Genomic DNA, 70,059 nt, shown 5'->3' on the forward strand with positions numbered 1-70,059 from the left:
CTTACATGAAGGTGCCTGTAATGTCTGCACACATAAACAATCAATTAATAAATGTTAAGTATCACTGATATTTCTTAAATCATTGTGGTTTTTCAGAGCAATAAAATTATTAAAGCCATGTTCATACTTGCAACAAATTAAAACCCTTCCATCCATCTTCGTCCGCTTATCCGGTGTCGGGTTGCGGGGGGAGCAGCTCCAGCAGGGGACCCCAAACTTCCCTTTCCCGAGCAACATTAACCAGCTCCGACTGGGGATCCTGAGCGTTCCCAGGCCAGGTTGGAGATATAATCCCTCCACCTAGTCCTGGGTCTTCCCCGAGGCCTCCTCCCAGCTGGACGTGCCTGGAACACCTCCCTAGGGAGGCGCCCAGGGGGCATCCTTACCAGATGCCCGAACCACCTCAACTGGCTCCTTTCGACGCAAAGGAGCAGCGGCTCTACTCCGAGCTCCTCACGGATGAGTGAGCTTCTCACCCTATCTCTAAGGGAGACGCCAGCCACCCTCCTGAGGAAACCCATTTCAGCCGCTTGTACCCTGGATCTCGTTCTTTCGGTCATGACCCAGCCTTCATGACCATAGGTGAGGGTAGGAACGAAAACGACCGGTAGATCGAGAGCTTTGCCTTCTGGCTAAGCTCTCTTTTTTCGTCTAACGGTGCGATAGATTGAATGCAATACCGCACCCGCTGCGCCGATTCTCCGACCAATCTCCCGCTCCATTGTCCCCTCACTCGCGAACACAACCCCAAGGTACTTGAACTCCTTCACTTGGGGTAAGGACTCATTCCCTACCTGGAGAAGGCATTCCATCGGTTTCCTGCTGAGAACCATGGCCTCAGATTTAGAGGTGCTGATCCTCATCCCAACCGCTTCACACTCGGTTGCGAACCGATCCAGTGAGTGCTGAAGGTCGCAGGCCGATGATGCCATCAGGACCACATCATCTGCAAAGAGCAGCGATGAGATCCCCAGCCCACCAAACTGCAACCCCTCCCCCACCCCGACCACGCCTCGATATCCTGTCCATAAATACTACAAACAGGATTGGTGACAAAAGCGCAGCCCTGGCGGAGGCCAACCCTCACCTGAAAACGAGTCCGACTTACTACCGAGAACCCGGACACAGCTCTCGCTTTGGTTGTACAGAGATTGGATGGCCCTGAGAAGAGACCCCCTCACCCCATACTCCCGCAGCACCTCCCACAGTATCTCCCGGGGACCCGGTCATACGCCTTCTCCAAATCCACAAAACACATGTAGACCCGGTTGGGCATACTCCCAGGCTCCCTCCAGGATCCTTGCGAGTGAAGAGCTGGTCCGTTGTTCCACGACCAGGACGGAATCCGCATTGTTCCTCCTCAACCCGAGGTTCGACTATTGGCCGAACCCTCCTTTCCAGCACCTTGGAGTAGACTTTACCAGGGAGGCTGAGAAGTGTGATACCCCTATAATTGGCACACACCCTCTGGTCCCCCTTTTTTAAAGGGAACCACCACCCCAGTCTGCCACTCCTTTGGCACCGTCCCAGACTTCCACGCAATGTTGAAAAGGCGTGTCAACCAGGACAGCCCCTCCACACCCAGAGCCTTGAGCATTTCTGGACGGATCTCATCAATCCCGGGGCTTTGCCACTGTGTAATTGTTTGACTACATCAGTGACTTCCGCCTGGGAAATCGACGACAATCCCCATTATCCTCCAGCTCTGCCTCTAACATAGAGGGCGTATTAGTCGGATTCAGGAGTTCCTCAAAGTGCTCCTTCCACCGCCCTATTACCTCCTCAGTTGAGGTCAACAGTGTCCCATCCTTACTGTACACAGCTTGGATGGTTCCCCGCCCCCTCCTGAGGTGGCGAACAGTTTTCCAGAAGCACTTTGGTGCCGACCGAAAGTCCTTCTCCATGTCTTCTCCAAACTTCTCCCACACCCGCTGCTTTGCCTCTTTCACTGCAGAGGCTGCAGCCCTTCGGGCCCTTCGGTACCCTGCAACTGCCTCCGAGTCCTCCGGGATAACATATCCCGGAAAGACTCCTTCTTCAGTCGGACGGCTTCCCTGACCACCGTTGTCCACCACGGTGTTCGTGGGTTACCGCCCCTTGAGGCACCTAAGACCCTAAGACCACAGCTCCTCGCTGCAGCTTCAGCAATGGAAACTTTGAACATTGTCCACTCGGGTTCAATGCCCCAGCCTCCACAGGGATGCACGAAAAGCTCCGCCCGGAGGTGTGAGTTGAAAGTCTGTTGGACAGGGGCCTCCTCCAGACGTTCCCAATTTACCCGCACTACACGTTTGGGCTTACCAGGTCTGTCCAGAGTCTTCCCCACCCTCTGACCCAACTCACCACCAGATGGTGATCGGTTGACAGCTCTGCCCCTCTCTTCACCCGAGTGTCCAAAACATACGGCCTCAGATCAGATGAAACGTTTATGAAATCGATCATTGACCTTGACCCTAGGGTGCTCTGGTACCAGGTACACTTATGAGCATCCCTATGTTCGAACATGGTGTTCGTTATAGACAATCCATGACTAGCACAGAAGTCCAACAACAAACAACCACTCTGGTTTAGATCAGGGAGGCCGTTCCTCCCAATCACGCCTCCAGGTGTCTCCATCATTGCCCACGTGTGCGTTGAAGTCCCCAGCAGAACAATGGAGTCCCCCACTGGAGCCCCATGCAGGACTCCAGTCAAGGTCTCCAAGAAGGCCGAATACTCCGAACTCCTGTTTGGTGCATATGCACAAACAACAGTCAGAGTTTTCCCCCCCACAACCCGCAGGCGTAGGGAGGCGACCCTCTCGTCCACCGGGGTAAACTCCCCACACCCGCCCGGCGCCTCACACCCTGGGCAACTCCGGAGAAGAAAAGAGTCCAACCCCTATCCAGGAGTATGGTTCCAGAACCAAGACTGTGCGTGAGGTAAGCCCCACCAGATCTAACCGGTAGCGCTCCACCTCCCGCACCAGTTCCGGCTCCTTCCCCCACAGAGAGGTGACGTTCCACGTCCCCAGAGCCAGCGTCTGCTGCCCGGGTCTGGTCCGTCGAGGCCCCTGACCTTCACTGCCACCCATGTGGCATCGCACCCGACCCCAACGGTTCCTCCCACAGGTGGTGGGCCCATGGGATGGAGAGGGAGTTGCCACGTAGCTTGTTCGGGCTGTACCCGGCCGGGCTCCGTGGCAAACCCGCCACCAGGCGCTTCGCCCGACGAGCCCACCGTCTGGGCCTGGCTCCAGACGGGGCCCCGGGCTTCCTCCGGGCAGGGTCACTCCATCTCTGCTTAGCTTTTTCATTGGGGTTTTTGAACCATTCTTTGTCTGGCCCCTCACCTGAGACCACTTTGCCTTGGGAGACCCTACCAGGAGCACAAAGCTCCAGACAACACAGCCCTCAGGTTCACAGAGACACACAAACCTCTCCACCACGATAAGGTGATGGTTCACGGAGAAGAATTAAAACCCTTATCATGGCAAATAGGTTTTTCATTTTCTGTAATCTAAATCTAAAAACAGTGTAATTAAATTTACCAGAGTGGACACTTGCAGGTTGTTAAACAGCTTTAATTTACCTTGTCAAAACAATAAGTAATTCATAACCAACTGCACAATATTTGACACAAAACCTAAAAAGCGTATGGTTCATACTCCTGTGAAGCAGTACGCTTTGCCTGTAGGATTTACTGTAGCAGGAACATTGATATTGGCAAACTGATGACCCAGGTACAGGTGAGTTTGTGAGCAGGGTTATGATATAAACTAAAATAAAGATAAGATAAGTCTAGTGTTCACAAGAGGGATAATTCAGGTATTGCAACACAAGTTATAGAATAATTGAATTAAATAGGAGGTGTATATATAACTAGTAGAAAATAAATTAACTAAACAAGAGCAATTAAGGCAAAGTTATGAGGTAGTAGCAAGCTAAAGTGACGTATAATCAATAGCAGTGAGTCACATCAACAGTGTACACCAGAATAATATATACTGTGATTAAGTAATGATACTTAGTGTTGTCTGTAGACTACTAATATAACAAAACCGAAAAATAATATAGTGTACGATGCAGTATGGAGAACAACAGAGTCCCATATGACCCCAAGAGACTTTAATTGCAGCTGTTGATGATGTTGCAGATGGTTGTAGTCTGTAGCCAGTCATACAGTAGGTAGATCTGAAGCAGCAGGGTGACTTCTAGCTTTCATGGGCTGGTGATAAGACTCTGCTGCTATGACGCAGCATTGGTCGAGCCCTTCATTCTCAACTGGAAGAAAAGAAAAGAAAATGCTTGTTTTTTCTGTTCAGTTTGCTTTGTATTCATTAAAAAAAAACTGCTATTTAAGGAGCAAATTATTCTAGATCTGTTTTTATTATAGTGATAACATTGTACTTAACATTACAACGTTTTATACAGACTGATATGAATCCATCATTTTCAAACTAATGAAGAAATGAAGACTAAATTCTGATGAACAACACACAGCAGTGATGCAAAAGCGAACACAAACAATCCAGTTTCTGGTGTTCTTTCAGTTATATTACAGTTTAGGTTTTACTATTGGCTCTAACATTAAATTAGCAAAATCTCCAGGAAGGAGAGGTTAACCAAACGAGGAAAAATACACATACGGTCGGTCATATGTTGTTCAATCTAGCTAAACTATGAAGAAAATCTATTTGTTTACGGACATCAAGCTAGGCTGTATGTTAGCATGTCTGAAATTAGCCAAATCCCCAGGAACATGGTTAACCAAACGAGGACAAATTACAAAGTGGGGTCATTAAATACCAGTTGTAAATACACACATACTGTCCGTCATATGTCGTTCAATCTAGCTAGCTAAACTACTGATTTAAAGAAAAGCTATTTGTTTACAGACATCAAGCTAGGCTAGCGCCATATGCTATGTGCTTAATTTATGTTACTCACCCTCATTGTTGTGTAGCTACGTAACTTGATATGTCCCACTTCAAAGCTTTCTCCCATTTCCTGATGGGTGCAGGTGAAAGACCGTCGACCATTCTGTGCACATTATTGACATATACTAATAATAAAGCAATGGACGGCGGGGTTAAATAAACTTGGGTTACAGACCCATGGTTACATAGGAGCCGGGCCGCAACGGATGTTCTCACATAAAACGAACGCACCCTCAACGGGGCAGGGATCATTTCATTGGTCAACACTACACCTGGCATTCTATTGGTTGTGGAATTTTGATAGTGTTGTATCGCAGAAAAATCCAAGCGCGCAGGAGAGATCCGAGAGTAGCAGATTTGCAAGTGCGCAGAATCAGGCTGAGTGCGAGGAGAAGGTTCAAAGCTGAGAGCAGGAAATCTGTCCACAGAACAACATATCTGAGTCCGAGCACAAAGTTTGAGCACAAGCAGAGCAAATCCAAGCGCGAGCATGACCATTTGAGTGTGAGAGCAAGGTTTTGAAGGAAATTATTACAAAATCTGAACGTAATATCAGTGAAAAATGCTCTCAAATTGAAAGAATGCGCTCTTGAATAAAGATAATAATATAACTCCATACACACAAAGAAACACACACACACAAAGACACACACACACACACACACACACAAAGACACACACACACAAAGACACACACACACACACACAAAGACACACACAAAGACACACACACACACACTAAAACACACACACACACAAAGACACACACACACACAAAGACACACAAAGACACACAGAAAGACACACACACACACAAAGACACACACACACACAAAGACACACACACACACACACAAAGACACACACACACAAAGATACACACACACACACACAGACACACACAAAGACTCACACAAAGACACACACACACAAAGACACACACAAGGACACACACACACACAAAGACACACACAAAGACACACACACACACAAAGACACACACAAAGACACGCACACACACACACAAACACACACACACACACACAAGGACACACACAAAGACACACACACACACAAAGACACACACACACACACACACAAAGACACACACACGCACTAATAAGACAATACGCACTAATAAGACAACGCGTGCAAATAAGACAACACGCACTAATAAGACAACACGTGCAAATAAGACAACATGCACTAATAAGACAACACGTGCAAATAAACCACAGCACACACTAATAAGACAACACATGCAAATAGCCCACACCACAACGGAAGTGTTTCCAGGGGACACTTTTAAGTGATGCACATGTGCCTCAACCATTGGCTTTCCGGTACATAGACAGACCAATAACAATTTTAACAATTTTCGCCATTTTATTCATCACTAAATTCACTTCTGAATACATTTTAGGCGAGAAATGAACACTTTAGATTTCGAATATAGGCAGTCTTGCAAAAATCGTTACCGATTGACAATTTGTTTCAAAGTTTTCGGAATTGAGTAGCTCCATAAAGTGACGCGACAGCCAGCAACGCCTGCCGGGGCGCTAGCTCGTCGCTCAGACAGTCCTGCTCAGAGACCCCACTCTAAGCTGGAGGTCTCTCAGACCGCTCTCGTAAATAAGAGGCTTTTATTTCGCCGTTGATGGATTATTTGTTTAAGTATCACAACACATGTCCATTTTAAGAGTAAACTGTGGTTAGCTGCATTTTCGGAGTTAAACTTCACAAGCGCATGCAGGCTTAACAACCTCGCTGGCTGGCCGTCACACACACACACACACACTCGCTGATACATAATAATAAAATACTGAGCAATCTACATGTACCAGACTACCAGTAGGCCACATTCATTTAAAATTAAACATAGCAGTTGGTGCTGAGTGGAGCGTCTGTCATGGTGTGATTGGTTATGTTGGTGGAATTGATTCTTAATTTCCCACGAAGCTGATCGCGGTTACGTGCCAGTTTAATTACTCATCTCCAATCCTCTCTGTATTTGTGAGAAGTGGCGCTCTCCTGAGTTGAAAGCCTATTTTACGGCTTTATTATCGAGTTAATAGGTGTGTGTGTTCGCGTCGGCCGCTGTCCATTTCCTAACGTTCTGAAATGCAAAAAATTTTTGACTCCTTTTTTTTTTTTTTTTTTTTGAAGGGCGTGCGCCCATGAGCACCCACTTTGGAAAACATAAATCCGCGCCTATGCAGACACACACACACACACACACACACACACACACACACACACACACACACACACGGCCAGAGGGCAGCAGGCAGATGCGGGAGCCTTGTTTAAATTATGACATAGGCTACATTAGATTTGGTATTTAGCTCATACTTTTTTGTTGGTGTATTTGTTTTCTGATTTATGAGAAGTTGAGTTTCAGTCTGTATGATAAATGATCAGTTGTACAAAAAGTGGTAACATGCAATGACATGTTATGTAGACTAAAGGGGAGACACCAACCTTTATAATTTGAATTGCTAATTTCCATCTGTTGTCCCTAGGCATTTACAGTGCACTACAATAATATATAAATGATAATTCCACATAACACTAATAGGGACACCTAGGACACGCCAGTGCATAGGCCTACTTCTTTTTATAATTTAAACTGACTTAAACTAATACACTAATACTAGTAGGGATCGCGTTCCACTCTTTTGAATAAGTTAGGGGTGTTAGAGCTAAACCATAAACAATAAAATTAAAGCTAATAATAATTTAATTAATAATAAAAAATGTAAACAATTCTCCTGAAGAGAAACGGTATCTCTCCCTGTGTGTGTGTGTGTGTGTGTAGGCGCCGATTTATGTTTTTGCTCACGTGCGCACGCCCTTCAAAAAAAAAAAAGGTTTGCATTTCAGAATTTTAGGAAATGGACAGCGGCTTAACCCGATAACAAAGCCGTAAAATAGGCTTTCAACTCAGGACAGCGCCTGTGTGTCTTATTTGCACGTGTTGTCTTATTTGCACGTGTTGTCTTATTTGCACGTGTTGTCTTATTAGTGCGTGTTGTCTTATTTGCACGTGTTGTCTTATTTGCACATGTTGTCTTATTACTGCGTGTTGTCTTATTTGCACGTGTTGTCTTAGACAAAGAATGGTTAAAAAACCCTATGGAAAAACAAGGTAGAGATGGAGTGACCCTGCCCGGAGGAAGCCCGGGGCCCCAGACGGCGGGCTCGTCGGCGAGCACCTGGTGGCCAGATTTGCCACGGAGCCCGGCCGGGCACAGCCCGAACAAGCTACGTGGCTCCCATCTCTCCAGCCCATGGGCCCACCACCTGTGGGAGGAACCGCTGGGGTCGGGTGCGCTGCCACATGGGTGGCAGTGAAGGTCAGGGGCCTCGACGGACCAGACCCGGGCAGCAGACGCTGGCTCTGGGGACGTGGAACGTCACCTCTCTGTGGGGGAAGGAGCCGGAACTGGTGCGGGAGGTGGAGCGCTACCGGTTAGAACCCGAGTGGACAATGTTCAAAGTTTCCATTGCTGAAGCTGCGGCGAGGAGCTGTGGTCTTAGGGTCTTAGGTGCCTCAAGGGGCGGTAACCCACGAACACCGTGGTGGACACCGGTGGTCAGGGAAGCCGTCCGACTGAAGAAGGAGTCTTTCCGGGATATGTTATCCCAGAGGACTCCGGAGGCAGTTGCAGGGTACCGAAGGGCCCGAAGGGCTGCAGCCTCTGCCGTGAAAGAGGCAAAGCAGCGGGTGTGGGAGAAGTTTGGAGAAGACATGGAGAAGGACTTTCGGTCGGCACCAAAGTGCTTCTGGAAAACTGTTCGCCACCTCAGGAGGGGGAAGTGGGGAACCATCCAAGCTGTGTACAGTAAGGATGGGACACTGTTGACCTCAACTGAGGAGGTAATAGGGCGGTGGAAGGAGCACTTTGAGGAACTCCTGAATCCGACTAATACGCCCTCTATGTTAGAGGCAGAGCTGGAGGATAATGGGGATTGTCGTCGATTTCCCAGGCGGAAGTCACTGATGTAGTCAAACAACTCCACAGTGGCAAAGCCCCTGGGATTGATGAGATCCGTCCAGAAATGCTCAAGGCTCTGGGTGTGGAGGGGCTGTCCTGGTTGACACGCCTCTTCAACATTGCGTGGAAGTCTGGGACGGTGCCAAAGGAGTGGCAGACTGGGGTGGTGGTTCCCCTTTTTAAAAAGGGGGACCAGAGGGTGTGTGCCAATTATAGGGGTATCACACTTCTCAGCCTCCCTGGTAAAGTCTACTCCAAGGTGCTGGAAAGGAGGGTTCGGCCGATAGTCGAACCTCGGGTTGAGGAGGAACAATGCGGATTCCGTCCTGGTCGTGGAACAACGGACCAGCTCTTCACTCACGCAAGGATCCTGGAGGGAGCCTGGGAGTATGCCCAATCGGTCTACATGTGTTTTGTGGATTTGGAGAAGGCGTATGACCGGGTCCCCCGGGAGATACTGTGGGAGGTGCTGCAGGAGTATGGGGTGAGGGGGTCTCTACTCAGGGCCATCCAATCTCTGTACGACCAAAGTGAGAGCTGTGTCTGGGTTCTCGGCAGTAAGTCGGACTCGTTTCAGGTGAGGGTTGGCCTCCGCCAGGGCTGCGCTTTGTCACCAATCCTGTTTGTAATATTTATGGACAGGATATCGAGGCGTAGTCGGGGTGGGGAGGGGTTGCAGTTCGGTGGGCTGGGGATATCATTGCTGCTCTTTGCAGATGATGTGGTCCTGATGGCATCATCGGCCTGTGACCTTCAGCACTCACTGGATCGGTTCGCAACCGAGTGTGAAGCGGTTGGGATGAGGATCAGCACCTCTAAATCGGAGGCCATGGTTCTCAGCAGGAAACCGATGGAATGCCTTCTCCAGGTAGGGAATGAGTCCTTACCCCAAGTGAAGGAGTTCAAGTACCTTGGGGTTTTGTTCGCGAGTGAGGGGACAATGGAGCGGGAGATTGGTCGGAGAATCGGGCGCAGCGGGTGCGGTATTACATTCAATCTATCGCACCGTTGCTAGACGAAAAGAGAGCTGAGCCAGAAGGCAAAGCTCTTGATCTACCGGTCAGTTTTCGTTCCTACCCTCACCTATGGTCATGAAGGCTGGGTCATGACCGAAAGAACGAGATCCAGGGTACAAGCGGCCGAAATGGGTTTCCTCAGGAGGGTGGCTGGCGTCTCCCTTAGAGATAGGGTGAGAAGCTCAGTCATCCGTGAGGAGCTCGGAGTAGAGCCGCTGCTCCTTCGCGTCGAAAGGAGCCAGTTGAGATCTGGTAAGGATGCCCCCTGGGCGCCTCCCTAGGGAGGTGTTCCAGGCACGTCCAGCTGGGAGGAGGCCTCGGGGAAGAGCCAGGACTAGGTGGAGGGATAATATCTCCAACCTGGCCTGGGAACGCCTCGGGATCCCCCAGTCGGAGCTGGTTAATGTTGCTCGGGAAAGGGAAGTTTGGGGTCCCCTGCTGGAGCTGCTCCCCCCGCGACCCGACACCGGATAAGCGGACGAAGATGGATGGATGGATGGATGGATGGAAACATGGTTTTAGCATGCAGTCCTGATTGGTGGAAAATGGGCTAACAAAAATATCACTGTCAAAGAGCCTGAAGCAAAAAGTTGTGGAAAAGCCCAGCTTTAATGATGACTGGACTGATAAGCAGGTCCTGTATGCCTCATTTTCAATGAAAGGATGCTGTGGCAAAATAATAACACAACCAGCATCATTATCAAGAATGAAGAACATAACGATTGCGTCATTCACGTGCATATTAAGTAGCCACATGTATTTGTTTTGGTCTAATAATGCATCCATATTTACCGCTCCAGCGGAGAGGATGGTTTCTTCAGACAGCTTAAGTTTATAAGAACTTGTCCAAATGTCAAGATTCCCTGCAAACTAAGAAAAATAGACTACAGACCGACAGCTTTTCTTTTAGCTTGTTTTGTAAAAATTAGCTATTTGCAGACTAGAGTAGAGCTGTGTTTGCGTAAAACAGCGTGGTGGACAAGAGTGGACCGAGCAGACAGAGCAGATTGAAATATCGCTTTCTACATGTTGATGCCGGTCTACACAGCTGAGTGCACTGATAAGTATTGACTTTTAACTCACAAAGGTTTAATTGTAGCCTCCTTACAGTAACGAGACTAGCGTTAGTTCATCTGCCCCAGCGGCCGTTGGTAATCCTCTTTGTATTGTTCCCAGTCAGAGATATGAGTCAATCAAACTACCGTAAATAACAGGTCGCGCACAGGCGCCGATTTATGTTTTCCTCCGTGGGTGCTCACACGCGCACACAGTTTAAAAAAAAAAAAAAGTAGTCAACAATGTTTGCATTTCAGAACCTTAGGAAATGGACAGCGGCCGACACGAACACACACGCCGTAAAGTAAGCTAGCTTTCAACTCAGGACAGCGCCACTTCTCACAGATAGGATTGGAGATGAGAAGTTTAATCAGCTTCGTGGGAAATTATAAATCAATGCCACCGACATGACCAATCACACTATGACAGACGCTCCACTTAGCACCACCTGCAATGTTTAATATTAAATTAATGTAAAAATGAACAGGCAGTCTGGCACACGTGGGTGCTCAGTATTTTTCGTGGGTGCTCAAGCTCCGGAGCACCCACGGTATCGGCACCTATGAGGTCGGCAACTGTGAACGTTGGAATTCGGCATGCGGATGAGAGAGTGCTTTAGCATTTCAACCATGATTTCAACACATCAATAACTCTCTTGCACACATATTGCCAGCGTGCCATTGGTTAAGGTCCCGCGTGCCCAAGGTTGCCGACCCCTGCGCTACATTAAATCAATAAGGAAATGTGGATTTATTATTTCCAAATCGTCCTCTGAAAACCACAGGATGGCGCTGAAACACACAGGCTGCAAGAAGTAAGTTATACTGCCCCTCTGGACTGAATTTGTTTCACGGTGAATAACGTTATCTCACATCCCGTTCACTGTTCAGCTTGCTGCTTCAGGCTGCGCCGCTGCAGCCGACAGTAACATTACACATCGCGGATCAAATTCTTTGTAAAAGTTGTTATATTGTTTTGGGGACAATGACATGGCTGGATAGCTAGCTTGTCTTGTTGTTCAACATACTGTCAAATTATTTTTACTGATTGCCACGTACACAATGTTATTGACTTTGGATCTTGCTAGCATAGCGTTAGCTTTCTGGCTCGTAGCTAAACTGAAGGGTTCTATCAGCTGAGCGGACGAGGCAAGTCGTATCTAAGGTTCTTCCTAATTCCTGGTGGAGAGAACAACTTTTGCATTGCATAAGAACCTGATGGATGGGGATGATTGTTCCAGGTATTAGTCAAACCGTCAGGCGTAACCAGGGAAACGGAGTTATTGTTTGGATAAACTTTAGATTTCGATTGTAAAACTAATTAAAATATGAACTAATGTTTTAAAAATATGTTAGTTGGAAAGTGACCATGGTATAAACGGGTTAATGCCCTTTGAGGTGTCCATTGTCAGGTATTAATGGACTTTGGCGGAGGCAACCGTCCGCGCCGTCGTCCATTAATACCTGACAATGGAAACCTCGGCGGGCATTAACCCTTACATATCTCTGTGCTTGCTTGGAGAGACTGGTTTCTATTTCTCTCCACAACCTTCATGACAGTCACCTGACAACCAAACTTTAAATGAGATGTTTTTATATATTGTCATTCTTTCTGACATATGAATATGCTCTATAATGCAGCCTTGTATAACATAAACCCTCTGATTCACCGTGAGTGTCTGCTCTAAATGATAACACACTTTGAACAAGGGCCTTCCAGCCAGTGTTGTCCACATGAACACCAAGGTGCCTATAGGAGCAGAGCCGATTGATTGGTTCATCATTTACAACCTCTGTTACCCTCTGACCCATGTCACAGCCAACTCCTCATTTTTTGAAAAAAATGACAAAACACATTTTGTATATGTACACATACCCAAACAAAGTTATATACATCTCTGTGAACAAAACCCTCAGCAACAATCTGCTTATCTTTTTAATTTCCTGAAATGCTTCCTAAAACTAGTCTTCTAGCCTTCTTAATTTTGAAGGCTATATGGCTACAAGCTGTAACCACGGTGATTGATATGATGATCATCTACTGAATATAATAATTAATATGTTAGGCATACCATAAATTGATATTTCAAAAAAGTCAGTTATTTGCTCATTTTGTGTTTCTCTGTTCTGCGCCATCCAGTATTACCAGGTTCATATTGTGGAATCTGTTCTCAGACGCGGCCTTACCTATGTTTCACCCGTTTCAATTGAAACAGGCCCTGCCCTCCAAGGGGGGCCCCAACAGACCAGCAAAATCCCATTCATTTTCTCCGAAAAAAATTGATTTTCAGCCATAATGTCTAAACCGTCCAAGGTAGATTGACCACAATCTAGGAGGTTGTGAAACGAAAGTTTCTGCTCCTATAAAAGCCACAAAGTATGAAATCAACCTTGTTATTTGCGATCTTCTGGAGAAATACTACACTACCCACAATTCTAAGCAAAACACTGACGTCTCTGATTGGTCGAACTCGTGGTTACCATGGCGACGTTTACCGCCCCCGTGAAGGGCTTAAGCAATCTGAAGTATAATACCGGTAGTTTATATGTTTATACCTTAGGTTAGGTTAAAGTGCCCATATTATGGAAAAAAACACTTTTTTCTGGGATTTGGGGTGTTATTTTGTGTCTCTGGTCTCTGGTGCACATACAAACTTAGAAAAAAATCCATCCATGCTGTTTTGAGTGAGATATGGTTTGGTCTGAATGTGTCCTGCCTTCAGTCTCCAGGTGAGCTGTTCAAAATCGGCCCGGATTGTGACGTCACAATACAAAACGAGCTGGCTAACCACAACCGTTAGCTCGTAGCATGCTAACGCTAATGCTAATGCTAGCATTCTAACACTAGCATGCTACCTCGTTCTCAATAGCAAAGCACTGCTACAACACACACAAGTTCACCATAATCTACAAAAGAACTATTTACATGTGCACCCTCATTTAGAAGAAGTCTCCCAGCTAATCCTGCCTTGTAACTGACCGAAGTTGAAGAAACAGCCTTTCTTTTACTTCTATGGAGCTAGCTATCTGACGTGATCTACATCTGAGCTACTGCGCGAGTGCAATCAAAGATAGTACAGAAGAAGAAGAAGAAAAGAGGTCTCACTCTGTAGCTAAAACAGAAACCAGGTGAAAAGAGGATCTGCAGCAGTGAGAAAGAGCTGTGCAGTAGCCTACAACAAAAATATGGTGTTTTTTGAAAATTAAACCATGTAAACCTATTCTGGTACAACCTTAAAATACAGTTATGAACCTGAAAATGAGTATAATACGGGCGCTTTAAAGCGCCAGTATTATACTCATTTTCAGGTTCATAACACTCGCACATGCTCGGTAGCTCAGATGTAGAGCATGTCAGCTAGCTAACTTTAGAGACAGTAAAAGAAAGCCTGTTTCTCCAACTTTGGTCAGTTACAAGGCAGGATTAGCTGGGAGACTTCTAAATGAGGGCGCACATCTAAGTAGTTCTTTTGTAGATTATGGTGAACTTGTGTGTTGTAGCAGTGCTTTGCTATTGAGAACGACGTAGCATGCTTTACAATTGGAGTCTAAGCTCCAAAGACTGTACATTTTATTATGCTTATGTACAATACAGTGTCTCCTGATTGAAATATGATATATGTGCATCAATTTGTCATTTTTGTTGTAAGGTGTACAAATTACCTTCCAATTAGATTGTACAGTGTGAATGTGTATAATTTACCTTCTAATAAGATCTAACAGTGGGAAATAAGTTTTATATTTACTACATTTTACAGTACAGTTCTGTTCTTATGTCTCTAATAAGGATGTGAATGGGAAATAAAGATACTTATAAACTGCAGCTTCTACAGCCCATATGGTCAGATGCTAACATTAAATGTTCTAAAGTGTTGTATGTGCCACACAACCAATCAGGACAAGGATCAGTGTCCAATATGTGTTTTGAGTGAGATACGGTTTTTGAATGTGTCCTGCCTTCAGTCTCCGGGTGAGCTGTTCAAAATCGGCCCGTATTGTGACATCACAATCCAAAACGAGCTGGCTAACCACAACTGTTAGTTCGTAGCGTTAGCATGCTAACGCTAATGCTAACGCTAGCATGCTACCTCGTTCTCAATAGCAAAGCACTGCTACAACACACACAAGTTCACCATAATCTACAAAAGACCTACTTACATGTGCGCCCTCATTTAGAAGTCTCCCAGCTAATCCTGCGTTTTAACTGACCAAAGTTGGAGAAACAGGCTTTCTTTTACTGTCTCTAGAGTTAGCTAGCTGACATGATCTACATCTGAGCTACTGAGCATGTGCGAGTGCAATCAAAGATAGTACAGAAGAAGAAGAAGACAGGGCTCTCAAGTTTTGAACAGAGTTCAGAGTGAGATTTTGGCCGCAGGGGTTTGGGTGGGGACGGAGTCTGATCTGATAAATTACATAAATGTAGGCCTGTGTTCGATTGAAGAAATTCTTAGTCGACTAACACTCATTCAATTGTATCGACTAATCGATTAGTTGATTTAATCGACAGATCTGTAAATCTGAGTTTCTCTGCAAAGAGTCATGCAAAATGATGCATATATTGAATAAGATAACGCCTCCTTTGCATATTTAAACACAACATTTCAGAAAACGTGTCATACAACAAAAAATTGCCTTAATGAAAGTAATCAAAGTAGGTTTCACGGTGATATCTCTTAGGTAAAATGTCAACCCTTAATTCTTGTCTTTACCAGAGATGTGCTCGTACGTTTCTTGAAAATAAGTCATTCAGCATGAAAAAAGCATCAAACATGACTAATGGACTAAAGAGATCTAAGTTGACTAAGACCAAAACCACCGATTAGTCGACTAATCCACTAAGAGGGAGCAGCCCTACATAAATTGCACAAATAATTTTTATTTTTATTAATTCAGTATGTCTTGTGTGTGTGTGTGTGTGTGTGTGTGTGTGTGTGTGTGTGTGTGTGTGTGTGTGTGTGTGTGTGCGCGCAATAATTAATACTATCAATTGTCTGGATACAATATAATGAAATAGCCTAGGCCAAAGGTTTTCACAATGGAGCCCGGGAGGTTGTGCTGTAAAAATAAAAGGAAAGAAAAAACTAAAAATATTCCAAATTATTATGGGTACTGTTAAAAAAGTATTATTGGTAGGCCTAAAATGGTTATCTTTATAAAAATATAAAACTGCCAGAGTAGCCCTGCAGCCGATTCAACATGTAGCTATAATAATAATAATAATAATAAAAGCTACCCAGTGTTTCCTCTATGTTGATTTCTGCCGCCACAGTATCAGAAATAGGGCAGACACACAACAGGGTTTCCTGTTCCTATGTACCCGTAGTATATAAAGTCATAATTCCACGACTCTACAGAGCCGTGTGCTCTACTGAACTCAAGCCAACTGTCATCCGCTCTCTCTCCCCTCAACTGGAACAGTGACAGGACGTCATCACCCGCCAAGTCATGGCAACCAGATAAACAACAGGGCGAATACACCCTATGTCAATGATTACACCGAGTACACTTGTCACTCAATCTTAGGCAAAGTCACAAACCGCGACGAAAGCCGCAACTTGAAATCCGCAACTTGAAATCCGCACTCACTCAGCTTGTGCGTGGCAGGCACTAGCGGCGCCAGGATTTTGATTGTAGGTGGGCCTCCAGAAAACTGGACGGGCCAATTAAAATAAGCCAAATATATTCAGGTTCCCCCTTCATTCAGACAGCCAGACACTAATAACGTTAAGACACTACTTGCCTTGCTGGTGTGACGGTGTGGCTACGGGAGGACTTGATGGGGAGGGCGGCCGAGCAGGATGGTAAATCGTCACTTGTAACCGCGTTACTTAAAATGTCCTCCCCCTGCTCCTTGGAGTGTTTCTTGCTGAATTTAGATGAAAACAAGCTGCTTTGCTTCGCTTTGCGTTTCATATTAGCTAGCTAATAGCTACACTCTGTGTCTGTCTCATTGAGCTTGCTTGAAAAGCTTGCGCACAAACGTCATTCATTTCATTGGATCACTTGCTGGTGACGACGCAGCCTGTGGACAGGCGGGTAGAAGCCGCTGATTGGCTGAGAAGCTTTCACTCAAAGCTTTCCTCAGGCTGCTTATTGGATGAACTGCTAGATGGGTCAAAATGGGCGGGCCAGAACCTAAAATGACCAATGGTAGCGCCGCAGATGGTGGAAGGGCATTCTGAACTCTATGGGGAACTCACTTGATTCCTCTACCTGTTCCACTGTTAAAAATAGCGGCGCAACTTGGTGGGCGTTATCCTGGTAATTTCTCTGCGTGAGAAATACAAGGTGTGGCGTGTGAGCGTGTGAACGGGTTGAAATGTGTGTGTCTCACACCCAATGCGTGAGACTTGAGAGCCCTGAGAAGAAAAGAGGTCTCACTCTGTAGCTAAAACAGAAACCAGGTGAAAAGAGGATCTGCAGCAGTGAGAGAGAGAGCTGTGCAGTACAACAAAAATATGGTGTTTTTTGAAAATTAAACCATGTAAACCTATTCTGGTACAACCTTAAAATACAGTTATGAACCTGAAAATGAGCATAATATGGGCGCTTTAAAATGTTATTTTGAAGAAAAGAATTTTAAGAGGAAATGAAATGTATATGCCAGTGGTGCTGAAAAACGAAAGATATCGGACAACAAAAGAAAAGCTTTATTCAGTCTACCAAAAGTTCTTTGGTCCAGCATCTGTAACCCGACAGCAGCGGCCGAACCCCCATCACAGGATGCTAGCCAAAATACAGATTATCCGTCTTCAACTCAAACTGCTGGCAATAATGATGACCAAACATTGTTAGTAGAACAAGAACATGACCATGAATCCTACCGCTGAGACAGGTGAGGGAGATGCCAGGGAGAAAGCCCTGTTTACAGGGACAGACCCGGGGTGCTGGCCAGAGCATATTGCCGATGACCAACAAATTGATATTGTTAGGAGCGGTCCCGTTCAGATAGACGAGTTTAACTTCCCACAAAGCCAATCACGCCACCGTTTTATCAAGGACAGATATTTCATGAAGATGAAAAATGGAGAAAAGATTAGTGTTAGTAGGTAAAGGTTAGTGTACTCAAAATCATCAGATTCAGTCTTCTGTTTCTGCTGTACCATATTTGGCAAGCGGACGAGTAGTCTCACTCACAGAGGCTTCAGAATGTGGGAACCACTCACTCTCACACTCCAGGATCATGAAGAATCTAATACACACCGTGCCAATATGGACAGCTGTCGCGAGCTGGAGAAACGTGTAAAAACGCACAGTACCATTGACAATACACTCTCAAAGAAAGCTGCGCAAATATAGAAAAAACCCTCGGCTATGTGGATGCTCAGGACCTTGTGCTCGAGATCCTGGCCGTGCCAGCAAAAGAAACCACTGGCCTGCAGATTCTGAGTTACATTTACAGAAACAATTTAGTTGAACTGTATCCAAACCTCAGCATTGCTCTCCGACTCATGATGACAGTGCCTGTGATTGTAGCGAGGAGAGAGAGGAGTTTCTCTCGCTTGAAGCTAATAAAAACACAATCGCTAGTTTTAAAGGTCCCGTGGCATGAAAATTTTACTTTATGAGGTTTTTTAACATTAATATGAGTTCCCCCAAGCCTGTCTATGGTCCCCCAGTGGCTAGAAATGGGGATAGGTGTAAACCAAGCCCTGGGTATCCTGCTCTGCCTTTGAGAAAAGGAAAGCTCAGATGAGCCATTTTGTAATTTGCTTGTTATGAGGTCATAACAAGCAAGGTTACCTCCCCTTTCTCTGCTTTGCCCGCCCAGAGAATTTGGCCAACCCACGAGAGAGAGACATCATGGCTTTCAAACGAGAAAAGTGGCAGTTGGTCAAGGCCACACCCCCACCCTCCACCTTGCCCCTCCCACTCTCCTCCTCAATAGCTTCAGACACAGAAATGGCACATCCTAAGGAAAGCTCATTGTGGGACTGGCTCTAGTGGCTGTAGTTCTGCACCAAAGCTGAATTTTGGGAAAGAGACTTCAGATACACTATTAGGGGACCACTAAGGTCTATATAAAAGCATCCAAAGAGCACCATGTCATGGGACCTTTAAGTCTTCTGCAACACAGAATGATGTTCATTTTTTTAATTATGTTCTCGTTGATTTTAAAATCGTCAATAAAGCACACCTGAGGTCAACAATGCTCCAGGAGCGGCTCAGCTCTCACTCGGATTTCAATTGAGCACGAGGTGACAAAATCGCTGGACAAAGATGAACTTATCAGGGCATTCTCAGCACTCAAACACATAAGGGTGGATTTCTAAAAAGGGATCAGGTGAAATCTATGCCCACCGCCTTGTGAGCTGACCACAGTGCTGAAAAAACACGGAACCCATCGTTATTTATGATAAGTTCGGTTCAGTGTCACTCAGACACTTTTTCTTTTTTGCTTTTGTTGAACAATTCAAGATGAGGGGATGTTCGAGCTGTGTGTTTTTTTTTTAAAGTCAGCCCAGACAGCTGAAAATATACTGCGCAAATCAATTAAGCAGAGAAGTTGGTGTCCGTGAAAGGGCGAGGCTTATTCCGATGTAAAACGCTGTATAATTGTATATAGTTTTAATCAAATAAGGTTGGATTATTTATGTTGAGCTGCCTGTTCGTGAAGCTGAAAGGGCACGTAATAAAATAATATACCATTGATGCAAACCAACAGGAATCCTTGCTTTTTCTGCTCTATTATGTTTATGTTTTATGTGGGTAGGGACCCACATTAGTTATTGAAACGGGCCCCCAGATGCTTAAGGCCGCCGCTGTCTGTTCTGTATGTCTGAACTGAAAAAAAGGTAATTTATTTAAAACAACTAATAATGCAGTGTGATGTCAAATCAAACTAAGTCCCACTCATACATATGCTCATGTTTTTTTTTCCTTCAGTCTTTGCTATTAATATTCATCAACCACAAAATTAGAAAATTGCATTATTAAATAATGATGCATGGAAAATAAGATAAAGAAATGCTTTGTAAGTAGTTTATATACCTGCTTTACTTTGGTTGGTTTATGCAGGCCTCTACAGTTCCATGAAATATATTCAATTCAAATATCCTTTGATTTTTTACAGTGGATAACAATAGGAAAGCTGAAATAACCAAAATGATAAAATCCCCTTTTATTTTTGCTCTGCATATTGGTGACCCTCCTCTTTTAATTGTTTCATCATGTTTTGAGACTTCTGAGAATTCCCCTAACCCCAAACATGAACATGCCCAACTGGAACATACGGGCAGCCCTAAACCCTTCAATATCTTCCTTTTACTGCTTGAAACAGGTCCACAACGTAATGAGAAACCGTTCTTCTGCGTTTTCTTAAAACTCCTGTTCACGTTGCTCACTAAATTAAAATTAATCCAAATCTTTTCCAGAAATACTTAATGTTACAACTTGTGTCATACAGACAATATACACCTTTTGTAAATGTTTTAAACTTTAACTAATGACTTAAATCTTTTATTTTGCAGTATGGTGCAAACATAAAATACATGAAATAACCTAAAATATCACACATGACAGCCTTGAGTCCTTTTATGTGTGAAGGCATTGTAAGTCTTTTGTGGCTTTTTTTTTAACATTTCCTCCTACTGTACTCCTGGTACCAGCTCCCCCATCTCTCTGATGTACTTTTCCGTGTCAGCAGGTGTATTGAAGACAGCTGTGCGCTCTCTGTTGGGAAGGTGATCCGATGTTTCCTAAGTCCACGCGCAAATCTTTGCGCTTGGCAAAGATGTACAGATGCCCTTTGCTTTTTTACAGCCATGACACACATGAGTTAACCTCTGCTTTCTCATCTTACACATCACACTCCACTGTTATGGTGTGGTGGCCATTTCATAGATTTACTCACTAATATTGTTGTGGAAACACAATAAGCATGGAAACTAAATGCACAGTTCTTGCATTACTGCATTACTTCAAATTCTAAGTTACTAATCTACTAAACTAGTATTCACATGAAAAAAAAACAATAAAACATTGAGACCATTCAACAAAGCACACTGGGTAACAAATTCAACACACAAACTGGTTGCTATGGACTCGTTAGGCTTCCTCAGTCATTGTATATTTTAGCATATACTGTAGGTAAAGCTGCCAAAGCTGAACATTATCCAAAACATATCCAAAACATATGCTTATTTTTAAAGCAGATTTTAAATTACATTGTAACAATTTGACACTTTTTTTCAACAAAAATTTAACAGTGAACAATCAGTGTTCGACCTACAGTGTGTTGAGATGCCTCTCCAAACGCAGAAATGAACGCAATCACACCATAAAACGTTAGTACACGTTAAGAAAAAAGATCTGTATTTTTCCGTAATCCAATGACACAAAGAAAAAAAAAAGTTATCCACAGCAATCAGTAGATCCACAAAAAGGGTCACGGTGTATCTAGCAAGGCCCACGTGCGTCACATTCACCAGCCAGCTCCAAACAGGTGAACGAGGCCTCTCCACTTCGCCGTTTAAACAAAGTGGAATAAACATATAAAAGTCCAAATCTACACAATACTCACAATCAATTAGTAAGATGACATCAAATGCATGGCATTTAGGAAACCTTTATTGCAACGTTGGCACGGCAAGATTTCCAGACTAGTGCAACAGTAATTTTACTTTTTTGCGTCTTGTTATTTAAAATATTTATAAAATATCTGGTCATGCCAGATGTAATTATTCCACACATTTTTTAAACAATGCAATTACCCGTTTCAGCCACCAGGGGGGAAGAAAATCTACGTTAAAGTAGTTTATTTATGTTGTTTTTCCGTTATAACTGACTGTCAAACTGGATAATAAAAGAAAGTTCTGTGGCGTTCATTGTTTATGTTTGTTCATGTTTCACAAAGAGTTTAACCTGAGCCAGACCGACAACAAAGATATAAATAATATCACATCCATACAGGGATAGTAGTACACAGTTGTTAAAACATAATAAAATATATGACACACTGGTATTGGATTGGTACTCGGTATCGGCCGATACTCAAGTTCAAGTATCGGAATCAGTATTGGGAAGCAAAAAATGGTATCAGACCATCTCTAGCTATAACTAAACAAAACAACTCAAAAATGCCGGCACCGGCCCTTTATCAGCAGATCCCAGCTAACAATTTTTGGTTCCCAGAACGTAGCATGTGACGAATGGCAGTACCTCTGGTCGAACCTCCAAGGGTTGTCAGGAAAAGTTGCTGTAAAACAATTTACAAATTACACATGTAGAACAAAGTGGAGAGCTTGTACAATCTCATTGTGTAAGAGTTCAGTTCAGTTATAGTGATATTTAAATTCATGCAATTATATAGTGTTATCTTAGGGCAGGGTAGGTCCACTTAATTACCATTTTGTTCCTCCTCTCCAGATGACCAAGACTCCTGTCGAACTCCTGCAGCTCGGTGACTGTTGAGCATTGCGACAGCAACATGTCATCGACTGGAGCAGAGGGAGGTGACTGGGAGCTCCTTAAGAGCATGAGCAGCTCATCCATCTTTTCCTCAAATGTGTCCATCCGCTGTGCCATGTGGGTAATGGATGTCCTCATGGCTATGGAATAATTAATGGTTTTAGTTTGAGTCTTTTTACCTCTCTGTGTGATGAGTTCTGCCGTTTACAACAACAAAAAAGTTAAGTTACTCTTAAGTTCCTTGTTATGAAATTGTATTGAATTGGAAATGGAAAATTCAAAGCCACTGTACCTTCAACTGGGTCCCAAGATGAAGTGGCAGGCCGAGCTTGCGTTACAATAGACCCATCCAGCTCTAGGCGACCAGCTGGTTTCCTGTGTGGTGTTGACTCATCTAAAAAGAAAGTAGATATGAATATTGGTCAGTTCTTGCACATGCCATTGCAAAAGATGAACTTATGCTGTTACATTAGACAATCGCGAAAAAAAATAAAAAGTAACATCTGCTGACCTGAAAAAGGGCAGGAAGGGACAAACGCATCAGAACAGTCACGTGGTATGCACGGGGTTGAATTTCAGTAGTTCCATGGTAGGAAATATGACTCTGGTTTCTTAAATGCATGCATAAATGTTAACTTACGTACAAGGCTTCCAGACATGCTCCGTCCTGAAATGCTTTCTTGCTTGTGGAATGGATTCATCTGAAATAAGACCATACAATTTGTACTGATTGCAAAAAAAATATTTGAAGTGTAAATAGTGTAGTCTGTACTTAAGGTCTTACCATTATCTAAATAAACGATGGATGTATTTAGACAACCAAGGAGGTGTAATCATTATGTCGTACTAGGTTAGCCTGCAGTTTCGTGAATAGAGTTTCTCTTAATACATCCAGGGCTTTATCTCTCATCCACATTACAGGCTTTACAGCATACAGCCCTTGGATGTATCGTAAGATAAGTGTTAAACCCTAAACCCACATTGGCTCTTAGGGACACACAGGGCTGCCAACTTTTCAAAAACCCTTGGAGTGAGATTTGGTGCTGCCAACCAAAATGTAGCTGCGTAATAATAATAATAATAATAATAATAATAATAATAATAATAATACAGAAGTTTTATATAGCGCTTTACATGGAACTCAAAGACGCTTTACAAACAAAAGAAACAAACAAACAAACAAACAAACAAGATGAGTGATTATTGTAAATTATGGATAGGCCAATTGAAACAAATGAGTTTTGAGCAGTTTTTTATAGGTGTTCAAAGCAAAACATTTTTTGTCATTCAGCATTATTACCTTTATATATAAAGAAGAATGAGAACCACTGCTTTACATAAATTCTAATCCTTCAAAATTAAATAAATAGAAATTAACCATTTTTGGACACCAGGGGGACTAGTGACCAAAGACCAAACTTCATTAGATTAGGCAGTGAGGGAAATTCATTCTTCAATCAAGGCCCACCACAAGGTCCAGCAGAAAATAGACGGAAAAATACCAACAGCAAGACAAAACACACAGCATGGCTCATTTTGTGCATGTTTACTTTGAAATAAAGTTCATGTTATTTTAACATTCCAAACTACATGCAGCCAATAACTTAAATACAAGAAGTGTAAACACCGTGTGAACATTGGGCCTCATTCACCAATATCTTTCTAAGTTTTCTCTTAAATATGTTCTTAAGAAGGTTTCTAAGAAAAGTTTACGCCGGATTCATGATGTGTTCTTAAACAGCAGATTTGTTCGCACCTGTGTTCTTAGGATTGATGAATCCCACGTCTTCGTAACTGAAAGCGCGTGCCAGTTGTTCCTAATTAGCATAAGAAAACGCCCCAAAAATTCCCATAGGACAGGACATGACACTTCCTGTGCACCTCCTGGGAGACAGGTTGTCGGAGCTTGTCGGAGCCGCGGTGGAGGAAGTACTGAATCTCAGTACTTAAATACTTGTGTCCACAACCACAAACAAGGCCTGGCTTTTAAGAAAAGTTCCTATCCTAACCATGAAACGGAAATATGTTTGAATCGGAATGCGGTTGGTTTGGCAACGTTCTGGAATCTTATGAGCTCATAAGGAGCAAGGTTACCTCCCCTTTCTCTGTTTTTGCCTGCCGCCCACAGCTGCCCAGATAATTTGGCCCGCCCATGAGGAAATAGAGCTACAACCATGGCCGCACACTGGTCAAGGCCTCACCCCCACCCTCCACCCCACCCCCCCTCCTCCACAATAGCATTTAAAGCTACAGACACAGACATGGCACATACTAAGGAAAGATCATTGTGGGACTGGCTCTAGTGGCTGTAATTCTGCACCAAGGCTGAATTATGGGAAATACTTCAGATACAGTATTAGGGGACCATTAAGGCCTATATAAAAGAGACTTCAGATACAGTATTAGGGGACCATTAAGGCCTATATAAAAGAGACTTCAGATACAGTATTAGGGGACCACTAAGGCCTATATAAAGGAGACTTCAGAAACAGTATTATGGGACCACTAAGGCCTATATAAAAGAGATTTCAGATACAGTATTAGGGGATCATTAAGGCCTATATGGCATGGCACAGAATGAGGAAAATAACTGGCCACCATAATAATACTGAAAACAAGCCAGTTAGCATTGCAGGCTATGATAGTAACAAAGATTTAGCTGAAGCTCTTAACTCCTTCTATTTGAGATTTGATACTCATGACTTTACAGAGCAACTTAGAGAAACATGCAAAGAGTCTTTCTCTTCCACAAGCCGAGCCAGATGTTTGATGCCCATGATGTGAAGGCAGAGTTTCAGAGAGTTAAGACCAATAAGTGAATGGGGCCTGAATCTATTACAGGAAGGTTGCTAAAGCACTGTTCGGAACAGCTTTGTGATGTGTTCTGTAATATATTTAGGATGTCTCTGGAGCAGCGAAGGGTCCCAAAGTTATGGAAGGAGTCCATTGTTGTTCCGGTGGCTAAAAGCGGAACCCCTAAGGTGCTAAATGACCTCAGACCAGTGGCATTGACTTCACTGGTCATGAAGTCATTGAAAGGCTGGTCAAAAGGGAATTGATAACTATGGTGGAGGAGGCTTTAGACCCCATGCAGTTTGCATATAGGGCAGGGATGGGGGTAGAAGATGCCTCAATCACTTTACTTAACTTTCTGTATAAGCACCTGGAAGGTCCTGGCCAGACTTTTATTTATGGATTTTTCATCAGCTTTTAATACTATTCAACGACATATTTTAGCTTGGAAACTGCGTACCTATTTTAATTTTGATGTAAATTTTGTCGGCTGGATTGTAGATTTTTTAACATGTAGATCTCAGAGGGTTAGGGTTAATGGCTTTCTGTCAGAACAGCGCTCCTCTTCCACTGGTTCTCCTCAGGGCTGTGTCCTGTCCCCATTGCTGTACATTATTTACACCAATGACTGTAGAAGCCAGCATGAGAACAGGCACATTCTGAAGTTTGCTGATGACACGGTCAGGTTAGCCTGCTCCGTAAAGATGAATTTGAGCATGGGCCAGTTGTGGATGAGTTTGTCCAATGGTGTGATGAGGCCTTTCTCCAATTAAACTCCACAAAAACCAAGGATATGGTCATTGATTTTAGGAAAGTATCCCTCCCACCATCTAAGACTTTCATTAAGGGAACTGAAATTGAGTTTGTTGAACAGTACAAGTATCTGGGAACCGTCATTGATAAAAACCTGAAGTTTGATGTGAATTGTGATGCAGTCTGTAAGAAGGGACAGCAAGTTTGTACTTCCTTAGGAAGTTAAACACTTTTAATGTAGATAGGAAAATGATATCCTTATTTTATAAATCTTTTATTGAATCAGTTCTTATGTTTACTATGATTGCTTGGTACGGTAACCTGAACATCAGGGATAAAAACCACCTCAGCCATATTGTAAAGGTGGCTGGTAAGGTGATCAGTTTCCCCCAGTCCCCCTTGTTGGTTATCTTTGACCAGCAAGTTCTTCGCAAGGCCCGGTCTATATTAGACTGCACAAACCACCCCCTTCACTCTGAGTTTGTAATACTCCCATCAGGTCGCAGATTTAGAGTACCTCGGTTTAAGGCCAATAGGGGTAAAAACTCCTTGGTCCCATGTGCAATAACTCAGCATGTTGTGCTTGTTTTGTTTTTTAGAGATTGTTCCAGTGGTGATAAATTGTGTTGTGTGCAGGAAATCTTTTTTGTACTCATGTCTTGTATTGTTGCCTCTATTTGTATGTTGCTTGAATGTGTTTATTTTTATTTTTCACTCCTGACTGCATACCAAGTTTCCCATTTGGGATAATAAACTGACTGAACTGAACTGAACTATATAAAAGAGACTTCAGATACAGTATTAGGGGACCACTAAGGCCTATATAAAAGAGACTTCAGATACAGTATTATGGGACCAATAAGGCCTATATAAAAGAGACTTCAGATACAGTATTATGGGACCACTAAGGCCTATATAAAAGCATCCAAAAAGCAGCATTTCATAGGACCTTTAAAGGTCCAATGTGTAAGAATTTCTCCCATCTAGCTTTGAGATTGTATATCAACATGACGCTCTTGCAACATGCAGTTCAAAGTACGTATTACAGCTAAGGTAGCCTACACGCTTCAAAAAGCCGGTCTCTTGCTCTTTTCAATATCTTTTTTCTTTTTCTGGGCGAAGAAGAAGAAGACTCCTGTTCCTGAAATTTGGATTTTGAATATGTGTGGTCCTCCATGTTTCCTTCTTCAAACTTGCCAGGGCCGGGAAGCTACAATACCCATTAGCAGCATTAGCAGCAGATGTGAGTTTATCATGTGACAGAGAAAACATGAAAGGCGGAGCAGTATGTCCTGTATGTCCCTTACTGGCTAACGTGTTTCAAGATGGTGCATGAATATGGAGCGTCTACCCCAGTTCATGCGAATGCAAATGTAAAATTTCAAGCCAATAGGAATACTTGGAATTGATGGTGGAGGTAAATATTCATGAAGTTTGTGAATGGGCTACACAGATTTTGAACAACTAAACACTTTACACACGGGATCTTTAAGATCTGTGTGCCTTGTTATCCTGAACTGTGGCCTTCTTAGAGGCCTTGATGATTGCTGGGGGGGATCTCCCACTTGAAGCAATGCTCCAGACATTTTTATCGTCATTATTGATGACAGAGTGCCATCCAGAGCAAGGCTGTTTCTGGTCTTGGTCTTGTTTAGTCCCACCACAGAAAACACTCTCTCCGCATCAGCATTTGAATGGGGGAGCACCAGGACAATCTTGGCAATGGTGGCAAGCCTTGGGAACAGGCTTAGACCAGTCACCTGTGAAGAATGAGCCAAGAACACAGTGGAAATAAGCTCTCAAGTAGTAATGTTGTTTTTTTTTTTTTTTTTTTGATAGATAAGTATAGAACACAAGTGGTCAAAATCAGTAATAATATCTCAAATGTCAAGCACATTAATACTGGTGCCCCCGAAGGGGTGTGTTTTATCACCTCTTTTATATTCGTTGTATACTAATGATTGTACATCACATACTGATTCTGTTAAAATGTTCAAAATGGCAGATGATACAACGGTGGGGTTGATTTCTGGGGATGATGATGTTGCCTATTGAAATGAGGTCCTCTCACTGATTGAATGGTGTTCTAACCACAACTTAGAGTTAAATGTCTAAAACTAAAGAGCTAGTGGTCAATTTCCGCAGAAGTGGGAAGCCGTCCCAGCCCTTGCACATCAATGGAGAAGTGGTCGAGCGGTTGGACAGTTTTAGGTTTCTAGGCACAACGATATCATCATCTTCTTATGGAAAAAGGTTCCCCTAAGGTGCCTGTATAAACTGTCCATCTCTTCACATTGTTTTTTTAATATTGTTTTTATGCCATTCATATTAACGTTATTTATCTATTTATTGCAAAGTGTGGACTTGCGCTATGCATTCCTATGCAACGTGTCACTTTAAATTGATATTGTTAAGTGATATTATTGTTAAGTGTGATCCCATGTGGGATACTATATGTGTATATATTAGCTATATGTTTTTGTTGTTGTATTGTGTCGATGTCCTGTCATGAGCACACTGAAGCAAATCCCTAGCAACTTGCACCGAGTTGTATGGCAATAAAGTATTGAATCTTGAATCTTGAATAGGTTGATACATAATTAATTCTGTCCATTAAGAAAAAATGCATGCATCTATATGATGCTTTGTATATACAGCATAACACACACACACACACACACACACACACACACACACACACACACACACACACACACACACACACACACACACACACACACACACACACTATAGAGGCATGATTTGGTCAAATAGAACAAATTGATTATACATCAAACCTATCGTAAAAAAAAATAAAAAAATAAATAATGCTTGAGAGTGTATTTCCATTGTGTTCTTGGTGAAGACTAATTCTTACCTTGTGTTTTCGGGTAGCCATTTCAGCCCAGAAGCTCTCCATCTCAATTTCCTCTGGGACCTGCAGGGGTGGTATTGGCATAGTCCGGTATTCCAGGAACTCATCACTGAGTAGGTTATACTCCTGAGGCCCATGGTAGGGGAGCAGGTTGGGAAACCTAATTTAAGAAAGCAGTTTTGTATGGACATCAACCCAAAGGAGCAAATAAGTATTTAAAAAAGAAGCCACTTAGGGATGGCTCATGTGCATAGAGTCAAAATTCTGGTGTTAATGCCTTTGTATTGAATTTGGTGTATTTACTCTCAGATAACAAGTAGAAATTGCTGAAAAAAATAACCTAACCTCTCAACAAAGTAAAGGGCATCTAATACGCCACATTCCAACCTCTGCCGAAAATCAACGAACTTGGCGTGCTTGAGCAGTGGCTCTTGTAGGGGCAGCTTTTTTAGAGCATAGTCCACAGCATAGGTCAGAAACGCCAAGGCAGCTTCATGGAGTTGCTCCATCTGCTCTGGTGTGATGTCTCCATCATGCAGTAGCTTGTTGAGCTTCACCCTGGTGGTGAATCTAATATGCAGCTTTCTTCCTGTCACAGATACAGCAAATCGTGTTAACAGAAATGCTGTGTCATGCTGATTATAATAGCAGCATGATACTAGGCATGAAGTCCAATGTTGTTGGGCTAACCAGAACGTCAGTGTTAATGGACCCTTTAACGCTGAGCTTCTGGCCCAAAAACTAGGTACAAGACAAAGCATTACATGGCGTTCCCCTGTAATCTGATCTTGTAAAATTAGAAGTATTAAAAATAATGATAGATAATGATCAAACACTGATCTGGCAAATGGTTTGCCTTTTCTTTAAAAAGCAAGAGTGGTTTGTCTTCCTGCAGGGCTGTAGGCACCATGAACTTGGCGCACAGCTTGCAAATGAAGTTCATCATCTACAACACAGACATTTACAAGTGTAAAACAATGGGTGAAACTTGCATAAGCTCCCAGAAGCAGCACAAAAAAAAAAGCAAATACAGCAGAAGCATATCCCACCCTCCCATTGTACCTCATCATGTAACAAAAATATTGAGGACTGTTCTCTCTGGAGCAGGAGGTTGAATGAGGTGAATACTGGTATGGTAGCCTGGAAGTACACCTCCGTCATGGGGTCAGAGAATGCCTTCTGAAGTCTCCTGAACCTCGCCTGATTATCATCTTGAATAAAAAATAAATAAAAAAGTGTACAGTTAACAATTCTGTAGTATTTGTAGTAGCTGCATAATGAAAATAGTATGAGTGATCATACCAGCAGATTTGAAGTAGCTGGCCAGAGGTTCATATAGCCTCAGAATCCGGGTTAGACAGTGTTCAAGGTTTAACCAACGAACGGAGACATGCAGAAGGATCTCCATCTAATCTGCTTCATGGAGCTCACAAAATTCTGTCACATACATTTCATAATAAATCATATGTATTCAAAAACATTTCAATATATAATTGCTACTGTCAAAACCTTTCGGTTTGTGCTACCCTTGAACCAGTAGCCAACATCAACTACCAAGTCCTCCAGATCAAATTTGGACACCTACAATATATGATTCAGACCGTAAACATTCAGTTAATGCATGTAATCAGTAGACAAAAATAAAGTTGTATGTAAAGTACAATTAGGCCTATACTCCCATCCAAAAATCCCATCCCAGCTCTTTTAGTGGTGTTGTGGACTATATGACATGGGCAACCATTAAGTTAAATACTGGAGTGTTCGTTCAGGATTCTGGAGGCGATGGAATTCTTTGAACGTCCACAGCAGCATTGTCCACAGAGAGACCCACACAGTTTTGCCATGGGATAACCTTTTCTGCTAAGGTGGCATTTATCTTGCTGAAGATGATGTCTGCTGTCCCACACCTTGTTCCGCTAGTAGTACACATCCCCAGGAAGCAGATGACAACTTTATCATTCATAAACATCTGGACAGTCAGGGGGTTCATCTTCTCTACTCCTGCAATGACAGCATGTAAGCATATAAAGCCTCCCATCTTCTTATATACATTTAAAAAAAAAACGATATAATGCCTGATTATTGTGGAGAAGGAGTTCATGTTCAATAGTTTGGAAAATACCTGTGTCATTGGATCCATCTGTGATGAGGGTGTATGGCCCTTCCCTCATTTGTACCACCAAGTCATTCATGAAATGTGGTGCCAGTGCTTCGTTAACTATACATGAACTCTTGGTTCATGTATATATAGAGTAAGGCTCTAATCTTCAACCTCTGCTCAAACTGCTGCTGTTGGTGGTTTTCTGCCTGTCGTTCTGTCTGTCCTTGTTCTGAATCAGAATCGGCAACAAGCAAATCTATCTGGTGCAGTTCTGTCTGTCCTGTCTGTTGCTGTTTTGTCTGTTGTTCTGTCTGTCCTGTCTGTTGCTGTACTGTCTGTCATTCGGTTTGTCCTGTCTGTTGCTCTTCTGTCTGTTGTGGGGCTCTTTTTTGTTGTGGCTGATCTTTCAGTAAATAAAAGAAAATGTCTTTACTCCTCTTTTCTCCTGGCCTTGCCTTATTGCGGGGCGTACTTGAAACCTTCAGGAATTTAAATGATCATGTTAGTATACATTTACACTAATGTTTTTCTGTTTGTAAGTTCTGTTACAGCATGTATTTTTCTGAAGCACATGTTTCAATATAATTAAATTTATTAATAAAAAAAAAATCATTATTGATTTTCAAATACTGAACCTGTCAATACAGAACAAAATATTCTGTAGCCTATTTTGCCATCAATACTGCAGTCAATACTGCCGACGTTGTCTTTGTAGGCAGTGTGTAAGCTCTAACCTGGGAGCCGAAATAATAATGGATACGCCACGCAGCTGACACACTCACGCAACACAGCCAGTGTGTGGCCGGCCTAACATTACACATCGCGGATAAAATTGTTCGTAAAAGTCGTTATATTGTTTTGGGGACAATGACATGGCTGGATAGCTAGCTTGTCTTAATGTTAAACATACTGTCAAATTATTTTTAGTGATTGCCAACTGTACACAATGATAATATTAACTTTGGATCTTGCTAGCAGCGTTAGCTTTCTGGCTCGGTTCTACGAGCTTAGCGGACTAGAAATATCTCCCGTTGCTAAGGGAAGCAAGTCGTATCTAAGGTCTTTCCTACTTCCTGGAGGAGTGAACAACGTTTGCATTGCATACAAACCTTATTGGATGAGAATGATTGTCCCAGGTATTAGTTCAACCATCAGGCGGAACCAGAGAAACTGAGTTATTGTTTGGATAAACTTTAGATTTCGATTGTAAAACAAATTAAAATATAAACTAATGTTTTAAAAATGTTAAGTGATCATGGTATAAGCGGGTTAATACGAGTTGTCAATTGTCAGGTAGCCTATTAATGAACTTCGGCGGAGTCAACCGTCCGACGGCCGCGTCCATTTATACCTGACAATGGATCGTGCATTACCGTTACTTATTCTACTTCGTTTATGAATGCTTGATTCTGATTGGCTGGGAGGAGGGCATTAACCCGGCATATTGCCCGCTGTGCTTAGCTACAGTTGAGCTACAGTTGAGCTAACATTATTCGCTGTAGGCTAGCTAGTTCTAAATATTACAGTGTCTTTAAAATGGACAAATTCATTGTCAATTTTAATATATTTGGAGTAGGGAAGACATTTGAGGACTGGTTGAAAAGCGACGAGGATGACATGACAAAAGAAAAAGACGTTTCCGAGATCTGACAGATGAGGAGCTGCTTACAATTGAAGATGGGGCCCTGGAATCAAACACAAAAAAAGCAACTGCCTTTGCTATGAAGGTTTTCACCGAGTAACAACTGACCCGGACACCTGCAGCGCCGAAGAACTAAACGATTTGTTAAGACGTTTTTATGCTACAGTTCAAAGCGTAGTAGGCAAGCCATACAGTGTGGCAACGATGATCATCATCAGAGCCTCACTGAACCGTCATTTCTCAAAGTTCAATTTATATGCGGACAGTGAGTTTACCACCAGCAACAGGGTTTTCAAATCCATAATAAAAACACATCGAAAGAATGGCCAAGACAAGGCAAAACACCATCCCCACGTGCGTGAAGCCACAGCTCTCTCCCCGGACACCCCGTTAGGTCTAGTTTCCAAAGTTTGGTTTGACCTCCAGCTTTGCTTGGCGAGGCGAGGCAGGGAGAGCACTCGGGAACTGACTGCGTCCTCATTCGCCATAAAAGTGGACGACGCCGGGGATGAATACGTTAGTTTGTCGTTCAATCCGGAGACGAAGAACCACAAACATTCAAATGACCCAAACAAGGATAACCTCCGAGGCGCAATGTATGCGGAGCCAGGCAACCCCAGATGTCCAGTCCTGAGTTTCAAAAAATATCTCGCCAGACGTCCGCCGGGTGTCACCGCCTTCTACTTCCATCCACTGAAGGACCCCAAACCACATCTCTGGTACTCCACACAGCCGATGGGGAAGAACTACCTGGGGGACATGCTTCCACGATTGTCCAAAGCAGCTGGTATGAGAAGCACGGCTGTCCGTCGTCTGTCTGAGGCCGGGCTGGAGTCCAGACAAATCATGTCTGTTATGGGACACAGGTGAGCCTAAGCCTAGGTTATAAATTCATTGTGGTAATAATAACCTGAAGCCTACTGCAAATGTAAATTTTTTATTATTTTTTTTGCAGGTGTGAATCCAGCCTCAAAAGCTACTGGGCCCCATCCAACACGGAAAAAAAAGTCGGGTGTTGTCCGCACCCCAGCAGGCCTCCGCAGCAAGCATCTCTCCCCCTCAAGCTGCGCAATCCTCTCAGCCTACCTTGTCCAATTCATCTTTCCCTATGCCCTTCAATATGTCCAGTTTATTACACATAAATGAATCAATAATTTTGTTATACATTTACTGCAAATAAAAATTATTCGGAATAAGGAATGCATGTTTGATGTGTGGTTGCTATAGAAACTGAGCTGAGCTAACGTTATTCACTGTAGTTCTAAAGGGGACTACTTTTTTTTTGTTGAGGGAGATTAACTCAAAAGCATGCAATACGAATAAGAAAAAGCATAATTATTAAAGTATTTGAATTGTTTTATTATGTTGGCAAGCAAGAAGTAGAATAAACGGCTTAAGGTTCGTCTCGGGCGGTAAACCGTCCACAAGCCGGGCATATCAAACTGTTTATTGCCCTGCCTCTCGGTGATTATTCCTTACATATTTTCTACCATTTAAACTGATGGTCCAAGAGGAAATCATCTACTAGTGTTTAGTAGAACTCACACAAAAATGAATAAGCAAACGATATTTAAAGTTTAAAAGCATATACTCAATAAACTCAAATACTCAAAGATACATACCTGAAGGCGGGGAAATGCGTGCGCCTGGCTGGGCTGGCTTCTGAAGTAGCATCGCAAATGTGAGGAAAAAGACCCAACCTTCGATAGCATTTATTGGCCAGGCGTCTTACGCAAGGTAACGTAACCCCATTGGTACAGGTCCTATCCCCTGACCAATCAGCTGTCTCTTGAGGTCAAATGCCTAACCTCAACCAATCGAGCTGCTTCGTAGGGTGGGTCTTGGCTTGGCCATAGTAGCATTCGTAAATTTGCAACCGGGTTGACACTGTTGACACAGGTTGACACCGTTCTCAACCAACATCCATGGTTGACACTTAAAGAAAATCGGGGGTGTGGCGTGTGAGAGTGTGAAACCAATCAAATACGTGTGTCTCACGGCCAATGCGTGAGAGTTGGCAGCTCTGGGACACATAAGAATATTACGTTAACGTTAGCTAACTACCTAGCTAACTAGCTCCATTGTTTAGGTTGAGCCGATAGGCCCGGCAGTTTTGGGAAATGTAATGACGTTACATCCATGTAACAGGCTTTACAACATACATGCATACATCCATACATCCCTCGGATGTATCATAAGATAATACCATGGATGTGGTATGGTAAATTACAGCCTCCAATTTTGACGTGCATTCAGTGAGTCCGACTGAGTTCAGCTCAACTCGCTGTATAATGCTGGCAACATGTCGGAGCTTTCTTTAAGTTGTTTACCAAAATCTCCCACCTTGTTGTCCTGGTTCCTTATGGCGGAGGAAAGTCTTTACTGTTGACAGCCGACAATGTCTTTCTTGGTATCTTTGTCCTACCTTGCGTTATAACACCGTCGGTGAAGTGTAGTCAGCATATGTTTCAGTCAATGGCAGTATTTCAGTTCGAATTTGGGACCAAACGAACGGATCTTAAAACCATTTGTGTGCCCTGTTCGCCAGGTGTATACCGGTGTACGGAAGCAAAGCCGGTCTACGGAAAGCCGTTCCACTCCCTATTCAGCCCCATTGTACCGAATTTGTTTGCAGTTCCACCAGAGTTCCACTGGGGGTGATCGCGGTCCAGTGCAAAATGAATGGGACTCTATGGAGCTAGACGGTAAAATGTGTCTCTTTCGCCTGATTGTTGTTGAGAAACCTCAGATTTGATTGTAGTTTTTGCAAGTTCAACATGGGTTATTGGTCGAAAGTTGAATGAACGAGTACTTATGTCCTTTTGATTTCTTACAGGGTGAGTCGTTGTTGCCCATAACATGCTAGCATTCTGCTAATGAATACTGATTGGTCAGTGAAGGACTGATTACGATCGGAGATCCCGCTTGACGGTATCCGAAGCAGAGCCTGAATGTCAGGGGGAATATTTCGGCATGGTCTATAAAACATTAGCAAACCTCTTTCTAGCATGTGTGTTGACAGAGAGAGCCTAACCTGTCAGCTGTTTTGTCGATGCCTCGAGAGAAAAAAGGAAGCAACTCAGAGCTTGCCGTAAAGCAGTATCTCTGGTCGTATATTTGTATGACTTCATTTACATTTTAAAAGGCTTTTTAGAACAAAAAAACGACTTTAAAAAAAACAAACACCCAGCAGTGTGTATTTTCTTAGCCTCCCCTTTCGAATGCAACATTCAAATTACTAGACAAAAAAAATTATATCCTGAGAAAAGTGGATTTTGAGGGGTATAGCTCCATAGAGTCCCATTCATTCTGCACTGGCCTGTGAGTGCCCCCTATATGGAACTCTGGTGGAACTGCAACCAGTTCAGAAGCCGGAAGTAACAAGGGAGTGGAACTTTGATGGAAGCAGAGCCTGTCTATGGAGAGCCTGTTCACTCCCTATCTCACTCCCTATTAGCCCCATTGTACCAACCCGGAATTTTCCAGAGAGTGGAAGTTCTCTCCTTATTAGACATTCTCTGACGGAAGTCAGGACAGGACTTCAATTGGTCACCTGAAAGCAATGGCACTGCATTTCTTCCCCCTACTGGCGTGGGGGTGTAACGGTTGGCACTTGTTAGAAGTGAAATGTGAAATGAAAGAAGTGGATTTTCTTAGTTGTGAAAATCATTCTATTGATAGATTCTTGTTTTAAGTTCACCTAATAAAGTTAAAAAAAAGAAATCAAGCACAAAAGTATTGTTTTTTAGAAAATTGCCTAATCAGCCTAAAAATAATTCTCTTGCTATGTTGTTTATCTTACTTAGATTTATAAGAACAATCTAAATCAAGTGACTGCAAACCTTTTATATGCTACTTCAAAAACTTCAATGGAAAAATAAATAAACATTTTCAAAACCACACTCAGAACAACCAAAAACAACCGAACGGGAACATTGTGTAGAAGTACAGTGCAACCACAGGAGAATGTTTCAGTTTGTTGGTTCACTTAATGTTTAACCCTGAGGGAACGTTCCCTAAACGTTTGGTTTGGTTCGAACTAACCTTTAGGTTCTCCAACGTTCCCTAAATGTTCTGTTAGTGGGGATATTGCTAATTGATGATCAACAATCAGCAGCTAAAAACGTGATCAAGGCATTTCTACTTTTTATATAACAATTTTGACCACTTATCTCATAATTATGACCTTTTGTCTCAAATATTTGACTTTTTATCTCATAACTATGACTTTTTATCTCATAATAATAATTCATACTGGCCGAAATGGGCTTCCATATAGATGTGCTCTAACTGGATAAAAAGATCACCTTTATCATGTCAACTACTTTCTACAACTTTCTAAATAGAGACTCCTGGAAATTATAGCCTAATTATTACCATCGAAAAATACTGTAAAGATTTGCTTTTTTTCTGAAAAATAGACCGGAAGTGTTCCATTTGCTGCTGTTGACGGAACACAGGCGTGAGAGCGCAGAAGCTAGAGACCGCACAGACCACACAGACGAAAGGTTGAACATCGGATTCTTCTTAGTCAAACAGGTTTGTATTTTAATTGTATTCAGTCCGTTTCGTCATAGGTCATGAGAACTGGGGATAACTGATGTGATGAGGACTATAAAACAGCGAGGGTGATTTAGCATCGTCCGTCAATAAACGGCAATCAAACGCACCAATCGTGTCAGTCAAGTCTTAATAGTCGTTTAAAAATATAAATGCTTCGCATTTAACCATGTGTGGTACAGTAATGAAAATATCGTATAAAGACGTTATTTCTCCTGCCCATGCAGTCTTACCAGCTCCCATGCAGCAGCGGACAGGATGAACCCGGCCTGTCGTTTGTTGCAACAGCCATCTTTTACTCTGAAATGTTATCTTTTACACAGCTTTAAAAACGCTTCAAAAATATTAGCAGTTGGACCACGCCTATCATGGATCTGTTTGTGAAGTGTGTGTGAAGCCAGTTATTGCAGTGGTACTGCACTGGGGGTTGGGGGTTCTGTCAGTGTTGCCCCTTTTCCACTGAGTCAGTAAGCCGCGCCATGGCGTTATAACCTTTCTACTGCGGCTTCCAGTCGCTCTTATCTATCTGTGTTCTTGTCCATCTATGCAGGGCCGGCCATAGACTTTTGGGGGCCCTATAACATCGGTTATACTCCCAAACCACCGCTTACACAGACACAACAGAAGCAAAGTAGTTGGGGCCTGCATCAACTAATGGTTGGTGAAGGCCTGTTGAAATTTCTATTATTATTATTATTTTTATTATTATTATTATTGTTAGGGCCAGAGCACCAAGACCCAATTGAAACTTTAGTAGTAGGGCAGGGTATCGACAGTGATTTCCCAAATCGATTCAATTCTGATTCACAAGAGGTTAGCATTGTGCCCTGCATCAGTATTGACAGGAAATCAAGCTTTGGCCTGTCAAATGTCTTTTCAGAATCCACTGACATGACCCACCAAGATGTTAGAAGTTTGAAAAGAAGATGTCTGATATTATCTGAAGATAATCCGTTTCACAAACCTTGTTTGGTCAGGATGTACTAGAGTTGAAAGTACCTTTTTATAGCATATCATTTTACAACTGTATAAGTTCTAAAGATCCATAATTTGAGCAGTAAGACAATCTTTGCCTTTTTTGTTTACAATGAATAGCCATGTTCACATCCTAATGAAATGCCCTCACTCTGTAATTCTTTTATTGAGATTTCTAGTTAAGTTCTTGTAAATATTTTTTTAATTCTAAATTAACTAAGTGAGGTTCCTGAATTCCTTCATCATTGGATTGGACTGTCTTGTTCTATGCACCAAAATTCCTCTCTTTCAATATTTAAAGCACTTAAATGTACATTAAAGGTGTAAGGTGTTATACTGACAGCTAGTGTTTAAAGTAGTTACTGCAGTAAAAATTCAAAATACTGGAGAGAGTCGTGTCCCTCGGCCCCTCCTACCCAGACTCAAAGTTCACATTGGTTGCCAGGCAGAGTCCGCAGCATTCACAACAATGTTGCTAGACGCTTGTCTCATATAGCCAGACATTACTACATCATAAAAGCCCATGATCACGTGGAGCTCTGTACGTTACCCAACTGACAGACACGCTTTTTTGGCTTAGAATCACTGTAGGAACCGCTAAAAACACCACAACCTCGCCATCCTCTCTACCCAACTGCCAGACACACTTTTACGGCTTAGAATGTAAATGTACATCCAAGCTTAGCTGCAGGAAGCTGTGAGGGCAACGGATGTAAGATAACAAAACTGGACAAGAAAATTGGTGTACCAATGTTGGTATGCTTAGTAACAATTACCCTTGTGTGGCCTGTCTATGCAGGAGTAACGAGGCTTTTTTTTTTTAAATGTAAGGAGTAGGAAGTACAGGTAATTGCATTAAAATGTAAGGAGTATAAGTAAAAAGTCTGCTGTAAAATAATTACTCCAGTAAAGTATAGATACCCAAAGTTTCTACTTAAGTAAGGTAACAAAGTATTTGTACTTTGTTACTTGACACCTCTGCACACTTCCTCGGCTCAGTATTATGGTAGGAACCGCTAAAACACCACAACCTCGCCATCCTCTCCAACCGACGGACAGACACACTTCCTCAGCTTAGATTTACGGTGGGAACCGCTAAAAATAACACTAACATAGGCCTGTCGCGATAGTCAATAAATCACTTTATCGCAAAATAAAAAAAATGAGCTCGATAATTTTTCCGGCCGCAATAATTTCCATTTGCATGCTTGTTTGTTTTCCTTGTCTCTCTCTCTCTCTCTCTCTCTCTCTCTCTCTCTCTCTCTCTCTCTCTCTCTCTCTCTCTCTCTCTCTCGTCTCTACCAAAGAGACTGGATGACTCTTGGTTCCTTAGCGTAATGAGGAGTGTACCCTCTTGTCAGTCTCATGGTCTTTGTGTGGGGAGGTGGGACTTGGAGGAGAGAGAGAGACAGAGTAGAGAAAACGCTAGTTGAAAGTTGTTACTCGGCGTCCTGATTTCTCCCTTTCATTTCAAAGCACACAGTTGACAACCTGCAGGTGACAGGCGTATGCCTGAACACACACGCCGCTGTCGACTATGTCTTGCAAGCGGTTTGAGGAAAGGTGTGTGTGTGTGTGTGTGTGTGTGTGTGTGTGTGTGTGTGTGTGTGTGTGTGTGTGTGTGTGTGTGTGTGTGTGTGTGTGTGTGTGTGTGTGTGTGTGTGTGTGTGTGTGTGTGTGTGTGTGTGTGTGTGTGTGTGCCCGCGAAGCTCCTGCAGACAGCAGAGGAGCAGAAGAAAGTAGCTGTACCTTCACCAAAATGAAGACTGAAAAAGACTTTTATTTATATTAATAACTATTTTGGTACAAACATTTATTCGCCATGTGGCAGATATGACAAAATTACATAAAATACCCGTCCCTAGTAGCTGTGATAAATTAGCCTGAAGCTAATGCTTACCTGTTCAATATGGAATACCGTTTCATTCAGTATTAAATAAATGAATACATTAATAAATTAATAAATACATAAATAGATGAATACATAAATAAATAAATATGCCTTTGAAACACATGAAATAAATAAATGAGACATAAATAAATACATGTAAATATTCATATATAAATGAATCAGTTAGTTAAATATATTAAAAGATTTTACTTTTACTTATTTCATGGTACATTTTTTTCACAAGTCCACATTGATGTATTATATAAGCGCTCTTCAAGAAATATACATAGACAACGAAGTTTTAAATAGTTTAAGACTTTTGATTGAGTACCGTGCTCCTCTGGAAGATGTCTAAGAAGTCAACATTACCGCTGGTACTACAAGCACAGGTGCTGGACGCCTGCCTCTGGATATTCCAGGCGACATGCTGGCTAACTTTGTATTGTCCTGTCTATCAACCCGAGAAATAGCGGATCTGTTTGGTGTGTCATCCAGACTAAAGAGCAGGCTAAAAACATTCATAATACAGTAAAATGCGGCCTGTATTATACATTTTTTCCCCACCATAGCTACTCTTTAGCACAATAAGTAAGTTAATTCACCTAAGGCCTTCTTCAGCCAATCTCCTCTGAATCGATTTCTCGGGTTGATAGGCTGGACAACACAAAGTATGTCGCCTGGAATATCCAGAGGCGGGCGTCCAGCACCTGTGCTTGTAGTACCAGTGGTAATGTTGACTTCTTGGACTTGGACATCTTCCACAAGAACACGTTGCTCAATCAGTCTTAAACAATTTAAAACTTTGTTGTCTATGTATGTTCCTGATAGTTCAAAAAATTCTTCAATATGTGCCAAAATAGTATCTGCTGATAAACCATGTTAATCAATTTGATCTGCTAATGATAGCATGCTATCTCGGAGCCCACGATGTCTTCCATTATGTCCGAACTCTCACTTCGCCCACGGCTCTGTTCTGAATGCGAGAGAGAGCCCCGCCCCCCTGATTTGCATATAAGAACTTGATTTAAATAGAGAGGGAAATCAATAAATGTGGCATTGGGAAATAAAAGTCCACGGAAATAAATAAATGTGGATTTATGAAATAAAAGTCTCTTGAAATAAATAAACGTGGACTTACGAAATAAAAGTACCATGAAATAAGTAAAAGTAAAATCTTTTAATATAATTTATTTAACCAATTGATTCATTTATATATGAATATTTACATTTAATTATATATGTATTTATTGACTCATTTATTTATTTCATGATGTATTTCAAAGGCATATTTATTTTTTATTAAATCCATTTATTCATTCATTTAATATTGAATAAAACAGCATTCCATAGTTAAGGAGGTAATTAGCCAACTCTGCGTCCTTGGGCTCTAAGCTGTCTCCTTCTTTCAAATACATCTCCAATATTTACCCGGGGTTTGTTACATCTCTGGTCACGCAACTGTTAGAAACATGACGGTGTTTTTTAGGTCGGAAGTTTATCTCCGTTGATCCCGTTCATTGTTTGCTGCTTCCATGGCTGTACTAACGTTACAGCTGTAATACGCTGGGTTTATGTTTTCACAGGTTGCCAGATATACAGTACAGGCCAAAAGTTTGGACACACCTTCTCATTCAATGCTTTCCTTTTTATTTTCATGACTATTTACATTGTAAATTCTCACTGAAGGCATCAAAACTATGAATGAACACATATGGAATTATGTACTTAACAAAAAAGTGTGAAATAACTGAAAACATGTCTTATATTTTAGATTCTTCAAAGTAGCCACCCTTTGCTTTTTTTATTAATAAGGGAAAAACTTCCACTAATTAACCCTGACAAAGCACACCTGTGAAGTGAAAACCATTTCAGGTGACTACCTCATGAAGCTCATTGAGAGAACACCAAGGGTTTGCAGAGTTATCAAAAAAAGCAAAGGGTTGCTACTTTGAAGAATCTAAAATATAAGACATGTTTTCAGTTATTTCGCACTTTTTTGTTAAGTACATAATTCCATATGTGTTCATTCATAGTTTTGATGCCTTCAGTGAGAATCTACAATGTAAATAGTCATGAAAATAAAGAAACACTTTGAATGAGAAGGTGTGTCCAAACTTTTGGCCTGTATTGTATATCTGGCAACCTTTGAAAATATACATCTGGCAACCGGACTGGCTGTCAAACTGTACAGTTGAAACCAAACGGTGCCAAAACACAAACAGACATTCCGCCACGGAACGGAAGTTTCAAAAGGAGAAAATACTGGCATTAGCATTGTTGACAGAAAAGATAGTATTTCAACTTAGCATGTTTCCTTAAAGGTCCAATATGTAATATTTGTACTGTAATAAATCCAAAAATGACACCAATGCCTCATCATATATTAAGGAAACATGTTAAACTGAAATACTATCTTTTCTGACAACAATGCTAATTTCAGTATTTTTTCTTTTTGAAATTTACATTCCGTGACGGAATTTATGTTTTGGTCTGTGTGTTGTTATCAACGGCCCAGTTTGACAGCCAGGCCGGGTTGCCAGATATACCTGTAAAAACGTAAACCCAGCACGCTACTGCTGTAACGGTAGTACAGCCATGAAAGCAGCAAACAAACGAACAGGATCAACGGAGATAGATTCTACATGACATAAAAAAAAGAAAACAGCATGTTTCTAACAGTTGCGTGACCAGAGACGTAACAACCCCCTGGTAAATATTGGAGATGTATTTGAAAGATGGAGACAGCTTAGAGCCCAAAAGGACGCAGAGTTGGCTTATTTTCTCCTGAACAGGTAAGCATTAGCTTCAGGCTAATTTATCACAGCTACTAGGGACAGGCATTTTTTGTCATTTCAACATTTGTGTACTCACATTGAATTATATAGCTAGAGTAACCGAGTTGGTTACTCGCAAAAACAATTGTGACATAGACAGTAAAGTGATCCCGACTGGTCCTGGCTAACAGCGCCATGCTAACCCTGCTAACTGTTAACGTTACCGGGAGGACCAGGCAAGCAGCCCATGGCTGTTTACAGCGTGTAGCCTCTTCAGCGGCTGGAGCCGACAACGGTGAGTTATTTTAAACCACGAGAGGGGGGCTGTAAATCGGAAAGAGAGGACTGTGAGTTTGCAGTGTGTTTAGCGATTGTTGCCGTAATTCTAAGCCAATGAAGTGTGTTCCGTCGGCAAGGTAGTGGTATTTTTAGCGTTTCGTATTGTAATTCTAAGCCGAGGAAGTGTGCCTGACTGGCGTGTGGGGAGGATAGTGAGGTTGTTGTGTTTTTAGCGGTTCATACTGTAATTTTAAGCCGAAAAAGTGTGTCTGTCAGTTGGTTACAGAGCTCCGCGTGAGCACGGGCTTTTATGACTGTCAATATAGCCAGCATCTAACGTTAGCTACTCCGCTGTGCTGTGGAGTAATATCTGGCTATGTGAGACTAGCATCTAACGTTAGCTACTCCTCTGTGCTGTGGAGTAATGTCTGGCTATGTGAGACTAGCATCTAACGTTAGCTACTCCGCTGTGCTGTGGAGTAATGTCTGGCTATGTAAGACTAGCATCTAACGTTAGCTACTCCGCTGTGCTGTGGAGTAATGTCTGGCTATGTGAGACTAGCATCTAACGTTAGCTACTCTGCTGTGCTGTGGAGTAATGTCTGGCTATGTGAGAAAAGCGTCTAGCAACATTGTTGTGAATGCTGCGGTCTCAGCCTGGCAACCCCCGTGAGCTTCGAGTCTGGGCAGGAGGGGGCGGGGGAAACGACTCTCCAGTATTTTGAATTGGTAGTGCAGTAACTATTTTAACCGCTAGCTGCCAGTATTACACACAATCTTAAATATTGCACCTTTAATATCTGACGCATTGGGGTCATGTTGTGATTTATATAATTATTAATTATTTAAATATATTACATATTGGACCTTTTTAAAGAGCAACGTTTTTTTTTTTCTTCATCTGGACCATATTTTGCATGAATTGGTGTTTAAGGGACTAGTCTCGCTTTGCCAGACCTTCCTACAAGGCGCTGCGGAGGAGGGACTGGCTAGTCCACACAGCGTTCCGGGATGGTAGAAAAACGTGCTCTGGTTTATTGGCATTTCTTTAAACCAATCACAATTGTCATGGGCACTGGGCACTGGGAAAAGCCATGGTGCCCCTGCAAAATAGCCTCAGGAAGGAACTTGTTTAGTTTGATGTGTATGTTCAAAAGTTGTTTTAGTGAAATCCATTGGAATTTCCAATGGCAATGGAGCAATCCCAGAAGTTGAACGTCGTGGAAATAGACCACCAAGTGACTAATGTGAAAAAAAATCTTTGAAATTGGTCCAGTGAGAACACTGTAACCGGCAGCCGGTAGCTTGGATCAACGACAGTACATTTCTAGGATAATTGCCTCACATACGTCGAATCCTCCGCTCTCTGTGTGTTGCTGTTCCTAAACTCTGTCTGTTTTCAAACTTTAAGCTAGCAAGCTACAAACCAAAATTTTAACCATGCAACAAGGCAGGTCTGCTTGGTTCTTTTGGGGAATCATTGTAAAGATATATGAAGAATAATAAAGCATTTACAGTACTATCTAACTGGGACAGAGCGCATTTAAGTCCCAACCCCACCGGATGGGAAACACAGCTCGCCGCTCTCCATTGATTTGTATTGCGTGAAGGTGCCTCCTCGTCAATTCCGTCTGCTAGCAAACAGAAAAATGCCCAAAAGCTGCTGTTTGGTGATTTTTACTACTAACAATGTAAAGAACCCATAACTATAGTTTCTATAAGCTGCCGACCCAAAAAACTGAGCTTTTATGAAGACAAAAGTGTATGCAGACGTGAAGTAATCAGCAGGGAGAATGGGGAGACTGTGGGATCCTGATGCTAAACTAACGATATGTACCATGTTATATGTGTCAGCTTAACTTACAGAAATATACAGTAGTTAGTCTAAAACAGACATTTGGATGTTTGACTTGGTAACAAAATGCTTGCTGCAAACGTTTGGCATGCCATAAGCAAAGGATATCCTTTACTGAGTTGTTGTTAACCGTAATGAAATGTTACATGCACACCAATATTCCACTATTACTCATTATGACAATATTAAGAATTTTATAAAGGTCATGTAAATAGCATACAATATTTTCGCTCTATACATTTCTTAGCAGCGGGCTGCTGTTTCAGCATTTTATGAAATGCCATGACACGACTCTGCAAAAGGCTGCCACACATAAAACTTGTCAGTGTTTCCTCTCATTGTGATTTTCAAGAAAAACATTACAAGGAGATCACGTGACCGACGACTCGCATGGCTGCTCAGGGCTGAGGCTCTTTGCCCCATCTCTGCATTATCATTAAAAACCAGGTCTATTCTTTTTTTATTTGACGTCAAGCCTTGCATTTGTTACCACAGTAACTTTGTGGAAAGCATGAAGGAGCGAAAAAGCAGACCCCGCTGCAGTTTAACTGCAAAGAATTCTGCTAACTCGGCTAGCATGGCGACGGCTAGCGAGTTTTCGGATGCTAATGCGGACATGCGTATGGAGGAGGCCAGGGTTCTGGAAAGGCAACAAAACGGGCTTCAATCAGTGGTCTGCATCGCAGTGAAGGAGGCGTTGGCAGCAATTGACACCTCGCTTCAACACATCAGGACAGAGCTGGAGAGGCAGGGAACTACAGTAAGAGATTTAATACAGCGACTAGACAAGGCGCAGAAGGACAACAGACAGATGAGAAAGACGGTGAAAGCCTGTATTGATGACCAGAGGAAATTTGAGCTGAAGTTTGCTGAACTGGAAGATAGATCGAGAAGAAATAACGTCCGGATCATCGGACTGAAGGAGGGCAGCGAGACAGATGACCCAGTTGGATTTTTGCAAAAACAGTTGCCAAAATGGATTCCATCCCTACAGAACAGGGCTACCATCGAAATTGACAGGGCACACAGAATCTACGGCAAGGGTGCAGGAACACACACGCTGATTCTCAGGTGTCTGAGATACCAGGACCTTGGGCAATTATTCTAGATTCTAACGCAACGCTGCGCTTTAAGCCTGACTACAGCGCTCACTCACCCTTCACACTCCCCGACCATATGCAGGAACGTTCCAGTTTGTTCAGGTTGACAGAATGTGCAATAGGGAGTGTGAATGACTTTAGAGACGTATCTCGTCTGAGGAGTCAAAAATTTCCTATGACATATGTTGAAGTGGATTTGCTGGTGATTTGGGTTCTTGGAGCAATGGGAAATGTTGTCCCAAACTGTCTCCCAATTAATTGCATTCCCCTCAGGGCTCAGCTCTCGCTCCCATTTAGGAGTTCTCCTATAGATACTTGTAACAGTTTAGCATAGATCTTGGACGCTAATCCTCTCACAGGAAAATCAACAAACCATTTATTGACTGGTTGCACCTCAAGACTGTTTCCCCATGGTAGTCCATAACATTTTAGGGCTGATCTTAAGCACAGATACAAGAAGAAGGATGTCCTGGGGACCTCAAAACTAGCTCGGAGGTCTTCAAAACTCAACATACCTTTCTCATTGAATAACTGTTTTACAGTATAAATGCCTCTGTCACTCCACTGCTTACAAGCAAAGGGTTTGTTACCAGACATTAAGTGTGTATTGTGCCAAATTGCACCTGTTTAAAGTTAGTCAATGTGTTGGTGATAATAGGGTCATAGGCTAGCATACACTTTTTTGGACACCTGCAAAGGCAAGGTCTTGCAGTCTCAGGGCCCGTTCACATTGTACGCGGCATTCGCTGCGCTCGCCGCTAGGTTGTCCTATTCCCAACTATATGTGTTGTGCTGGGCGCAGCGCAAATTCACATCATACATGCGGAAATAGTTGGATGCACGTCACGCCTGTGTCCGGTGTTCACATTAGACGAGCAGTACGCGACGTATATAGGATACACAATAGTGATTTGGTGGTGAAGATGTTTCTGTCTTTGAACCAAAAGAAAGCCTTGGCACTTGCCCTGGTTGTGAGGAAAAGACAGAGGAAGGCACCCGCAGCAGCAGCAAGAAAGGTGCGGGTGCACAAGACCCTCAGGTCCAGAGAGCAGTTGGGAGAATTCCGGCTACAGGAGCTCCGCTTTCACTGTGACCGGTTCCAGGGGTTGTTTTGGCTCAACAGGGAGTAGACGGTCTGCTGATGAGAGTCGGGCCTACGATTTTGCGGATGGGTTATGAAGGGGTTTTCATTTCTAAATAAAATGTTGCATTTCATGTGTCATTGCATGTTTACATACGTAAGTAAGATGTCTGCAGTTATTGCAGTTGGGTATAATAAAGCTAAGCTGTGAGCCTGAATTCATACATTCATCATCATTTATTCATACTCTGGAAAACACTTTGTTTAATGCATATGTGCAATTAATTCCTCCAAAAGTGGAGCTTACGCACTTGGAAATGGGTAGTTATTCTGTGTAACGGCCATATACCTAACTACCTATATATGAACTTCAATGAAAACGAACATGACTTGTGTGAATCAGTCCAAACATATTTTACTTCATATAAACATACAAATAAAAATATATCCTATAAATACCTGTATGGAGCTGTATATCAACTTGGTATTTGATTTTCGCAGCTGACAACAGTACACTTCTTCTCAGTTGCTTTGGCACATTTCTCAGATCAGAGATGACAATAATGTGTCACATAGAGAATAGTGCTCCCTTTCATGTGCGTTGTTCATTACACTATATCTACAGAGTGAACTGTTAAATATGGACAACAACACAAAGCAGATCGACTATCTTGGTGCAAACAATGGCGTAAGGACTGGTCAGTTTGATTGGGTCATTACTTGCTTCGGACATGTAAACAAAAGATTTCAATCAAAATAAACGCTTTTGCAGGTCCGTCACTATGCGGTGCAGTTTACACCAATTGTTTTAAGAAATGCACTCACTGTTGTGCAAATGCAAATTATTATTTAACAAATGCACCAAAGTATCTTGAGAAAAGTTATGATTGTATTTCAGTCGAGACATGTACATGTTTTTTTCACATAGCTAAAACCAACCTGAATGATTATGATTGAATGTATGATTAGGAAGCTACAATAAGCTACACATCTGGCATGCCTATTATGGTGGAAATATGCACCACAGCATAGTTTTGCATCCGAGGTCTCTGTACGACCTCAAACTTGTGTCGTACAGCTCTGGGAGATCGCTGACGGCCAAAATCAACCTCTCGTCCATGTTCCGTTTGTGGATCCACTTGTATTCGGTGTTTACTTTTTTCTGTTTTTTTTTTTGGACCCTGAATGTACGTCTGGCGCTTTTGCGGACAGCTTCTACGCGTCCCGCGGTCAAAGTTGAACCATGTTGAACTTTGACCGCGGCACGCGCAAGAGCGGCCAGCCGCAAAATGCCGCTTGTGCTGCGTTTTGCTCCGCGCAGCGGCAGACCAGTTCTATGTGCGCAAGCCATTGACAATAATGGGTTTCATAGCGCAGCGCTGCCATTTGCGCGTACATTGTGAACGGGCCTTCAGACTTCCAATGAGGTTTTGCTTTATTTCTCTCCATGGTAGATCAGGGATCCATCCACACTCTGAGAGCCTGTAGTTGAACGGCTCTGTAGTACACTTTAAGGTTGGGGAGTGCCAAGCCTCCCGAGTTTGAGGTACGTTGCAGGGTAGAGTATTTTAGCCTAGGTTGTTTATTATTCCAGAAAAAGGCTAAGCAGAGATGGAGTGACCCTGCCCGGAGGAAGCCCGGGGCCCCCGTCTGGAGCCAGGCCCAGACGGTGGGCTCGTCGGCGAGCGCCTGGTGGCCGGGTTTGCCACGGAGCCCGGCCGGGCACAGCCCGAACAAGCTACGTGGCAACTCCCTCTCCATCCCATGGGCCCACCACCTGTGGGAGGAACCGTTGGGGTCGGGTGCGATGCCACATGGGTGGCAGTGAAGGTCAGGGGCCTCGACGGACCAGACCCGGGCAGCAGACGCTGGCTCTGGGGACGTGGAACGTCACCTCTCTGTGGGGGAAGGAGCCGGAACTGGTGCGGGAGGTGGAGCGCTACCGGTTAGATCTGGTGGGGCTTACCTCTACGCACAGTCTTGGTTCTGGAACCATACTCCTGGATAGGGGTTGGACTCTTTTCTTCTCCGGAGTTGCCCAGGGTGTGAGGCGCCGGGCGGGTGTGGGGATACTCACAAGCCCCGGCTGGCGCCCGCTGTGTTGGAGTTTACCCGGTGGGCGAGAGGGTCGCCTCCCCACGCCTGCGGGTTGTGGGGAAAACTCTGACTGTTGTTTGTGCATATGCACCAAACAGGAGTTCGGAGTATTCGGCCTTCTTGGAGACCTTGACTGGAGTCCTGCATGGGGCTCCAGTGGGGACTCCATTGTTCTGCTGGGGACTTCAACGCCCACGTGGGCAATGATGGAGACACCTGGAGAGGCGTGATTGGGAGGAACGGCCTCCCTGATCTAAACCAGAGTGGTTGTTTGTTGTTGGACTTCTGTGCTAGTCATGGATTGTCTATAACGAACACCATGTTCGAACATAGGGATGCTCATAAGTGTACCTGGTACCAGAGCACCCTAGGCCGAAGGTCAATGATCGATTTCATAATCGTTTCATCTGATCTGAGGCCGTATGTTTTGGACACTCGGGTGAAGAGAGGGGCAGAGCTGTCAACCGATCACCATCTGGTGGTGAGTTGGGTCAGAGGGTGGGGAAGACTCTGGACAGACCTGGTAAGCCCAAACGTGTAGTGCGGGTAAATTGGGAACGTCTGGAGGAGGCCCCTGTCCAACAGACTTTCAACTCACACCTCCGGGCGGAGCTTTTCGTGCATCCCTGTGGAGGCTGGGGGCATTGAACCCGAGTGGACAATGTTCAAAGTTTCCATTGCTGAAGCTGCAGCGAGGAGCTGTGGTCTTAGGCTCTTAGGTGCCTCAAGGGGCGGTAACCCACGAACACCGTGGTGGACAACGGTGGTCAGGGAAGCCGTCCGACTGAAGAAGGAGTCTTTCCGGGATATGTTATCCCGGAGGACTCGGAGGCAGTTGCAGGGTACCGAAGGGGGCCGAAGGGCTGCAGCCTCTGCCGTGAAAGAGGCAAAGCAGCGGGTGTGGGAGAAGTTTGGAGAAGACATGGAGAAGGACTTTCGGTCGGCACCAAAGTGCTTCTGGAAAACTGTTCGCCACCTCAGGAGGGGGGAAGGGGAACCATCCAAGCTGTGTACAGTAAGGATGGGACACTGTTGACCTCAACTGAGGAGGTAATAGGGCGGTGGAAGGAGCACTTTGAGGAACTCCTGAATCCGACTAATCGCCCTCTATGTTAGAGGCAGAGCTGGAGGATAATGGGGGATTGGCGTCGATTTCCCAGGCGGAAGTCACTGATGTAGTCAAACAACTACACAGTGGCAAAGCCCCGGGATTGATGAGATCCGTCCAGAAATGCTCAAGGCTCTGGGTGTGGAGGGGCTGTCCTGGTTGACACGCCTTTTCAACATTGCGTGGAAGTCTGGGACGGTGCCAAAGGAGTGGCAGACTGGGGTGGTGGTTCCCCTTTTTAAAAAGGGGACCAGAGGGTGTGTGCCAATTATAGGGGTATCACACTTCTCAGCCTCCCTGGTAAAGTCTACTCCAAGGTGCTGGAAAGGAGGGTTCGCCAATAGTCGAACCTCGGGTTGAGGAGGAACAATGCGGATTCCGTCCTGGTCGTGGAACAACGGACCAGCTCTTCACTCGCAAGGATCCTGGAGGGAGCCTGGGAGTATGCCCAACCGGGTCTACATGTGTTTTGTGGATTTGGAGAAGGGCGTATGACCGGGTCCCCCGGAGATACTGTGGGAGGTGCTGCGGGAGTATGGGGTGAGGGGGTCTCTTCTCAGGGCCATCCAATCTCTGTACAACCAAAGCGAGAGCTGTGTCCGGGTTCTCGGTAGTAAGTCGGACTCGTTTCAGGTGAGGGTTGGCCTCCGCCAGGGCTGCGCTTTGTCACCAATCCTGTTTGTAGTATTTATGGACAGGATATCGAGGCGTAGTCGGGGTGGGGAGGGGTTGCAGTTTGGTGGGCTGGGGATCTCATCGCTGCTCTTTGCAGATGATGTGGTCCTGATGGCATCATCGGCCTGCGACCTTCAGCACTCACTGGATCGGTTCGCAACCCGAGTGTGAAGCGGTTGGGATGAGGATCAGCACCTCTAAATCTGAGGCCATGGTTCTCAGCAGGAAACCGATGGAATGCCTTCTCCAGGTAGGGAATGAGTCCTTACCCCAAGTGAAGGAGTTCAAGTACCTTGGGGTTGTGTTCGCGAAAGTGAGGGGACAATGGAGCGGGAGATTGGTCGGAGAATCGGGCGCAGCGGGTGCGGTATTGCATTCAATCTATCGCACCGTTGTGGACGAAAAGAGAGCTTAGCCAGAAGGCAAAGCTCTCGATCTACCGGTCAGTTTTCGTTCCTACCCTCACCTATGGTCATGAAGGCTGGGTCATGACCGAAAGAACGAGATCCAGGGTACAAGCGGCTGAAATGGGTTTCCTCAGGAGGGTGGCTGGCGTCTCCCTTAGAGATAGGGTGAGAAGCTCACTCATCCGTGAGGAGCTCGGAGTAGAGCCGCTGCTCCTTTGCGTCGAAGGAGCCAGTTGAGGTGGTTCGGGCATCTGGTAAGGATGCCCCTGGGCGCCTCCCTAGGGAGGTGTTCCAGGCACGCCCAGCTGGGAGGAGGCCTCGGGAAGACCCAGGACTAGGTGGAGGGATTATATCTCCAACCTGGCCTGGGAACGCCGATCCCCAGTCGGAGCTGGTTAATGTTGCTCGGGAAAGGGAAGTTTGGGGTCCCCTGCTGGAGCTGCTCCCCCCGCGACCCGACACCGGATAAGCGGACGAAGATGGATGGATGGATGTTTATTATTCCAAATATATTGCCGAATTAAGGTATCAAGTTTCTTCCAGAAATTTATCGGTGGGGGTAAAGGGATCATTGTACTTAAGAAATTCACACGTGGAACTATGTTCATTTTAACAACAGCAATCCTGGAGCATAGTGATGCTGGCAGCGCAGACCAATTGGCCAGATCCCTTTGAACACTACTTACTATAGTTTCATACTATTCCTGGACAACTCGCTGTAGGGATGCGTGTATGGTTTGTTGTTGGAAAGTATCCTTCTCTATGGCTGAAGTTAAAGCTTGTAAAATGGTAAGTCATAATATGTCAAAATACTGTAGATGTTCTGATGTAATTCCATCCAACCCTGGTGTTTTCCCTTTTTTTTAACTGTTTTTAATACTGATTTAAGTTCCTCTAAGGCTATCGGTTGACCTAATTCTTCTCTCTCTTCTGGGTCGAGAAGAGGCAAGTTTAGTTCTTTTAGGAACTTCTGGCACTGTGTAGGATCTGGGTTGCAGGAGGACTCCTACATCTTTGAGTAAAAGGATTGAAAAGTGGTGCTAATATTCTTAGGATTTGTTGAGATACCTCATGCTGTTGATAGTAGCTATTGATTCGCTTTATTTTAATTTCAGAGCAAGCAATTTGCTTGGTTTACAGCCGTTAAAATAATATTGCCTCAATGTGCATTATGAACTCAACTCTCCTCCTTAGCAGCTCTGTTCGACTTGTGACTAGAAGAGTTTGTAGATTTAGAAAAACAAGCCTTAAGAGATTGGTCTAACGATTTACAGTGTTCTTCCAACTCTGCTATCCTTGCCTCTCTTTTCCTCTTCAAATTGACCGTGAAGGAAGATGTAAAATCTCTAATAAATCCTTCAGTTGCTTGCCATGTATATTCAGGGTCAGAAACTGAGTCGGTATTAAATGATATAAATTCAGCCAGTTTGGTTTTAAAGGTCCCATGACATGGTGCTCTTTGGATGCTTTTATATAGACCTTAGTTGTCCCCTAATACTGTATCTGAAGTCTCTTTCCCGAAATTCAGCTTTGGTGCAGAACTACAGCCACTAGAGCCAGTCTCACAATGAGCTTTCCTTAAGGCCTTTTTATAGTTGTGCGTCGGCTCCACGCAGAGCTCTCGCCGTAGCCTTAAAAAGAGGCCTGATGTTTATACTTGTGTGCTGGTGTGTGCGTCGAGCCGCATGTGTGTGTGTGTGGGGAGTGTTTGGTAGAGAGAAGTGAGAGAGTGCCGGCGATTACCTTCGGAGCGAGTAGCGACTCTAGAGTCATAGTAGAGAAACAAAGTGTCTCCTCTGTGCTTTCTGACCCCAGTGGGAAATATGTAGCAGGAAAAGTTAACCCTCTCCTTAATTTCATGTTGTTTATGGAGAAGGAGAACCAGGAAATGAGTCGGGAGAAATGCAACGCTACCAAGCCACGGCCGAGCTATGTGCGTCGCCGCGACGTGTAGTTAAATTTTTCGAGAGGTGTACGTCAGGCTACGGCGTAGGGTCCGGCGTAGATGTGTCGATTCGACGCACAACTATAAAAAGGCCTTTAGTATGTGCCATTTCTGTCTCTGTAGCTATTGAGGAGGAGAGTGGGAGGGGCAAGGTGGAGGGTGGGGGTGTGGCCTTGACCAACTGCCACTTTTCTCGTTTGAAAGCCATGATTCTCCAAAATCCCAAATTGGAGCCAAATTCTCTGGGCGGGCAAAGCAGAGAAAGGGGAGGTAACCTTGCTTGTTATGACCTCATAACAAGCAGATTTCAAAACTGCTCATCTGAGCTTTCATTTTCTCAAAGGCAGAGCAGGATACCCAGGGCTCGGTTTACACCTATCGCCATTTCTAGCCACTGGGGGACCATAGGCAGGCTGGGGGAACACATATTAATGTTAAAAAACCTCATAAAGTGAAATTTTAACCTTTAAACCTTTAAATCCTGTATCAAAAGCTGTGTTCTGGAGAAGGGAATTATTAAATTGCCATCTCCTAGATCTTTCTCCTAACATATCACAACGGAATGTGGTTATCAGCGCATTGTCATCAGATAGAATTGGTGGTTCTATTGCTATCGTGTGGAACATTGTCTTAAGCTCACTGGAGCACAACATATAATAATAATAATAATAATTATCAAATGTCTGTAGTGGAGCGCTTCCAGGACTCAAAAAGTTAGCTTGAGGTGCTATTTGGATGGGATAATCATAATGTAGAAATCAATAAGGAAACTCCAAGGCACTCTCTTTTAGAAAAATACAAAGCCTTTATTTATGGCTTGGTCATCATAAATCTTAAAGTACTCCGACGCGTTTCGGCATACTTGTATGCCTTATGACCTCATAAGGAGCAGATTCCAGATTGGCCCATCTGAGCTTTCATTTTCTCAAAGGCAGAGCAGGATAACCAGAGCTTGGTTTACAACTATCTTTCATTTCTAGTCACTGGGGGACCATAGGCAGGCTGGGGGAACATTATGATATTAATGTTAAAAAAACTCATAAATTGAAATTTTCATGCCATGGGACCTTTTTTTAGTGTTTGTGTGAGTGTTTGTGTTTTGTGTATCTGCTGTATTGTTCCCAGACAAAAGAGTGACTCAATTTGTTTTTTTTTTCCACCTTTCATCAGTCAGGATATGTCTGTAAGGATGGAGATGGATATCAATGGAGTCTCAAGGGCACACGTCTCCATTCTTCCTGCAGCTGAGATCAAAGCTGCATTGAAACCAGAAGCAGAAAGACCTCGCTGTGCCAGCACCCCATGTTCACCTATCAGAGGTACTGTTGCAGGATACCAGATCCTCCACATGGACTCAAACTATCTGGTGGGCTTCACCACTGGTGAGGAGCTGCTCAAACTGGCCCATCAGTGGTCAGAAGGCACTCCAGAGAAGGGTTCTGTATCAGAAGCTGTATCAAGCTCCATCCAGAGCACTGTCCCAAAGTCTGTGGACTTGGGCATCCACCGTTCTTCACGAATCTGCAAAGGCAAAAGTCGCTACTACCAACCCTACGACATTCCTGCTGCCAATGGGCGGAGACGGAGGCGTATGCCCAGCTCGAGTGACACCTTTCTCAGGTCCCTGGCCCACGGGGAGCCTGGGAAGGGTCTTCATACTCCACTACCCCGCTGTCTGCTTAAAGGGAAGAGGGCCCAGTCCAAGTCTCTGGACTACCTTAATCTGGACAAAATAAGCATCAAAGAGTCATCAGACACTGAGGTGTTACAGTACCAACTGCAGCACCTTACCCTCCGAGGGGAACGCATGTTTTCCAGAAACAAGACATGAAAGCACAGTGGGAGGCCCTTTTTAGGCATCTTTCACCTGTTTGGGGATTTAGGTGCTATTTCCAGCTTGGTTTCTTTCTACTCATATTACAAACTGTTCTTTAAGAAGGCAGTCTGATTATCTTGTTATATTATTAACTTGGGGTTTTACCTTGTACTGTACACAACATGAAGAAAATCCTTACATCACTCCTCACATTGTAATGAGGTTGTTGAAATTAAAAGATGTGAATAACTTAACTTAGCAATAACTGGTAAACTTATTTATTGACAGTGTTGTGTGTTTTTACTGCTCAAAGACACACTAATGTATCAGTTTACAGCTGATAAAAGCACATATCCCTTACTGTATCAGCTTTAAAATGCACCATTGCTATATGTCCAATAATAATTGATCTGTGAGGAGTTGTTAGTGAAAGTTTTGTGATTTTCTTTTTTTTTTTTTTTTCATTATGGCACTGCATATAACTGTCAAATAAGCATTTGAAATACCTAATAATACTTAAAAATATTTTTTATTATTGCCATGTCAAAAATACATGCTAATGTTTCGGCTTAGTGGCCTTCATCAGAGCATGAAAAGAAATGGAAGTCATGTCTTTTGTATACATGAGTTGGCAGTTGATTGGCTTAAAGGGTCACATAGTAATTAACTTCTTAAGGTCCCATATACATCTTTTTTGACAATAAGACAATGACTAATAATAATAAGAATTTGTACCTCCTTAACTCCTCGCTCCCCGATCCTCCAGCTTGTGATGGAAATTGTTCTCAGCGCACCATTTCCCAGTTACTAAAATGCATATCCGTGAGCGAGGAGGCTCCCTGAAGGAACCGACAGATGTATCATTTGGAAGTATTTTCACCTGTGGCATGTAAACAAAGGGGCGCGAGAGAGACAGAGAGAGAGAGAGAGAGAGAAAATACTCAATGCAAAGAGCCTGAATGAGGCTGAGGCAATAATAATGTACAACTGACATTAATTAAACCCTTGTGTTGACTTCAGGTCACATTGACCCATTTTCAATTTGAAAATCAGAAAATATGGGATGTAGAAATAAGTGCTGAAAATGTGTAGAAGAAAAATTTAACCATTTAAAACAATGGAAAAAGCAAAAACAAAGTGTGAAAAAAAGGCGTCAAACACGTCAGTGGAAAAAAAAGTGTTTTTTTTCAAGGTTGACGGGAAGACAACACAAGGGTTAATATTAATAAAATTAATAAAAAATGTTTATATTTCTGAATGTGCATGTATTAGGAGCATTTAATTAAAATGAACTAAAATACAGCAGATTGTAGTTTCTGTATTTATCACTAAAGCATTTATCAGTAATACAGTTAAAATGGAGGAAATGTGAAAAATTGCCTTGCAGGTCGATTTAAGGTGTGCGCCCCTACATTTTCTGCCTGTGTCCCTACATTTTTTCATTTAGAGGTTACAGTGCTCCTAGTAAAAAAAAAAGTTAGTCAAAGCCAATCACCTGCCAACACCTGTATTCAAAAGACATGGTTTCCATTTTTGTTCATGCTCTGTATGGCAACATTAGCATGTTTGTTTGACGTGGACAGAACAAATTGGTAAAATTGAGATTAGTCAACTTTGTCCTAAAGATCTATGTATGTGCTACAATACACAGATAAGAAACCTTAAGAACTTTGGTCCAGCACCACAAACAAATACTGGGAAGGTGCATCCTCTCAAAGACCTAACACTGCTAATTTATTAAATGATTGCTGTCAGTCAGTATCAGTGTTTTTAAACCTTTTATTTACCAAGAGATAGGAATGTGTAAAAGACTTAATGATACTCACTTAACTGTGTGAGGATAGCTAAAGATCTGTTTATTTAAGTCCATCTTAACATGCCATATGTACATTTCAAGAGTTATTGGTCATTGTAATCATTCCCTCTGTCCATTAAAAAAATAAATATAAAAATGTTAAGTATTTTTTCCTGTCATGACATGCAACAAACGTCCCCCAGCTGGACAATCAGGGACTTTTCAATTACATGATCATCTCCTTTTAGACCAGTAGTCACCAGGATGCCCCAAAATAATCCTTTCCTAACGTGAATACACTGTAAAAGGTGAGAAAGAGAATCCTTTTCCCAATTTGTCATTTTAGTTTTAGGAATGTTGTTTTTGCTCTCTCTTAAAGTTATTTGCACAAGGGGGATCCCTTCACATCCTTTACTGACAGGACTGCACCTCTTTCCCAATACATATGATGCCATATATATATATATATATATATTTTTAACCTAAAAAAAGGAGAGTGAAAGAGTTCCTATTCACAACCCAGAAGAGTATCATTTCAGTATTTTTTCAATATTCATTGGTTATTGGTGGCAAATATGGAATATGTTGCATTTAGAGTACAATATTGGTGCATCTCTAGTTTTGTACATTAGTTATGGGCGTACTGTTATGAAACTCAAGAGTAGCACAACTCTGGATACGTGAAGAAGGTTCAGGAGATTTACACAGAAGCATTTAATGAAATCTCGATTGAGGAAAATTAAGATTATCCCTTTACATCTCCTGCTGAAGCTGTCAAGTTTGTTATGCAAAGATATTGATGGTGCCATAATGCCAAAATGGCATCTTTCAAATTGTTCTGTTGTAAAAAATTAACCACAGTTAAATGGGTGCATTTGTGTTATTTTGGGCCCATTCATCTCAGTGTCTTATTTAGATCAAGTCCAAAAATCTGAAATTTTCAGACTAGTTTTTCCATTTTTAATTTAGAATATAAGCATTTTTTGAAAATTCAATTAATAAATGTCACATTCATGTATTGAATTAAAAAAATATATATACACAACTTATTATACACATTAAGTGAATATTCTGCTGATCAAATTGGAGATATTGGAAATTCAGAAACTATAACTTATACATGAATGTCATAGTTTCATCACAATGTTAACATTGTTTTCGCCCGTTGAGGTTTGACTGGAGCTTTTAATTATACTTCTTCTTTTGCTGCCTTCTGCAATAGTTTAATGGCAACCATCTGGAGAAAGTGTTTTTTAGTTAACAGATATATATATAAAAGTCAGAGACAATTAGCTCTTTGCTTAATGGGTGCAGCTGTCATGTAATACTGTTGTGTTGGAAGTTGCTGTAAAGCTACTGTTGATGTAAATCAGCATCGATTTTATGATCTTGATGATCATATTACAGAAAGGTAAATTAAGTAGCAGACTTTAGTTGTGACATTGAACTGCATTGACATTGCTACTGTCTGAAACATTTCTTGGTACCAAATAAAACTACATGGTAACAGGTAATTGTTGGATTGGGGATTTTGCATATCACATACAAATAACGTGAATGTTAAACTGCTACTAAAGTCAATAAAATCAATAGTTGTAATGCTGTTTAAGTGAAGGACACAGGGTTTTACATCACGATTCAAACGATTCTTGCAGCATTACAGTGGTTTTTCAGCTGTGATGTGTGAACCCTGTTTCCTTCACTTAAAATGTATTACAGTAGTTTCTTAGCAGTAGACATGCGTTTTGGCCTCCACGGAGGTTCTTATGATGTGTAAAACCTTTTTCCTTCACTAAACAGCATTACAGTGGTTTCTCTGCAGAAGTTCCTATACACATATTTCTATGCAGGAAAGATGCATTTTGGCGTCCACTGATTTCCTTCACTTAAAAAGTATTACAGTAGTTCCTGTGGTAGCTTTGTAAGATGTTGGTAGCTGTAATATAAGTGGCGATTCGAAATTCAAACTGTAAATATACTATAGTTATGCCGGCCAGCTCCGCGGAGCCCCGAGTAACCCAGAAACGGTGACTTTGCCCTGGTTATGGAGCCCAGGCTTTCTCGTCAGACTGTGTGGAGCTTAATGAAGTCCGACACGTCTTACCAAGTTTGCAATTAGCCATCAATTTCCATAAAACGGCCCATCTTTGAGCTTTATATAGTTGATTTCTCAGATATAAAAGTCTCAGAAGTGAATTTAATAACGAAATAGCAGACAAAGTCTTGTCTCCAACATATGTGTAATTGGTACGCTCAACAAATCACCGCACAGTCATCTAAATATTCATGAGCATGCCATATTTGGAAGAAAAGCTCTTGTTGCAAATAGGGCCATATTCACAGGGTAGTTAAGGGCCCATAAAATAGCAAGCGGGCCATTTTCAGCCCAACCAATGTTACATACACTATTAGGAGACCTTAACGAACAGTGTGAAATACCCTATATGATCATTCTATCACCCCTTTAATTTAAGGCCGGCCTTTGTTGACCACGCCCCCGGCCACTATCAGAGGCCCGTGTTTTAATTGACTACCGGTTTTTATTTGAGGAATTTTGGTAGATAAAAAAAAATACAAAAACAATACATCCATAAATAACTACTAGTTAAACATGTGCTTAAGTTCATTTAAAAGTTAACATTTCATTTAACAGTCAATTTGTTTTTGCAGGCTTTACTACTGTGCAGGTGCCGGACAGAGTGGTAGCCGCCACGGGGGAGCGGCAGGTAGAAGCAATGACTTCTGGGGAGAGGGGGACATTGGTCACCATCGCCTTCGCGGGTAATGCGCAGGGCAACCATGTCCCCCTGTTCTTCATATTCCCTAGGAAAAAATACAAGGACCACTTCATCAGGGATGGCCCGGCTGGCTCCGTTGGGTCTGCAAATGGATCCAGGTGGATGCAAGAGGCAGAATTTTTGCTTCTCCTCCAGCATTTTGCCAATCACACCCATGTGTCCAAGGATCTATGCTGCTTCTGTTGCTGGACAACCACCACTCCCACATTTCAATAGCAGCAATAGACTTCTGCAGGGCACACAGGATTGTGATGTTGTCCTTCCTGCCTCACTGTTTCCACCGCCTCTAGCCCATGGATCGAAGTGTGTTTGGTCCATTCAAACTCTACGTCAACACAGCTGAAGACCTGTAGATGAAAAACCATCCAGGCCAGCATATTACCATCTACAGTAGGGGAAATAAGTATTTGACCCCTTGCTGATTTTGCAGGTTTGCCCACTTACAAAGAATGCAAAAATCTACAATTGTAATCATATGTACATTCTAACAGTGAAAGACAGAATCCCAAAGAAAATTCCAGAAAATCACATCATATGAATTTATTAAAATTGATAACCATCTGATGAGGAAAAACAAGTATTTGACCCCCTGGACAAACAGCATGTTAATATTTTGTAAAAAAGCCATTATTGGCCAGCACAGATGTCAAACGGTTTTTATAGTTGGTGACAAGGTTTGTGCACATTTTGGCAGGGATGTTGGCCCACTACTCCCTGCAGACAGCCTCCAAATCATTCAGGTTCTGAGGTTGTCGCCTGGCAACTCGAATTTTAAGCTACCTCCAAAGATTTTCAATCGGATTAAGGTCTGGAGACTGGCTAGGCCACTCCAGAACCTTGATGTGCTTCTTCTTCAGCCACTCTTTTGTTGCTTTGGCGGTGTGCTTAGGGTCGTTGTCTTGCTGAAACACCCATCCTCGACCCATCTTCAGCTCTCTCACTGAGGGAAGGAGATGTCGGTCCAGAATTCCACGATACATGGCCCCGTCCATCCTCCCCTCAATACGATGGAGTTGTCCCGTCCCCTTGGCTGAAAAGCACCCCCAAAGCATGATGTTGCCACCACCATGCTTGACGGTGTGGTGCTTCTTCCATTTCCTGATAACTGCACCGACAGTTGATCTTTTCTCTCCATGTTGCTTTCCGATTCTCTTGTAGCCCATTCCAGCCTTGTGCAGATCAACAATCTTGTCCCTGATGTCCGTAGAAAGCTCTTTGGTCTTGCCCATGGTGGTGATGTTGGATGCTGGTTGTTTGGGTGTTGACAGGTGTCTTTTATACAGCTAACGAGGTGAGGCAGGTGTATTTGATGTAGATAATTGGTTGGGATTGGGGCTGTGTCTTAAAGAAAGACTAACTGGCTTGTAGGAGCCAGAATACTTGCTGTTTGTCCAGGGGGTCACATACTTGTTTTTCCTCATCAGATGGTTATCAATTTTAATAAATTCATATGATGTGATTTTCTGGAATTTTCTTTGGGATTCTGTCTTTCACTGTTAGAATGTACATATGATTACAATTGTAGATTTTTGCATTCTTTGTAAGTGGGCAAACCTGCAAAATCAGCAAGGGGTCAAACTACTGCACCGGGATCTGCCCTCTAAATCCTGATGTGACAGAATGAGGTTTGCCCCTCCCTCTTACCTGTGCACGGCAGTGCGCACCAGCACACCTGGGGCTCATCCCCTTTGATTGGGAGCAGGTGGGGGCTCTATTTAAGCCTGTGTGTAGACTTGTTCTTTTTCCTCCTGTTGGGTGTGGAGACGTGTCCGGGCTGGCGTGCTGCACGCTTTTTTGCCGCTGCCAGAGGAGCGTTCTCTTATAGAGCCGACTTTGTTACTCTGAAGGCGGCCTGTCCTGTAAAGCGTTGGACCGAGTTACAGCCTTGTTCCATGCTGCTGTGGAGGCTGCCGGGTGCCACAGCTATCTAAGGGGCTAAAACTCCCCGGCGCGTTTCTCCTCACACTCTTGCAGTTCTGGATACTGGTACAAAAAGTGTCTGGATGAATGGGACTATTCTAGACGCACAGAGCTGGTTTGGATCAACTGGGTTTGTGTTTGAACACCCATTGGCTTTGTAAATATTGGTATTAACGGTGTTAACACATGTGGGTTTTTGTTCTTTTTTTTTTGTTTGATTTTGGTTCTTTAATTATGCATGCTGGTTTGTTGATTTGAATTGTGTTTTGTTTATTTCTTTCCTAATATTCAATTATTGCTTTCTTTTAACATAAAAGATCCTATCATTTTAAAAGATATTTGAAACATAAAAGAAAATAAAATGATATATTTTTATAAATACATTATTGCAGAGCATTACATCTGTGATCATTGTGAGACTGTGTCATGAATAAACCTGTTCGAGCTTCGAAGCTTCGGTAGTAATGAGCATCGAATATTCGAAGCTTCGGAGAGAGGGGGCTGAACATATTATCTCTAATAAAGGCAGGAATCTCTATGTGTCTGTCTGTTTGTTTGCATTTTGATTATTTTGAGAACCTTTCATCCAAATGACTTTACAGTTTTCAGGTTATATGATATTGTTCTTTGTCTTTAATGTGTATTAATGCCAGGGATCTTAAAAAATTGTGTGAAATGCAAGGCTCTGTTTCTGTTTGCAAAGAAAAATAGACAGTCACACATTTCACATTTCAATGTCACTCAACAGCCAATGATTGTAATTTTTGGAGGTCACAGTGGGGAGACAACATCTGGTTAGCACACGGATCAGAACACTCTGCTGGTTTAGGAATCTTTAGGTACAATTTTATTGGGAATATTCAAAATACCGACTTAGACTCTTCAGGGCATTTTCTCATAATGGTAATTACCAAAAATAATCATACAATAGTCATTATAAACATATATGGATCCTCTCCTCTGTGGAGAATAACATGCTTCTTGATACCATAGAGGATAAAATATCACACACAATTGTGGGAGGAAATTTTAATATAGCGATGAATAATATGTTAGACAGATGGCCACCAAGTTGGTCAGGGTCTCCTAACCTAAATTTGACCTGGTTGATGTTTGGAGGGAACAGTTTCCAAATGACAGACAGTATACCTGGTCCAATAAGGACTGCTCAAGACAATCGATAATTGACTACTGGTTAGTTTCCAGATGTACAGAACAACATTTCAGTCAATATCAGTAACACTCCATTGACCGATCACAAAGCGATTTACCTCTCAATAACTCTGTCCTTGGATCAGTCCTCTGGCCCAAAAGCCTCATTTTGGAAACTTAATAGTTCCCTCCTTGAACATGATCAGGTCAAACAATTGATTGAAAACTTTTGGATTAAAGCAAACTCTCAGAAAGGTTATGGGACAAATTGGGAGCTTCTAAAATATGAGTTGGGAAAGTTTCTCAGGAGGTTTGGTGGTGATTTGGCCAAGAACAGACAAGCAGTTGAAGACGAGGTTATTGAGAAGCTCTTTCTCAAAAAGAGTCTCTAACTAATGAGGAAGATGTGAATATACAAAATTACAAAATAAATTAAATGAAATTTATAAATCAAAAGCTATTGGAGCCTGTATAAGGTCAAGAAAACGATGGATGGAAGAGGGTGAACAAAACTCAGCCTACTTCTTTAGACTTGAAAAGAATAAAAATGTCCTGGCTACTGTAGATCAAATTAAAGTGTGGGGAAAATTATTGAAGATCCAAGAGAGTTAGCCATCCACTGCTATAATTTCTATAACAATCGATACACATCTAATTACTGCGAGGTAACAACTAAATCAAAGATATAGTTAACGTTTACTGCTCCAGATTTCCCGCCGTGGTCACATATATATGACTCTAGAGTCGCTACTCGCTTTGTTTCTCTCACATATATATGACTCTAGAGTCGCTACTCGCTGCGGAGATAATCGCCGTCACTCTCTCACTTCTCCCTCGCTCACTAGCTCCCCACACACAAATACAGCGACTCGACACACACACATCACACATGCACACACCAGCGCACCAGTATAACCATCAGGCCACTTGTATGCTACGGAGAAAGCTCTGCGTGGAGCCTCCGGCAGCAAAAAAACACTGCTGGCTAAACTATTTAAAAATGCCGTCTCTCGCTAGCAATGCAGTGATCAGTGACGCTTCTTTCCGACCAATCAGCAGCCTGCAGGGTTTCACGTCACCTTCTCTGCTCGCCTCAGCTCGCTTGGAACCTCGACTGAGCAGGTACTAAAAAAAGTACCTGTTAGCAGGTACCAGGTACTTTTTTTCGTAATGGAAAACCAAAAAAGGCGAGTAGAGTCGAGGCGAGGCGAGTAGGTACCATGTAATGGAAAAGCGCCACAATTCTGGTGTGGTGTTGAAAAGGGTCTTGGCATTATTGGTGAGTGGTCTTTTGGCAGAAACAAAGGGTGACATTCATGCAGTTGGCTACTGAAACACATTTGGGCGGATGATATTCCTCAGTGATACATACAAGTCAAGTGCTTGTGACATACTCATTGGGAAGCCGAAGCCTGATTCTTCCATCATTATTGTGCACATATCGAATATGTCCTCATCACATGGAACTGCACTAAGAGACTTGCAGCTCTCTTTGCAACTGGCTAAGTCATCAGTGAGTGGAAGAAGAAGGTCCTGTGCGCCCCACAGGTGAGGTGCCAGATACATGATATTAGGTATTCCTGATGGGACATTGATGTTTTTAGAGGGCCGGATGCGATGTGCGTTCCAAACATCTCTTATTTCCTTCAGGTTCTCCTGTAAAATAAAGGGAAAAGAGAAAGGGGGGTGGGTCTTACACCATGTGTTTGCCTAGTAGCGCTTTATTAATAGATACGCGGTATTATAGGGTTGCATCACGGCATCATTAGCTGAAATCAAATAACAGGGCTAAATATGCCAGGCATGTTTTGCGCACCCACATATTCTTACAGTGGATTCAGTGAGCTACCAAGCACACCAACCGGACACTGACAATTATTATACTATACTATACTATAATATAATTATACTATAATTATTATACTATACTACAATTATCATAAATATAAAAACAAGGTTAAATTGTTATACATTTTTCACCGTAGCAAAGCCTAGCAACTACAATACAACTTAATCCAAGTAGGCCTACCCACCATGCGTAAAGACGCACACAACTCATTCAATAAAACAGGTAGCCATTCCCTCAATAAAATATATGAGCCAGCTGTTTGAATATAGCCCATGGAAATTTTAGTAACTCTTTGCATTGTTTATGGGTTTGCTAGGTTATATCAATGTGTAAAATGATGCCAATGAATGCATACAACATGATTTATTCATAGTTACTGTGTCAGGGTTCAAGTTATAATCTGAGCTTCGTGGGGGTCTCTAACTAACGTTACCGGCGGAGATATATAAATAATAAGGGGAGAGAAAGAGGGATTATTGCTTATTACGTGGTCCAACATTTCCCTCTCTCACACACACGCAAACGCACAAACACACACACAGCAGTCCACTACTTGCCCCAGATGTCTGCGATATATTTTACGCACTGCTGGCCGCCGGTGTTCCGACGATTTGTGCTGCCTTGTCGAAAAATGCTACCGTAGCGCGAATCGATCACAGAGAATGTCATTAATTCTCTATTTTTTCCATAATGGTGTAAATCTCACAATATTTTGACATCGTTATTTCATTTAAAACAGGGTAAGTGTATGGGGTGCATATTTTGATATTTTAAATGAACAAGCAATTATCACATTTGAGTAAAAATTACATTATTGTATATTATATGAAATACAATTATAATACAATTCTAAGTTATGACTACTGTATACTGTACTGTTTTTATTTTTAAAACGATATGAAAAGTCAAAATTATCATCAAATATTCATCTTTGACTTGTCAAAGCACACCTTTCCTTAGTAACTGAAACTTTCAGTTATTCTTGTTCAGCTGGCTGACCGTACAAATATTCATATGGTAGTTAGCATTTTTTAAAGGGAAATTACATTATAACACATGAAAATGTACCTTATGTTAAAAAAAAAGTGAGTCTGCACATGCGCATAACCAGTAAGTAGCAAATCTCGATGGGTCGCATGAATTGTCAGAACACCTGTTCACAGTTAAGCGTATTATAATATGCAGCGCTGTAATAATTGGAGGATGCATTATAAAGCCAATAATACTGAACAAACAAGCAGCAGTCAATAAAGAGTCTAATACAGTACAATACAATCGAGTTCAGGTTCGCGGATCGCGGCCTCAACCTATTCGGTCAAAACTGTGCGCACCATAGTGGCTGAGGACGGAGAAGTGCAGCCATCCTGTCAGTCATGCAGTGCACAGTGGAGTTCATTAGGAAAACATGTTCATTTAAGTCTGTTTATCTTTTTAATGTAGGCTAAATAATAGTACTAATTACAATGAAAAATACATTATTTGTGATTCAAAATAATGGTAAATTAATTAGTGACCCCCACAGATGCATGATTTTACTGCTTCCATGGGAGCTCAGACCTCCGTATGGGAGCTGAGCTCCCACTTAACTCGAACCCTGGTTACTGTATCATTTACATTGAAATCCCTATCACAATCACCCAAAAGCGTAAATTCTAAGGTTAGGTTATGGAACGCTCTGTTTAACTTTAGCTACTAGTTGTCAGATCATCGTCGTCATTTTATATTACCTGAATGATTGCCATGAAGCAAAACTGGACAAGTGCTTTGTCTTTTGTTATTGTGGCTTCCATGTTTTCACACACCTGATGCTCTAGGCTACGGCCAACCATTGGTGGCAGTCATGCAAAAAGTTATTATGCCAAACGCCAATATAACAGAAGAAGAAGAACACGCATCCCGCCAATCGGAAAAACAAAGTAACCACGGGGGCGGTGCCTGTTATTCCGAGGTGGCATGAACGCGCCATTACCGTGCGTTCATGGACATCGGAAAAACGTTTTTCCGAGTGAAAACATCACCATTCACGTACCTTCCTGTGGGAATCAGAGGTGGGAAACTCGGGCTGGATTTTGCTAACCGAGTTTCCCAGTTGGTGAAGCATTGTTGACAACTGACGTTTGATGTAGGCGACTTTGGTTCACTTAACATATTTCAATGACAATAAACTTTTTATTGTGGACAAATGCCTCTCCCAAGAAACATGCACTGACATAACATGTTTCAGATTATTCATAAATAGGCCCATGTATAAAAAAAACAACACATTATCTGTGTCTTTTCCCGTTCGTTGTCCTGCAGATAACACAAACAAACACCTGGCGATGTGCTGTTTGGATGCTCGCATAAGAAAACAGCAGAAAATCTTTTGTTATTGTGGCCTCCATGTTTTCACCCACCTGATGCTCTTGGCTACGCCCAACCGTTGGTAGACAGAATATATATAACAGAAGAAGAAGTCCCTGTTATTCCGAGGTGGCATGAACGCGCCATAAGATGCTTCGTCATCTTTCCGTTCTGGCGTGTCCTGATGATGTAAGCATCGTGCGACAGAGCTGTCCAGGCTCTTTTAACAGCGGCCGGCAGTTAGACATGGCTGCGCCCACGAAACGGTGCCGCAGCGGCGCCGGAGGGTTTTCTGGGTGTCTGCGGACGGTGAAGTCTTGGCGGCGGCTCGCGTTGCTCCTGTTCTCCATGTCTTCCCTGCCGGCGGTCAGCGCGCTGGTGGAGAGCCTTTACTGCGGCACCGAGGTCTGCTATGATGTGCTCGGAGTCACCAGGGAGGCCCCTAAAGTGGAAATCGCTCGAGCTTACCGGCAGCTGGCTCGCCGGTACCATCCGGACCGGTTTAGGCCGGGAGAGCCCGGCTCGGAGGGAGAAACCCAGGAGTCCGCCCACAAAAAGTTCCTGCTTATCGCAACCGCGTACGAGACGTTAAAGGTCGGTCCAAATTTGTTGTCTAAGCATCTGTCCCTATTCAAAAATCCTATACTCTTTGTCAAAGACTCTGTAAAGTTTACATTAAGATACATCCAGCAGCCACTTGTATCTCTCATCTCTTTAATAAGATCTTTATGTTGCATATGTGTCCAATAACATCCTTATAACTCTTCTATAATAATCCTCAATTCATGAAATGTTGCCTTATGAGACAAGTAACGTTATAGAACTATTGCCCACTTTACCCTTCGCCATACTTTAGTAACGTTACTCCTATGGGGACTGATGTGGCATTTTGGTACCCTATTTAAGCATATTACTCATACTGTATCTTTTCTTGTGTCCCATGATACATTTTATTTCATAATCTACTTCATACAACATCTTTACAAATTGCCATTTGGTAGCCTACCATAAGAGACTGGCCATATTACCTGTAAAACCAATGTAAATGTGTTGCTAATGTTGTAAAGTGTTACTGTAATTATCCTTTACAGTGCTTAGTAGCCTACCTGCTATGCTATTTTACCATAGTCATAATATTCATAAAATTACCTATTGGGGTTCATAGCATGTGCTTACAACCTATGGTGCTTATTTATTGTAATCTATGAAGTGACTGTCGGTTCCTTGTGATACAAGGAATATTCCTGTAAGTCTTATTTTCGTGTCTCTCAAACTGCTATCATTTTCTTTCATAGTTTGTATTTCTATAGTATTCTTATATATTAAAGGAACTCGCCGACTTATTGGGACTTTAGCTTATTCAATGTATACCCAATAGTTAGATAAGTCCATACATACCCTTCTCATCTCCGTGCGTGTCGTAACTCTGACGCACTCACCGCTAGCCTCGGTTAGCACAGATGCTGGAGGTAACCGGCTCCATCTAGCCTACTGCTCCCAATAAGTGACAAAATAACGCCAGCGATTTCCTTTTTACATGTATGATTTATATAGTCACAGCGTGTACAAATAACAGTCACATGAGACACAGCCATATTCTAACCGTATACATACTGGGAACGATATGCTCAGAAGGCGAAGCACTGTTACTTTTGCTACTTGGGTGGAGTTACATTACTCCAACTGTGAGCGAACTCCAGGCGAACTCTCCGCTCCTAACCACGGGGCTTCTCAGGTGCTGCAAGAAAATGTTGCCCTTATTTTGTCAGTTTTTGGGAGCAGTAGGCTAGATGGAGCCGGTTACCTCCAGCATCTGTGCTAAGCGAGGCTAGCGGTGAGTGCGTCAGACAGAGTTACGACACGCACGGAGATGAGAAGGGTATGTATGGACTTCTTTAACTCTGGGGGATACGGTGAATAAGCTAATGTCCCGATAAGTCGCCGTGTTCCTTTTAATAAATTCTGTTGTTGTGATTTATGTAATATTCCACATCCTGCTCAGCATGTTTTATCATCCCTGCAGTAATTTTCAAGCAGCAGTTTCCAACCTTATAAAGAGTGATTGTTCTCACAGGTTGTTTCATTTAAATACATTTTATATCCATATCCTTTTTTCTGTGAAGCCAAATGCACCTACAGCTTTCATTTTTTTTGTGGTTAAAATTGTTTGTTTAATTTAATTAATTTATTTTGACATTTACAATACTGCCTCCACACAATAAGCTCATTTTCATACACAACAAACAAAACATGACATGTAGCCTGTTTTAGTTAAATGAGCACAAATTTTAGGTTAGGTGAAATTTACGAGTCAAGAGGAAAATGTGGTTACACTCTGAGGTGGAAGTTCCCTGAATAACTTTAATATTCATCAATATAAATGTTGGATTCATTTTTATGCCATGCTCAAATGTTTGATTAAGTTATGTCTGATAGGAAAGTGACACATTGACACAATAATTACTTGTGCAAATATTCCTCAGCAATAGTTGCACCTGAAAACTGAGACAGTTAAGGCTGTTTTATGCTTCTGTGGAGGCTCCATGCAGAGCTTTTGGCATAGCCTACGTAAGTGGCCTGGGGTCTCATTAATAAACGTGGCGTACGCACAAAACGGGGCTGAAAACGTGCGTACGCCACTTCCCACGCAAAGGTTGTGATTTATAAAAAACAAACTAATGTGCGGTCCTCCACGCAAACTCTGACCCATGCGTACGCACATTTTGGAGACAAAACAGGAATATGCAACGCAGATGGTGAGGTGGTGAACTGAAGTCAGACTGCAGAGAGTACATGTGGGAATAAGGGTTAGGCTACTCTTAATGTTTAAGTATTAAAAAATAATGCCTCACGCATATTTCTTCACACCATATGAAGATTAAATCCAGCAGTGTTATTTGCGCTTGTACTGAGTGATAATTGTTCCATAAACACCTCAAACTCAAATCTTAAATAAAAACTCATTCTTAATATTTAAGCAGCGCTGTCTTGCCGTCACATTGTCCGCTACGGAGCGCAGGAGGAGGAGATGGACCGACTGCATGGAATACAGGATAGCATCAAATACCCTAGCATT

General features: G+C 42.7%; 2 protein-coding genes and 1 long non-coding RNA gene across 4 annotated transcripts in view; 2 read left to right on the top strand and 1 right to left on the bottom strand.

The window, feature by feature from the left end:
* Window positions 1-21,953: 21,953 nt before the first annotated feature.
* LOC114570508 (uncharacterized) lies at window positions 21,954-22,763 on the bottom strand. Its single transcript, XR_003694539.1, has 3 exons — window positions 22,692-22,763; window positions 22,337-22,539; window positions 21,954-22,187 (listed from the first exon to the last, which is right to left on the bottom strand). It is a non-coding gene; the product is annotated as an uncharacterized LOC114570508 (long non-coding RNA).
* A 14,228-nt stretch (window positions 22,764-36,991) lies between these two features.
* Window positions 36,992-56,197, top strand: macir (macrophage immunometabolism regulator). The gene is made up of 2 exons (XM_028602019.1): window positions 36,992-37,102; window positions 54,481-56,197. The coding sequence occupies exon 2, from the start codon at window positions 54,488-54,490 to the stop codon at window positions 55,139-55,141; it is 654 nt and encodes a 217-aa protein (XP_028457820.1). The 5' UTR covers window positions 36,992-37,102; window positions 54,481-54,487; the 3' UTR covers window positions 55,142-56,197.
* A 10,939-nt stretch (window positions 56,198-67,136) lies between these two features.
* Window positions 67,137-70,059, top strand: part of dnajc25 (DnaJ (Hsp40) homolog, subfamily C, member 25) — a 12,009-nt gene continuing 9,086 nt past the window's right edge. The window contains exon 1 of one of the 2 annotated variants that reach the window (XM_028601507.1): window positions 67,137-67,577. In XM_028601507.1, the coding sequence (XP_028457308.1) occupies window positions 67,230-67,577 (348 nt within the window). In that variant the 5' untranslated portion in view covers window positions 67,137-67,229. The remainder of the gene's footprint in view (window positions 67,578-70,059) is intronic. The other variant, XM_028601509.1, reaches the window with a different exon arrangement.

The sequence above is a fragment of the Perca flavescens genome, chromosome 16 (assembly GCF_004354835.1).
Source record: "Perca flavescens isolate YP-PL-M2 chromosome 16, PFLA_1.0, whole genome shotgun sequence".
Classification (NCBI taxonomy): domain Eukaryota; kingdom Metazoa; phylum Chordata; class Actinopteri; order Perciformes; family Percidae; genus Perca; species Perca flavescens.

What these genes read in the sequence shown, in the direction of transcription:
- macir (XM_028602019.1), top strand. Translation starts at nt 54,488, where the DNA reads ATGTCTGTAAGGATGGAGATGGATATCAATGGAGTCTCAAGGGCACAC.